The 72089-nt window shown below is 41.7% G+C and overlaps 1 protein-coding gene across 3 annotated transcripts; it reads right to left on the reverse strand.

The window, feature by feature from the left end:
- Positions 1-15451: 15451 nt before the first annotated feature.
- On the reverse strand, positions 15452-51218 carry COMMD9 (COMM domain containing 9). 3 transcript variants are annotated; one of them, XR_006102370.1, is made up of 8 exons: positions 51122-51218; positions 47708-47833; positions 47289-47428; positions 46822-46856; positions 38118-38221; positions 37483-37691; positions 24585-24807; positions 15452-16669 (listed from the first exon to the last, which is right to left on the reverse strand). XR_006102370.1 is itself a non-coding variant. In XM_042453896.1 (6 exons), exons 1-6 carry the CDS (start codon positions 51170-51172, stop codon positions 37551-37553), a joined length of 597 nt encoding a protein of 198 aa, XP_042309830.1. In that variant the 5' UTR covers positions 51173-51218; the 3' UTR covers positions 35687-37550. The 3 variants fall into 3 exon arrangements, 1 of the variants encoding a protein (XP_042309830.1); XR_006102369.1 differs by lacking the exons at positions 15452-16669; positions 24585-24807 and adding an exon at positions 33705-35680; XM_042453896.1 differs by lacking the exons at positions 15452-16669; positions 24585-24807 and having other exon boundaries at positions 35687-37691.
- Between the last annotated feature and the right edge of the window lie 20871 nt (positions 51219-72089).

Raw genomic sequence — 72089 nt, forward strand, 5'->3', positions numbered from 1 at the left:
AATAAGCACTCTCTAGTCTAAATCACACCAGGCAATGTAATCCACTGGTGATCCTAAAAGCTTAGCAGCAATTAAACAGGAGGTCTCAGCTACTTTACCACAATGCTAAGCCATATTTTAAAACATATGTTTAAAAAGCCTGTTCCATTACACAGTTGACAATATGTGGTCCTATATTCACTTATGCAAGATTTGAATGGATTTGTAGATGGAGCTAGATAGTCTACTTGGGAGCAGAACATTACACAGATCTTGCGTTACTTTAGTATAATTATCTCTGGTGTATGCATCTAGATAATTGTACTAAATGCTGGGCTTTTATTCCCAAAATAGGTTAAGCAACTTGGAAAGTTCTTTTAAAATTCAGACCAAAAGCTGGATTCATCACTCACTGACATGGGAGCCACCAGCTGCCACTGTTTGCAACATCCAAACTTTTAAGGTGCTAGACATAATTCTGTTAAATATAGCCCATCTCCCAGCCCTGTAGGGGCCCCTGTCAGATGCATGACAAATCATGTTTTTTTCCTGCCAGGCAGCAGAAACAGATTTATCATCTCCTCCAAAGTCATTGTGTCTGCATATTCAGCGTGCAGGGGTTCTGTTTTGTTTGGTGGCTTACAAATTCTGTGTTCCTGCCCTAAATAGAGCCCTGGTTGCTGGGTATTTGCCCACAATGAAGGCCCTTATGGTTTAATAACTCAGTGCCAGAAAAAGTTCAGGCAGCATAGTGTAATGGTCTGAGTGCTGGACTAGGAGTCCAGGAAACCAGGGTTCATATTCCCATTGTGTGAAACCCAATCTGTGACCTTGGGCAAGCCACCCTCTCTTGGACTGAGAAGAAGGCAAGAGGAAACTGCCACTGCATAAATTTTGCCAAGAAAACCCTAGGACAGAGTTGTCATAAATCAGAGTGGATTTGAACAACAAAAATAGTGGCCTCACTTAGAATCTTCTTTGCAGAGCCAGGACATTGTAGTAGTTTGGGTGTTGAACTAGGACTTGGAAACCCAGGTTCATATCTCCAGCCATGAAAACTACCTGGATGGCCTTGGGCAAGTCACACTCTCTCAGCCTCAGAGGAAGGCAACGGCAACACCTTTCTCAATAAATCTTGCCAAGAAAAATTTGTGATAGGTTCACCTCAGGGTTACTGTAAGTCAGAAATGACTTGGAGGCACACCACCATGCTAGAAATATGCTCTGGAATGCAAATGAGCATTATTTCCCTTCCATAAAACAGCTTTCAGTTGCCTGGGCCCTTCAAGATATTATGGACTGCTGCTCCCATTAACATCAACCACTGTAGCCATTTTTAAAGGATGATGGGAAGTGTATGGCAAACAGTTGGAGGGACCTAAGGTAGGAAGGATCGCCCACAGGCTGATAGGAAAGGATTAGACAATTCAGTTAGTAGTTCCTTCCTCATGTTTATTCACAGCACTGGGTAGGTCTATCCCTACAATTAGGCAGTATGTGTCAGGTGCTTCTGCTAACAGATTTGGGGTGACATGACATGAATGTGGACTGAAAGACACAGCTATGTGATTCTGGATCAGTATGCAAAGGGATCTTGTAGCACCCTTGAGAATGAGAGAAAGAAGTTGGCGGCATAAGCTTAGGTCTCCTTCCTCTGATGCATGAAGTGCCTAGGAACATCCCTTTATAGCTATGAATGAGCAGGTTATGTGTTTGAACAGAAATAGAAATGCAAACATGTGGGTATAATGATGAAGTGAAAAGTTCAGTTTGAAATAGCATTGTTAGGGGGACAAAGGCAGGAGGAAGGATGTTGCTATTGGAATGTTGTGTGATGCTGGCTGGGAACCAGAAAGATGATGTCATGAACTGGCCAAGAGAGCCATCATGAGGTTGGAGTGTTAACTAGCGTAATTATGTGTGTAGTGTGCGAGGAAATCATTATCTATGTTCAACCTGCTGTTGGTGGACTGGAATTTGTGGAGATATTCCTATTCCTGGTTCTTTTCCCAATCTTTCTTTGTAGGTTTTTTTTTTTTTTGTTCAAGAACTGCTGTTCTGAGGTCTGAGATGGAAGACTAGAAGGAAGGAAGATTGACATGTTCTACAACTGGGTTTTTTTTTTTTTTTTTTTTTTTTGGTATTCCCATTCCTAATATCTGATTTATGTCCATTTATTCTCTGGTGCAGAGACTTGCTTGTTTGTCCAATGTAGTGTGTCAGAGGGAGACATTGTTGACAAAGGATAGCATAAATCACACTTGAGTATGAGCAAGTGAAAGTACTACTAATATTGTGGGTCATCACCCACATCATTAGCTCCTGAGAGGATATTTCCTGAGTAGATGTGTGGGCAAAGTTAGTATCTAGATTTGTAGCAATGTCTCCCTAATCAGGTTGTATGTCCTTCTGTAGGTAAGGAACTGTTTGAGATTGGGAAGCTGTCTGTAGGCAAGTAAAATTTGACCTTACATCAAGAGCTCATTATTGTCCATATTGTCTTTATTGTTCATTGAGGATATGTCTGAGTGGTCTCAGGTGGGAGTTGTATAGTGGGGTTCTGTCTTTTCTGTTTTCATTTGTTCTGTAATAGACTAATCTTGGGTACAAGTCTTGCCTTATCTATTTGTGGGTTTTTTTGCTTCATATGGTGGGTACTATAGCTTGAGAATTCATTTGTAATTCCACGAGTTCAACATCCTTGATTTGTGTGTCTGAGCAGATGTACTTGTCTCTGAAAGCTTGGCTGTAAACTCTGGATTTGGTAGTGCATTCAGGGTGGAAACTGGAGGCATGTAAATACAAGTAACAGTCAGTGGGTTTGTGATATAGTGTGGTGCTTAGATATCTGCTGTGTAGTTCTACAGTGGGGTCCAGAAAGTGAACTTGTTCTTAGTTCCAGGATGAGATTGATGGTAGGGTGGCAGTTGCTGAAATTCTGCTGGAATGTTTTGAGTGTGACTCTCAAAGGAGCTATAAGATTCCTTTACATATTGATGTGAACTATCAGCTATTAATTTTCTTTTCTTTTATTGGTACTTCCAGAGAGATGGAGATAGAGGTTAGTGGAATTTACTATCTTGGATGCCAAACTAAATTGGCCTTAGCTAGCACTGAGAACTACATATCTTCCTGCTCTGTCTCAAGCAACAAAATGTCTTGGACCAACCACCACATCTAGGAAGAGACAGGAACAAGACTGGACTTGGACCTTAGGGCCAGTTGGACATTTCAAATAAAGATCTAGTAGGCCTAAATACCAGTGTGGCATAGTGGTTTGAGCATTGGACTATGACTCTGGGTTCAAATCTCAGTTTGGCCATGGAAACCCATTGGGTGATCCTGAGTGAGTCACCCTCTCTCAGCCTCAGAGATTGGCAATGGAAAATTCCCTCTGAAGAAACTTGCCAAGAAACCCCCATGATAGGGTCGTCTTTGGATTGCCATAAGTCAGAAACAACTTGAAGGCACACATCAACAACAAAGGCATAAATACAACCGGAGGAGTTTTTCATCAGGCAATAGAAGTAACCTAATGGATTTCTGCCTGTTGAGCAAAAATAAACTGTGTGGCTATTCACAGTCTTGAGGCTGAAAGGACTTGGGCAAACAAGAATAAAAAAACTGGACAAAAGGGGGAGGGGAAACTAGATATAAGCCATTAAAACTGGGACAGGACAGTGAATGCAAGACTAAAATAAACTCTTCTAGTCTAATATTCAGGTCTAATATACTCTGGAGCATGGCAGGCAGGAGTTGAGGCACAATTTGAAAAATTAAAGGAGTGAGCAATGCATGGTTTTGTGCTACTGTATCTGGAAATCTCCTCAAGGAATAAGCAGTTTTTGTTGGCACTGACTTTTGTTAAAGTGCCTAATGCCACAGCTTTATTGCCTCTGAGCAAACTGGATGGATCTTCAGTGGATTATGTTGCTTGGCATAGTTTAGACTGCAAGTGAGGCTAAAGTACTTAGCTGGAAGTTGGGCTGAGTGCCAAGAACTAAGAAGGCCTAAACTGTGAAAAGCCTCCTGGCCAGCTTCTGTAGGTGAGAATAATCCTTTTGCCCTAGACCATTCTAGAGCATTCAGCAAGATCCTTGTTATGAGAAAAGAAGCCAGATTTTTCTTTTTAATAATGTTGCACATATGTGTTCGGTTTGCATGAGCTAGTCTACTTCAAAGGAAAAGGTATTTGTCCCCCCCTCCCCGCTTTTGCAAATAAGAATTTGGCAATTAAATCAATGATATTCAAAGACTGGATAAAGGAAAATTGTAGTAGCAATGACTTTGTGGCAGAAGGTTGACTCTGGTCCAAAACACACTGCAAAAATAATCCAGTTTGAGGTGGCTTTAACCGCCCTGACTCAATGCTAGGGAATTCTGGGAATTGAAGTTTCATGGGACATTAAGCCTTTTCTGCCAGACAGCTCTGGTGTCACAATAAATTACAGTTCCCAGGATTCTCTAGCACTGAACCAGGGCAGTTAAAGCTGGCTCAAATGGGATTATTTCTGCAGAGTGTTTTGGACCTCTGTCTTCCTGACATGCTAGTTCTCCAAGTGCAAGGAGATCTTGTGTATAGGAATGTGCGTGGGAATATACACTAAACCACACACAACAACCTACTTGCAGACTGATTTGGTAAAGTCCAGGAGAAGCTTGACAACTTCTTTATTCTGCTTGGAAACCAAGGTTGGAGAACCTCTTTCATTATGAGGAAAAAATTACATTTCAGAGAAGTTTATGGTAGGCAGGGCCAAAGGCAAAAATGTGGTACCAAAGATATCAGCACAATTAGCTTAAAGCTTTTCCAACTAGAAACTAGACCATTAGTAGAGACGTTTCCTTATTTTAGAAAGGGTTTAGAACCCTAATACCCTCAATATTTCACAGGAGGATACCAGAACTCATGTGGTCAAGCAACATCAGAGTGTGATTAAGATGGCAAAAGTTATTACATGAAGAAGAATATACAAGGAAGGAGAGGTTCAGTAGTTTGCTTTTGCTTGAACTTGCTGGAAAGAGTAAGATTCCCCCTCCTCTCCTCTTCCCTCTATTACATTAATTATATTCAAACTACTTTTGTATTTTGAATTCAGCAGCAACTGGGGACAAAGGAGGAAGTGGGAGGAGGAGAGAAACTGGGCCATTTTAAAAGCAGCTGAAAAAGTGGGATGACAGGTGATAAGTGGGACTTTCTTGCCAAATTGAAACAGCTGGAGATACTGAACCTGTACAATTATGATTTCTTGGATAAAGGGGCCTTTGAAGCCTAAAACAGGACCTTGAAAAGGTTAGAGTCTGCCTGGTATTCCACACCCCTACCTAGCCAAATGCTGCCTTATCTGGAGCGTCCTAACTAGAATTGTGGATCCCCCCTTTTTCCCCCCATAGGAAAACTGCACAAGCGACCTCATCCTCTGTAAAGCTCTCAGCCATAAACTGAAAGAAAAAACAACAACAGCAACAGTAATCGGAGCATTATTGATGGTGTCACTCCTCAGTAATAGTGCCTGCCAGGTGACGAGAGAACACCAGCCTGTCCGCAGTAATGTCATGTAGACACATAAAGCTAGGATTAACATCAAAGGGTTCTTGCACAGGGCTCTGGTGGCAGGCCAGCCTTTCAAAGCATTCTTCAAACTGTCTGAAAATGTGCTAACAAGGCATAAAAAAGGCCCTAGTGAGACAAAAAGAAAATACCAAAGCAGGGGAAGATGATCTGGATTATTTTCAAAGGCAGATGCACTGATGCAAGGCCTGAGTGATAAAGCAGCAATACCACCGCAGGCTGTGAATTTGACAGGTTTTTATGTCTGCATCTAACTGGCACTGGATTGAATTCAGGCAGAAGCATTCAAGGTGCTGGCATGGATGACTCAGGAAGCGGTACGTTGCCCTGATATGCACAGACAAAAAAAGAAACAATTTTCTACTCCAGTGACCCACTGCCGATTTTCCAGTGCCACTGGCAATGCTACTTTCCTGTCATGTTATGATGTGTGCAAATTCAGTTATTCATTCAGGTGGGATCAGTGCTCTATAGCTCTATCAAATGAGATTACTCTCTAACTCATTGTTTAAAATTATGAATGGAAATCCTTTCTGACTTCATTCTCACATGGAATAAAAAAAATAATTTAAATAATTTTCTACCTATTGAAAAAAAATTACAAGAGTTTTTGCATATCACTGAATCACTTTTCAGGATGTGGGACTTCTTTGCCAAAAAATTATCTCTGCAAAACCATTATTTTCCACAGAAAAACAGTGTATCTTGCAGAAAATGCAGTTTTCTGTGCAAAAAGTTGTTTGGGGACAAAGAAATTATTTTTTGTAAAGAAGTTCTGAAAACTCTTGTGGTAGTTGAACATTTTCTTGATGGTTATTTCAAACACATAGAAGTATCCTTTCTCACTGAGGATGAGAAGATCTGAGTATCTTTACATCCTTATTCAAAACATGGGCATTTTAGCTTAATCACCATCATCAGGGGTGGGAAAGTGGCATCAGCTGAGAGGCCAAATTCTCCCACTTCAGCTTCTTTTTACTGGTTGGATGATGACAAAAGGAAAGTGATCTGATAGAGCAGGAATTCCCTTTATAACTAGGCTACTAGAAAAGGAGCATTAGTCATGCTGGTCCCAAGCTTGTGGGTGTAGTCCCATCCACCAACAAATAAATATTCCAACCTTTATTTTACACCTCTTTCCATTCCTGGCTTGGGTTCTTATCACAGGTTAACCCCTTGAAGTTTGTGTATATTTGGAGAAGGACGTACATGATGGATGGGAGTTACTTAAAAGTGAAGTATTGAAGGCACAATTTCAACCCATTCCAATGAGGAGGAAAAATGGGAGGTGTCTAAAGAAACTCATGATGGCTGCCAAAGAACTTTCAGCTGAGCTACGTTTTAAATAAAACATGTATAAGAAATGAAAAAAGGGGGAAATCACCAAAGAGGAATTCAAATAAATAAATAGGCAATGTGTGCAGGGAGAAAGTCAGAAAAGCTAACAGGTAGAATGATCTCAGGCTTGCTAGACAGGCTAAAAACAATAAAAGGGGCTTTTTTATTATATCAGTAGCAAAAGAAAGAACAAGGAAATTGTAGGACCACTGTGTGGTGAAGATAATAATAATAATAATAAAATAAAAACTTTATTTATATACCGCCCTTCGAAACATCAGGGCGGTTTACAGCAATAAAACTACATTCAATACAATACAATTTACAATTTAAAAACAATACAATTAAAAGAATAAAAGATGATGAAATACTAACAGGTCATAGATGAAAGGCATAACTACTCAATACTTTCTTTGCCCTGGTCTTCTCCCAAAAGGAAAACTGCTCAACCTGGAGAACATGAAGCAGATGATACAGCAGGGGAAACACAACATAGAATAGGTAAAGCGGTAATGCAAGAATACCTGGCTACTCCAAATGAATTCAAGTCTCCAGGGCTAGATGTAAGGGTATTAAAAGAACTAGCAGAAGTAATCTCAAAACTACTGTCAATTATCTTTGAGAACTCCAGGACAAGATGAGCAGTCCCAACAGACTGAAGGAGGTCAAATGTTGTCTTCCTTTTTAAAAATGGGAGCGGGGCAAAGAAAATCCAAATAATCACTGCCCAGGAAGCCTGATATCAATACCAGGAAAGCTTGCAGAACAGATCATGAAACAGAAAGTCTGTGAGTAGTTTGTAGGAATGCCATGATCACTAAGTCAGCACAGATCTCTCAAAAACAAGTTATGCCAGATACAAGATCCCTCATGATATTCTTGCAAAAAAAGGGTAGTAAAATGTGGTCTAGATAAGGAGACTGTTAAGTGGATTTGTAATGGGTTGATCAACCAAACCCAAAGGGTGCTCAGCAATGGCTCCTCTTCATCCTGGAGAGAAGTGACCAGTGAGGTGCCACAGGGTTCAGTCCTGGACTTAGTGCTATTTAACATCTTTATCAGTTACCTGAAGGGGGAATAGGGGGCACACTTATCAAATTTGCAGATGACACCAAATTTGGAGGAATAGTTAATACTCCAGAAGACAGGACCAACATTCAAAATGATCTAAATAGACTAAAAAGCTGGGCCAAAGCTAACAAAATGAAATTCAACACAGAGAAATGTAAGGTACTGCACTTAGGGCAGAAAAATGAAATGCACAGATATAGGATGGGAGACACATTGCTGAATGAAAGTACATGTGAAAGAGATCTAGGAGTCCAAGTAGACCATAAGTTGAACATGAGTCAACAGTGTGATGCGGCAGCTAAAAAGGCCAATGCAATTCTAGGATGCATCAATAAATGTATAGTGTCTAGATCAAGAGAAGTAATAGTGCCACTGTATTCTGCTTTGGTCAGGCCCCACCTGGAATATTGTGTCCAGTTCTGGGCACCACAATTCAAAAAGGACATTGAGAAACTGAAGCGTGTCCAGAGGAGGGCGACTAAAATGGTGAAAGGTCTGCAAACCTTGCCCTATGAGGAACGACTCAGGGAGCTGGGGATGTTTAGTCTAGAGAAGAGAAGGTTAAGAGGTGATATGATAGTCCTGTTTAAATATTTGAAAGGATGTCACATTGAGGAGGGAGCAAGCTTGTTTTCTGCTGCTCCAGAGAACAGGACCCGGAACAATGGATGCAAGCTACAGGAAAAGAAATTCCACCTCAACATTAGGAAGAACTTCCTGACAGTAAGGGCTGTTCGACAGTGGAACAAACTCCCCCGGAGTGTAGTGGAGTCTCCTTCCTTGGAGGTCTTTAAACAGAGGCTGTCGGGTATGCTTTGATTGGGATTTCCTGCATGGCAGGGGATTGGACTGGATGGCCCTTGTGGTCTCTTCCAACTCTATGATTCTATACTTATAGTGACCCTTAGGCAGACCTATTATGGGGTTTTCTTGTGTTTCTTGTATAAATGTTCTGAGTGATGCAACCTCTCCCTCTCTCATCTACAATTAGTTGTGGTACTGTCTGTGTGCTGTGGCTTCTGGGGAGTGTCACTGTCTGTCTCAAGCACTGGCATGTTCTCCTGTCCTTCTCTTTCCCTATCTGTGTTAGAGTCTGAACCTGGCTCCTGGAAACTTAGCATGATTCCCTGTCCCTCTGCTTCACTGGGTCATAGTCCAAATTTGGATCCTAGGAGTGAGGCATGACACATAAGCTATCTGATGTGAGGCACCCGCAATGTATTTATTTCTTTATTCATTTGCCAGTGTGTCAGGGATGGTAACATTTTATTTTTCTTGGAATAAAAAGAGACCAGCAGATAGCTCAGGGATTGGCACTAGTTCCTCAAGCGCCACCTTTTATAGCACTAGCCTAGAGCTTTTTTGTTCTACCTTTAAGGTGTTTCCTTATTTTGTTAAACATGATGAAGGGATAGTGTAAAGCACTGTGCCCTTCCCCATTCTTCATATACAGAATCTGATTAGACTGGCAATTAAATCTTCCTTATTTTTATTTATTCCATCTTTCTCACAGCTTGAGACTCATCTTCACCAACAACAATGAAATAGAAACTTCCATCAAAACATAAAGGCAACAGACTATCCTAGTGGTGTCACTAGGGGTGTGTTTGTCACTAGGGGTGGCCCACACCAGCTGACACACCAGAGGGGTATGGCACCCAGTCTGACCCTCCACCCACTTCAGAGGGTGCAGTGCTGCTGCCATGCAGCAGTGGGTACATGCCATCACTGGCCTACATGCTGCTCTAGCTCCCTTCACCAAGGGAATCAGGACAGCAGAAAAAGTGAATACAGCAGATGTACACACACCCCTGCTGGCTTCCCTCTGCTCTGGCTCCCTTTGTTGAGGAAACCAGGGCCTCGTTCCCACTACTTTTTAAACTGCTTCGCAATTTGGTTCGAACTGGTTCAAATGACCCTGGTTCCCACTTAATCTGAATTGCTGAAGAGATTCCAAGAGAGGGGCCATGTGCTAGACCCATTTAACCCACATCTTTTTGATGCTGATTTTTCTGCTTCTTTTGGGATAAATTGAATCTGCGCAAGTGTGCACCACATGCGGATTGGAATAAATTTAAATTTGCCCTTCATCTGACTGGAGCGAGTCCATTTTGAATTGATTCATGCCTGAATGTGAACCACAGGTGGATTATTTTAATGCATTTGGGCAAATGTAGTGGAAACCACACTCTGCTGTTGAATCGATCCACTGATTCGGATCACACATTCATTTATCTATAAGTAGAAAAGGGGCCCAGGGTAGCAGGGAAGAAAGCAGGGGTGATGGTCACATGCATGTTCCTGCTGGCCTCTCTGACTCCCTTTGCTGAGAGAAACAGGGCTTTGGGGAGGAAGGCGAGGACAGCAGATGCACACATACCCTTGCTGGTCTGCCCACTGCCTGGCAGCAGGAAACCTTGAACAAGAAGAACCACACTCTGTCCCTTCCTCCCCTTTACTGCCTCACTTGCCCAACTGCTCCCCACTGATAGCCATTTCCAAGTGTCCCCAGGCAGTGGACAGTTACCCAGCCAGGGGACAAGGAACTGACACAGCACAGAGAAGGGAGGGAGAGGGCACTGCACAGGTGACACCAACCCTAGTGATGCCACTAGACTATCCAAGAAGATATAGGATAGATTTAGCAACACCCGTGGACACAGCCTTCTGGTATCTGTAGCATGAAGCAAATCCTGACTTTACCTAAGTGTTAATGGCCTTGACAAGATAAGTGCATATTTACATATCATGTAGCCTTTTTTTAAAGCACACTTTCTTGATCTAGTCATTACACACACCCTCCTTTGAGTTGGATCAGAAGCTGATACAGTTAGCAACTGGAAGCTTCCTTTTGCCCACATCCCATCTGCATAGATACCCAGCTACTAGTGCAGATTTGAGGAGAGTGAGGTTCGCCTCCAAGGCCAATTTGAAGCCCCTCAAATTCTAAAATTAGAATTGAATTCTTTTAAGTTAAAAATGTCACCCATCCAGAATATCAACAGTAAAAATGAATGTCACATCCAAATTGCTATTTCTATTCCAAAACCTCCCCATTATTGTCAACGACACACCCTTCAAAGCATGGGAAAAAGATTTAACAGCCTTCGTTTGGAACAGGAAAAAACCACGTATCAGACTGAAAGTAATACAGGACACAAAAGAACATGGCGGTCTTAATTTTCCAAATTTTAAATTTTACTATTATGCATGTTGTCTAGATTGGATAAGTGATTGGATAAAACTCAAAGAAGAAAAATCACTACATTTAGAAGGATACGGATTAATACACGGTTGGCATGCATATTTAATATATGATAAACTTAAAGTCAACAAAGTATTTAAAAATCATTTTGTCAGAAGATCTTTGATTTACATTTGGCTCAAATACAAAACACGTTTAACACCAAAAATACCGAGATGGACCTCCGTGAATGAAGCCTTCTACAGACAAGAAAGAATGATAAAAAACAAATGGATAACATATATGGACCTTATTGTTAAAGAAAAAAGTGGACACAGACTAAAAACTCCAGAAGAAATTAAACAAGAAGGTATTAACTACAATTGGTTTCTGTACAGACAAATTAACAAGAGATATAAATTGGATGAAAAAACAAGTCAAATCGAGATAGAAGAAACAGAAGTGGAAAAGCTTCTCTATCAAGAAACTCAACATCGGGTTTCAAAGCTTTACAAATTAATTTTAAAATTAGAGATGGAAGAAGAAACAATTAAACAATACATGATCAGCTGGGCAGAAGATATTGGGAAACCAATTCAATTAGAAGAATGGGAAAAGAACTGGAATAAGAGAATAAAACATACGCTTAGCTACGACATAAAAGAATCATACTATAAAATACAATATAGATGGTACCTTATACTGGAAAAAATAGCAAAAATATATAAGAACACGAAAGACACCTGTTGGAATTGCCAATAATATAAAGGTACAATGAAACACATGTGGTGGGACTGTCACAGAGCAAAAATTTTCTGGTCAACCATACATGAAGAAATGCAAAAAATCATAAATATGAAGATTCCGTTTGAACCAACGTTATTTCTATTAGGTATGACAAATAAGGAACTGGAAAATAAAGCAGGAAAAATAATATTCTACTTAATCTCAGCAGCTCGGACAACATTCGCAAAAAAATGGAAAAACAAGGCCGAACCCACAAAGGAAGAATGGATTAAAAAGATATATGAATCAATGGAAATGGATAAACTGACGATATTATTGAGAGATGGTAGTGAAGAACAATTTCATAAGGACTGGTCGCTAGTGATAAAATATCTATCTAGAGAAAAAGGACAGTATGGTACAATGGTCTTTAAATTCTAAAATTACCTAACATTATGGAAATGTATTTATAGTTATACTATCAAGTTAGGGAAATATAATTATATGAATTAAGTGAATATTCTATGCTATAAATCTAAGTCTAGGGGAATGAGTTAATAGATATGGAATGGATGTAGAAACATAACAGTAATCAATAACACAGAGGATAAACAGTGATTGAAATGGAAAAAGGAATAATCAGAAAGTCAATGTTGTTGTTAAATAAGGACAATGGAATAAGATATCCGAAGTAAAGGAGGAGAAGTACATTTTAGTTTAAATGTTTATATATAATGTATGTAAGCGTGTTTATATGTGTGTTTGTTTGTGATGTTGTCTAAATGTTGTTGTTTTCCTTTCTCTTATGTGTGTATTTTTTTTAATTAAAAAAAAATGTCACCCATCGTCTTTGAGGGCATGGAGACCATTAGATTCTCCCAAATCTCCAAAACTGGCAAGGACAGTCCCAATTAATCCTCTCCCATCCCACTTTTTCAGCTGCTTTTAAAATGGCCCAATTCTTCATTTCTTTTCCGCTTGCTTCACTTGCTGCGGACTGAGTTCACGGTGAAAAAGTAATTTGCATTCAACTCAGCAAGACAGAGAAGAGAAGAGGGGATGGTTCTCCTCCTTCCCAGGTGGCTCAGACAAAAGCAAACTGCTGCAGCATTGCCTAACATGTGTTCTTCCTGGATAGTAACTTTTGCCATCTGGAACCACACTCTAATGTTGCTCACACATGTCCTGGTATTCATCTCTGAAATATTGGAAGGGCATGGCACCATGGTGTAGTGATTTGAACATTGGACTATGACTCTGGAGACCAGGGTTCAACTTGGCCATGTAAAACCACTGGGTGACCTTGGGCAAGTCATACCCTCTCAGCCCCAGAGGATAACAATAGCAAACCCCCTCTGAAGAAAGTTGCCAAGAAACCCCTATGATAAGTTAGTCTTAGGGTTACCGTAAGTTGGAAATGACTTGAAAGCTACACACCACCATCACGCCATTTTGTCATGTTTTTGGTGAATACCTGGGTTGTTTTAAGTCCAGGCTGACTTTCTGTTTACTTCTTTGTTTAAACCCCCAAACTTGGCAGAATTGTCCCCATGCCCTCAAGAGGAAATGAGGGGGCTTTTATATCCCATATTTCTCCCAGCACAGAATTCAAGGCAACCATTTAAAAACATGTTACAACTAAAAAGCTATTAAATAAAAAAGCTAAAACACAATTAAACCAAAGTTGTAGTTAAAAAACAAGTTAAAATTGCAAGTTAAAAGCAGTTTTAGCATCACATATAAAATATAATAGAATAGAAACTCAGCACACCCCATTAAAAGCTCCATTTGCTGCAACATATTAAAAAAAACTAATGCCTCCTAAAATAAAAAATGTGGAAAGACAGTAAGAAGGGGGACCAACCAAACCTCCCCAAGATGCTAGTCCCACAATTTGGAAGCACCCACTGAGACAGCTGTCTCACATGTTTTCACTAAATGTGCCTGTGATGGTGGTAGGACCAAGAGAAAATTTTCCCCTGCAGAACTTAAAGTCCAGGTTGGCTCATAAAGGAAGATGCTGGCTTTCAGACAATCTGAATGCAAGCTGTAGGGTTTTAATTAATTTATTTTAAGTTAAAAATGGGAGTTGTGTGGGTATGTCTCTCCAAGGCTCCATAGGAGATCAACATGTCCCTCCAAACCCCTGGCAATTTCCCATCCCTGTAAATAATGTTGCATCGCAGCTTTGGCCATATTAATGTTAGGCTCCCAGTAATAGAAAGAATATGTTTGGGGTTAAATTTGGAGGAGGGAGCTTGGCGGGTGGTACAGAGGCTGCAAAAACAATGCTTTGTCTACCTTTGCTCAAAACTAATTAAGAGAGAGCATAAAAATTTATTTCTTCACATTTAATAAAATGTATAACATGCCTTTTCATACTGTTTAAACAGCCAAATGACAACATATCATAAAAACAACAGGAAAAACAGGGGAAAAAATCACAGCAGATTCAAGAATAAGCAAAATACTGGGACCAGCCACTAAAACTCTAATGAGACCTATTAAAGTTGTCTGGAAAAAAAACAAACAGGCGTGGATCTTAACTCGACAGAGAAAGACAGGCAGAAAAGAGAGCAAATGAGCCTTCCTAGAACGAGAGGTAAGTGTGCATGCATCTGACTAGTTTAGATTTGTCTCCATGTAGGAGGCAAATCCACGTAGACCTCATTACATCAGTGCAGCCCAGATGTAAGTAAGGCCTGCTTCACATTGGCCCTGTACATACACTCCAAAATAAAGCTGCATCAGGTCACTTTGGAGGTATGCTGTTTAAATGATGCATGTGTCCTAAGAGTCCAGAAGCCGCACCAAAGTGGCTTTGGCAAGGCTTCAGGACTCTTAGGATGCGTGCATCATTTAAACAACATACCTCCAAAGTGACCTGAAGCAGCTTTATTTTGGTTTGTCTGAATGGGCCCCAAGTCAGGTTTCTTAAGGCATAGTTGGTATACCAGACTAACAAATGGCAAAGTCTCCCTGCCCTGTGAGAAAATTGGTAATTGCAGTTGGCAACTGCATGCTATAGTTAACAGCAGACTCTTAGAGATACCATCTCCCCTGAGGCTGAGAGCCTGTGACTTGCCCAAGGTCTCTGATTACAAGAAAGTAGGCCAGGTTAAATGTTCCTTATCCTGTCTTGTAAGTGAGAAGGAATAATCCCCTTATTTTATCTTGATCTGGGAACTGTCCTGTTAGCTAAAATTCCTGTTTTATTTTCCAAACAGGAAAATATGGGGGCAAGGGCAGGTGGGGGGGTCAGTGGGTAGTTTTTGACTGCAAAGCTGAGAGCAACTGTAGTTTGTACTTAATGCATAATGTTCAATAGTTACTGAAGTCCATCCCCAACTCTCTGGTTTTGGCTCAGAGACTTCAAGGCCTGGAACAATTCTGAACTGGCAATCTGTGTCATGCATCAGTATGAGGCCTGGAGCAATTTCACCAACTGGAACATTGACAGACCATCCTTCCCTGTGTATGTGTGCGTGCGTGTGCTCACACATACACACACACACACACACACTCTACAGTAGCACAAGTCACTAAGACGCTTCTGCCTCATGGCTTTTAGACACTTCCAGGAGAAGCATGATTCTCTTTGTTTTCATAAACATTTCCCTGGTGGCCAGGAAAATGGACTCAGTAGGAGTCCAGGGGTATGGCAGCAGACAGGGAGTGACATGCAGACCACAGGCTGAGTGTTGTCCATGCCAGTGTAAAGTAGAAGATATGTTATCTTTTATGACTTTGTGTATATTGACATTGTACAGGGCTACAACTGAAGAGCAAAGACAAAGCTGTTGGAAAGAAATCCTATTTGCGGACACTGTGGAAAGCATTGCCATGTATATTTCTGGAGCCTCTTGCACTGAAAATACTAGTAGTCATTATCCTGTTTCATTGACAAGAGTTGTTTAATAAAACGATTCCAAAATAGTTCAGTTGATACTATAATTGGGGAGTGGAGGAGTGAAATGCACCAACATTGCCACGTTTTTTTCTCCCCCCCCCCCCGCTAAGTAGCAGTTGGCACATGTAACAGGATCCTCTAATCATCCACTGCTGAGTGCGTTTACATCCAACACCATTGTCTTTTATCCAGCTATGGGCAAATAATTTGTCAAGGCTTTGGGAAGCTTTAGAAAAGATGCTTATACAAGTATAAAGCATAACTTGTCCTAGTTCTCCAGTGAGATATGTAAGGCTTAATGTTGCATTCATCAGCCAAAACAGGAAGCTGATGGCTAACTTTGATAATCACATCACTGGGAGTAATGTTGGAGAACCCAGTTTGGCCTGCAGTGGAAAGCCAGAGTCTGTGGTCAGATGATTCTCTTCTCTTCCCGTAGCAATCCAATGCTCATCACAGTGCAGCTGTCTTTTGCAGGCTCAGTTGTTTTCAACAGATAGAGCTTCTGATCTGGATTTTTCCCCCTCCAAGTTTCCTTGCCCAAGAACTGTGACTGATCAGATTTCTTTTACCTGAAAGTCAAATTGTCTTTCAGGCACTGCTAAACTTTGTAGCTCTTTAGATGTATTCAGCATAGAGGGGCATAATGAGCTTATGGAACGGTTTCCATAGTTTACTGTTCTGATACAGCTAGGTTCTTTGTCCCCCTAGTAAAATTAATTAATTAAGATGTCCTTTAGTTAGCGATGAAATAATAAAACAGTATCTCATTACCAGCAAAGTGCAGCCATCCTTGTAGCCAAGCATGTTATGTGATTGTTTATTTGACTTGCATCTCCAATTGATTTCCTTGCCCCTCCATCTCAGTGGTATGGATGGAAGCCACCACCTGTAGAAGAGAGTGAAAACACAAATGAACAGGAAAAGATACTATGGGTCCATATAGACTGGCTAAAATAAAGCTGCTTCAGGTCACTTTGGATGTATGCTGTTTAAATGACACACGCATCTTAAGAAGCCAGAAGCTGTGCCAAAGCTATGCTCCAGTCCTTAGGAATAGAGCATGGCTTTGGCATGGCTTCCAGCCTCTTAGGATGCATGCATCATTTAAACAGCATACTTCCAAAGTGACCTGAAGCAGCTTTATTTTGGCCTGTCTGTATGGACCCTATATGGACCAAATAAGACTGGGGAAGATGCTGATATTTCCTGGTAGCTTTGTGATATTTTCTATAACCAAGAAATGGGGCTATTGGCTCTGGATTCCTGCACCAGCAAGGACTGAGATAGATGGCTCCTTGGATTTTTACCAGCAGCACCATTCCGTGAGTTTATGTGTACAGACATGCATAGGGAAAGAGTCATGCATCATGTGAAGAGGGAAAAGACATCATTTTCCTGTCCATGTCCATGTGATAAATTTGGCTTGTAACAGAAATTCTTCTGTCATAATTCTTTCTATCATCCATATGGCAATCAAACATTGATTGCTGTAGGTTCTGTAGATCAGCAACATAATTCATATTTTCCATGCAGAAGATCTCAACTTCAGTCCCAGGCATCTCTAGGATAAATCACAGCCAAAACCCTGGAAAGCTGCCAATATAGTCCTTGATGGACATATACATATTTGAAGCAGGGCCAGCTCAAGGTATTTTGCCACCCTAGGTGAGAAATATTTTGGCGCCCCCTGAGAGCAAGAAGCAGGAGACCCAGCAAGGGAGGGAAGGGTGCCTGGCCCTGGAGAGCAAAAGGCAGGAGACCCAGGGGAGGGCGAAGGGCAACCTTCCCTCACTTGCTGGGTCTCCTGCTTTTTGCTCTCCACGGAGAGCAAAAGCCAGAAGACCCAGGGGAGGGCGCCTGGCTGGGGTGCGCGCACGCAGCCCAGCCAATCCCGGGGCACCACTTGTCCTCCTGCTGGCCCAGCTCCTTTTTGCTCTTTGCAAAGAGCAAAAGTGGGCAGGGCCAACAGGAGCGTGACTGGCGCCCTGGGGATTGGCGTGCACTGTTTCCATGCCGCGCCAGTGCTGCCCCTAAACTTTAGGCGCCCTAGGCAGCTGCCTAGGTTGCCTATATGGATGGGCTGGCCCTGATTTGAAGGGATGTCATAATGGGGCAAACTTGTTTTCTGTTGCTCTAGAGACTAAAGCACTAATCAATAAATTCAAATTACAAGAAACTAGATCCCATCTAAACATTAGGAAGAACCTCTTGATGTTACCATCAAGAGCTGCTTGATGGTGGAATAGTCCACCTTAGGGGGGTGGACTCTCCTTCTTTACAGGGCTTTATACAGAAATTGGATGGTTATTTTTCATGGTTGGTTTAGTTGTGTATTCCTCCATGGTGGAAGGTGGATTAGATGGCATTTATGACCCCTTCTGGGTCTATGATTCTAAGACTTCGACTCAGTATAAAGCAAATTCTTATGTTTCTAATTCATCACAAAGAAAGATGGCTTGTTATTTCAATCAGAGTTAGGCAATACTTTTATTTCGACCTCTAAAATGTCACAAAACTGCGATCTTTCAGGTTCTCTAGAATTCTTCATCAGTTAACGTGGTATCCAGCTTGTCGGGGGCAATTAGCTTACATAGATTTTTTGTGGGTTTTTCAGGGTATGTGGCCATGTTCTAGCAGAGTTTTTTTCCTGACGTTTCACCAGCATCTGTGGCTGGCATTTTCTGAAGATGCCAGCCACAGATGCTGGGGAAAGGTCAGAAAGAAACTCTGCTAGAACATGGCCACATAGCCCAAAAAACTCACAAAAAACTATGGATGCCAGCCATGAAAGCCTTTGATTTTACAATTAGCCTACACATTGTGAATTGCTAGTTCACTGATAAGTGTTATAGAAACTTACTTGCTATTGCTATTAACATGGTACAATATGAAGGGATGATGGATTAATAATAATAATATCTGGTGTATTGGCTACTCTGTGACTCTACAGCTGCAAGATGGAAACTCCAGGCTCTGTAACGAGGTATTAATGTACAACCATTGTCTTTTGCTGGGTTGCACAATTAATGGTTCTTCTCTGTTAATGGTAGTTTCCTATCTCTGAAGTATACAAGGTTGGCCCTGTAATCCTGAAAACTGAAAATTACCTTTTTCAAAGCCACTGACTCCAGACTTGGCATAGAGGGGCACAGAATGATATGGCAGTCTGTTTCTCCATCACCTAATTTTATACCATCTTAATAAATAATAAATAAATAAAAGTTTTATTTGTATACCGCCCTTCCATTGATCAGGGCGGTGAACAACATATAACAATACAAAAACACCATTAAAATACACTACATTCATATTAAAAACAAAATTAAAACACCATCAGCCAATCACCAATTGTCGTCGGGGAGGGAAGACCAATTGGAGCTTTATTCGGGAAATGCAGATTGAAATAAGAAGGTTTTTAACTCCTTCTTAAACTGGGCCAGGGAGGTGGCCGAGCGGAGCTCTATGGGCAGCGTATTCCAGAGGGCCGGGGTGACGATGGAATATGACCTCCTCGTTGTGGAGGTTAGTCTAGCCCCTGGGACCCTCAGTAGTTGCTGCCCAGAAGTTCTGAGGGTGCGGGGCGGAATGTATGGAGAGAGGCGGTCCTTCAGGTATCCTGGGCCCAAGCCATATAGGGCTTTATAGGTTATCACCAACACCTTGTACTGTGCCCGGAAGCGGATGGGCAGCCAATGCAGATCTTTGAGTATAGGTGTAATATGGCTGGCCCTGGAAGTACCAGTGACCAGTCTGGCCGCCATATTCTGTACCATCTGTAGCTTCCGAGTATGGTATAAGGGTTGCCCCATGTAGAGCGCATTGCAGAAATCCAATCGAGAGGTTACCAGAGCATGTACTACCATTTCAAGGTCCCTCTGGGCCAGGTATGGGCGCAGCTGGCGAATAAGCCGAAGCTGGTAACAGGTGCTCTTGACCGTCGCATTCACCTGAGCTGTAAGGTGAAGCAACGAATCAAGAAGCACCCCCAGACTGCGCACGGAGTCCTTCACAGGAAGCGTGATCCCGTTCAGGACAGGTGGAACCACCGCCATTCCTGGACCAGGGGAACCTATCACAAGTACCTCCGTTTTCTCTGGATTCAGACTGAGTCGGTTTTCCCTCATCCAGCCCATTACCGACTCCAGACAGGCCACGAGAGGAGAGACGCCATCCTCAGTCACTGCATCAGTCGGAGACATAGAGAAGACTATTTGGGTGTCATCAGCGTACTGATAACCCCGCGCCCCATGTCTCCGGATGATCTCTCCCAGCGGTTTCATGTAAATGTTAAATAGCATGGGAGACAGAATGGCTCCTTGAGGGACCCCAGTTGTGAGGGCCCTCTTATCGGAGCATACGTCTCCCAGCTGCACCATCTGGAACCTCCCAGAGAGGTAGGAGCGGAACCACTGGAGTGCAGTGCCCCCGATTCCCACCTCTGTCAGGCGCTCCAGAAGGATACCATGGTCTATGGTATCGAAAGCCGCTGAGATGTCCAAGAGCACCAACAGGGACACGCTTCCCCTGTCGATGCCCAGACGGAGATCATCGACCAAGGCGACCATGGCCGCCTCAACCCCGTAACCCGCCCGGAAGCCAGTTTGAAATGGGTCCAGATAATCCGTTTCATCCAAGACCGCCTGAAGCTGGATTGCAACCGCCCTCTCGATCACCTTCCCCAAAAATGGCAGCAGCGAGACTGGCCGATAATTACTATGTACCAGGGGTCGAGGGAGGGCTTTTTTAGCAGCGGTTTTATGGTGGCCAATTTCAAGCTGGTTGGAAATTGCCCATCCCTCAGTGATGTATTTATAATCCGGTGTAACAACAAGGTTACAGCCGGTCCCCCCTGAGCCGCTAGCCATGAGGGACAGGGATCGAGAGAGCAGGTTGTCTTCCGAACACTTCCAAGGATCTTGTCCACATCATCGGTATTCACCAACTCAAACTGATCCAGTTTAATAGAGTCCACGGAGGCTCTGGATGCCTCTACCCTAGGTTCTGCTCTAATGCCGGCGTTAAGACCTTCGCTTATCCGAGAGGTTTTATCCGCGAAGAAGTTGTTAAATTGGTCGCAGCAGGCCTTAGAAGGTTCAAGGATCTGGTTCAGGGTGGGAGGGAGCTGAGTTAGCTCCCTGACCACCCTGAACAACTCTTGCTTTACAAACTCATGACATTTTAGTGATCCTAAAAAAATGACTATGCCCAAAAACCCTAAAGGCACCAGATCCTTTTTAAACTTGGAAGCTAACCAAGGTCAGCCCTAGTTGGTACTTGAATGGGTGACTGCCAAGGAACACCAGATGCAGTGGGTTATATTTCAGAGGAAGGAATTGGCAAAATTACCTCTGAGTAATCCTTGCCTAAGAAAATCCTATGAAATTCTTGGGGGTCACCATAAGTCAACAAGCAACATGAAGTCACATGCACACACACAAAAAGGGATAAGTAAACTGCTTATTTTTATTTGAGAAACACACCATGCTTTTTTTGTCTTGTTTTGTTACTTTACTGTCCCTGTTCTTTTGTGTCACCATCCCCAGTTGAAGTTTCTGGATTGTAGAAGTGAAGTACCAATTTGTATGAAGAAAGGGGATCAATTTATATTTGGACAGAAATCATTTGTAAGTATACTTCAGCTTGTTTATGGAAAGCCAGTGAAATCCTTTCCTTTTTCAGTTCCTGTAGACAGTCTGGCATGTTTTCCCATTAGATTCAGCCCAAGCCTACAAATTTAGCATGCTGACCCACTGTGAAAAACAAGGTCATGGGAAACTCATGGGTAGAAACCAGTGTCTAGGAATGCTCATATTGCTGTTGTTCTACATGGGAGCACTTTCAATGTTTGATGTGTGCCATCTGTGCCCAGGAGAGAGGGAAAAACAAGCTCTCCTAAGAAACAGATGGTGCTGCACATCCCAGCCCCTCCTTCCTCCAACTGCTACGAATTAAGAGATATGTGTTGATTTAAAAGGCATTCATCAATTTTAACATCCTTAGTTTTGTGGATTTCAGCAGGAGCCCCTTGATTATTGATCTATTACTGTCTTCTCATTTAACAAAAAGCATGGTTTCCCCTCAGTGACATCCAAACAACATTTGCAAGACCATGCTAAGAGATCAAAGTATAACAATGATCAGTCTCACTAATTCGGCTAAAAACAGCAGCTGTATTTTTGTTTCTATGAAGAAGGGGGGAAGCCAGATAAGTACATCACTGAAATGTATTATTTAGAGAAACATATATTTGTTAATATCCTAGCATGCATCAGCTAAAATTTGGTGGTGCAGTGGCCACTTCCTGTTGCAGAAAAAAAATCACATTTAATGCTAAAACAAAGCTTCCAGGGAGGTTTTCAGGATCATGAAACAAGTCCACACTCCCTTCATCCCTTGTTTTAGCATTAAATAGACAACAACAAATTATTTTGATCATTGACCAGTACAAAAATAGAATGCAACAAAACCAATTTCTGCCATCTAACACCAATCGTCACTAACCACCTGGAGACATATTTTACACATAATGTAGCAACATTTTGCTATTTTAAGTATAACAATTTAAATAGAAATAAATAAAAACAAATAAATAATAAATAAAACATTAAATAGAGTTTTCTTTTTTAAAAAAAGCAGTGGAAGTAGGGGCTGCAAAACTGCATAACCTATGGACCACATATTGCTCTTAAGTGTTATAGTAATGGGTTGACTTTTACAGATGTTGCAGAAGGAGGTATACTGGATCTCTTTGCAGAACAAATTCACACCAAATGCAAAACGTCAGTCTCCCAGGTGTTGCTCTGGCCACCGCTAGGTGTTTGCCTAGGAGCTTTCCAGCTGTCCTGTCCAGCACATCTGGAACTAAGCAGTAACTCCCAGCCTTGTCTGGCAGGTGATGGCTGCTTCTGGTCAGCTTTTGTGTACACCCTTATGGTCAATGGGAGGAGGTATGGAGCTGCTCCTAGGAGTCTTTAGCTGACCTTCTGCACGCTTCTGCTAGCAGTCATCATTCCTTGGATACCCATGTCAGTGCTTCAGTGTAATTTTATACTTCACTAGCATCCAACTTTAATAAACCAGTAGTTAAAGTCTATTTAGTCATGATAGCTATCCCACCAGCATTGGAAGCAGTATGCCTCTAAAGCTAGGGAAACTGGATTGTGTAGGTGCTACTGCAGTCAAAGCCAATTTCTGGGACTTAACATGGGTATCTGCTTGTCACTGTGGGAAACAAAATGATGGACTAATAAGCCAATGGTCTCCTCCTGCAAGGATCTTCTTCTGTTACTTATCATTGTTGAGGACAGAGGCTGGGGAGTCTATAGCCATAGGTGAGTTACTTAGCTCATCTATCCATGGTTTCCCTGACAACAGGTCCACCCCTCTCCTAAAGTATTAGAATGATGTGTATCAGAATGGGCTCCTGCATATCTCCATGGAGTTTGCACAGTAGATTTCTAATGGATGCTGTTTTTGCTATCTATACCAACTTGTTAAGCATCCAAGTCATTTAATGCAGTTAGTTTCCTGAATGTTATTTGCATAGCTGAGTTATTACTCTTATAAACTGAATCCCTGGCAGATTCTGCTTAACAACTCTAATGGTTGCTATTATAATTCTTTTTCTAGTAGCGGGTGCTGAACCTCTGCTGTCTCATCAGTATAAAGGGGACACTGTCAACCTGAAAAATAAATTGCATAGAAAATGAACTTGCCACTGATGCCCTTACAATCCCTCTCTGAAAGAGATGAGGAACAGGAGGAAAATAATTCTTCTTACTCCCAGGAACCATCTCAGAAGAAGCATTCAAAGAGAGGAACAGGAAAAGAAATAGGCTTTTGCTGCTTTTTAGGAAAAGCGCACCAGGAAGACTATCCCTAGTACAACTGTTTTGAAGGACACCATCTTCCTTTAGCTTGAAGCTCAGGGACCACAGGCAGCACACACAGATATTTTTTAAACTGTGTTTCAGTTTCAGTTGAGACCTGTTAAAGATTTTGCTCACTTCCAGAAAAAAAAAATGCATTTTCACAACTGGCTCAAAGGAATACTTCACACTTGAAGGTCACATGTCTTAGGGAAGGATTGGGAATCATATGGTCTATTATTCATAGACCATATGATTCCAAGGCTGGTTGGCTGCTCCCTGAGCCTTTTCTTGGCCCTACCCAAGCCAGGAAAAAAGTTGTGAAAAAAGGAGAACCACCAGTCCTGGAAGCATCTTGGTGCAATTTTTTTTCTTTTAAAGAAGGTACAGACAGAAAGATAAGACAGGCAGGCACTTTGTGGACTTACGATCCACCAAGGTGCATGCAATCAATCAATACACTGTACACTGCCCCTACACCTCCATTTTCATGTTCCAGACAGCTGCAAAAATAGGACATTTTGTGAGCACCAATTCTGCTTGGCAATTCACAAATTGTGCAAGATTAGTCTAGAAGCCATGGCCCCGAATTGAGAAGGCCAAAGCAGGGCTGTTAATAACAGAGTCTGTATGTGGTCTCTCAGTCATAGGTTTGCCATAAGTTTAAATCGATTTAATGGCAACTAACAACACAGTGTAGAAGCCACTTCACAACAGAAAGGCTGACATCCTTATTTATTAGGAGCTACTATTTCCTTGGATTATTTAACAACAACAACAACAACATCTTTAATATGTTGAGTACCAAGAATACATATAGTAGCCTTAACATTACAACTGGAATACAAGTTAGCCTCTTTTATTTCCCGAAACAGCAATAGTGAACCTTTGAAACCTGTGAATTGATGTAGCTTCCCTGAAGACTTTACTTACCTCTTTCCACAGGCAAAGAGCCAGACAAAAAAACCTTTCTTAAGTAGTAAATCAGTTTTGTTTCCTTTCACAGTTTCAAATGTAGTTGGAAATGAAGGAGGTACAAGAGGAATCTGATGCGGCCTCACTTTATTCTCTCATGCTCTCCTCACCCAACTGCCACTATTGTGTTGGAGTCTGCAGTAAAATGTGGAATCCAAGGCTGCCATCTTCTGGGGGAAATCTGTAAGGTTCAAAAGAGCCTGACAAAAATTGCTTTTGTCTCCTTCATTCATTCCCACCTTCCACCATCTGGTTCCTCCATTTTCTTTTGGAATATTTATGAGTACACCTTTAGAGATCTGCCAGATTTGTAGGCCTGCTCTGACACCCATTTCTTTTCTTTTTTAAATAAAATTACTGACATGTAAGTGGATGTTCTGAACAGATTCATATAAGTACCTACAGCACTAGACAGGCTCACTAGCAGAATATGATACATGCTTCTGTCCAAAACCACAGGGCATAGGGTAGGATTAGCCCACATGAAAAGGACCTGTAATAACCCTATGTGAGAGTTAAAACCTGATGGGCTCACACTGGGTAATGAAATTTTATCCTGACTTTGACTAACTAGGTACAATAACTAAAGAACATGGTGAGAAGAACACAGGTGAAAGGCTTTCTGGATCAGACCCAACATTCATCTTATGGAGTAACCTGCTTGCCACTGTGGCCAACAGCTGGCTCTAAAGGCAAGAATACAGTTGACCCACATCCAACAATTAATACCTATATTAGAGGTGAGCTACCTCAGCCCCTGGGGATGAATCTGTCCTTTCTAGGATTCCTCAGATAGTCATGCCCCCTTATACTTATGATACGATGGTTGGGTCATTTCCCAGCTTCTGTTGGGATTTTTTACCCCCATTAAAAATGCCTCTTCTGATTAGTTACTGGCAGTAAACACTTTACACTAAAATATGCTGGCATTTTTGTCTCTCTTCTTTGTGTTTGGTATCAACAGCTACTGGAATCCAGCTTACAAGAGCTTTCTTGACATCAAATTCAGCCTTCAGGCTGAGAGACCCCACTCTCAACATGTATGTTTCCATGCTGTAGGTCACAGAGCAGCTGAAGAGATCAAATGGTGGAAACAGCCTGCCCCAGCATGGTTCCAAAAAGATCTAACCACTTGTCCCATAGCAGCTGCTATTAACACTGAAAAAGAACACTGGAAATTCAAATCAGAGTTTGCCCACACTGCATCAATTTGCACCCCTTGCCATTACAGGTTGAGTTTCCCTTAAAAAGAATTTCAAAATCCAAAATACTCCACAAAATTGTCTATATGGGTGGCTGAGATAGTGACACCTTTGCTTTCTTATAGTTCAATGTATGAAACAAATTTGTTTCATGCATAACATTATTAAAAATAGCATGTATCAAATTACCTTCAGGCTTCATGTATAAGATGTATATAAGACAAACATGGATGTCATATTTAGATTTGGGTCCCATCTCCAAGATATCATATTATGTATATGCAAATATTCCAAAATCCCAAAAAATCTAAACTCCAAAAGACTTCTGGTCCCAAGCATTTTGGATAAGGGAGACTCAACCTGTACACTGCTCCCTCGGGTTACGAAATTAATTCGTTCCGCGGCCGCTTTCGTAACCCGAAAAGCCTTCGTAAGCCGAATTGCCATAGGCGCTAATGGGGAAAAGCCACGTTTCGTGCGAAAAAGCGCCGAAAAGCACCAAAAATTTTTTTTCGTAACCCGGAACAATTATTTCCAATGGGATTTTTTCGTATCCCGGAAATTTCGTAACCTGGGTATTTCGTATCCCGAGGTACCACTGTATTTGTATTTGACACTCATAGTGTCTTACCACTTTCCTGGAGAACTTCTTTGGACATAGAAAACTGCTTTGTAGCCCATTGGTCTACCTGACTTAATATTGATGACAGCAGTTTGGAAAACCACCAACTTCTAGGCTAGGTGGGGGAATTGCACAGCCCTATAGCTATTGTTGCACCGCAACTCCCAGCCTCCCTAGCCAGAATATTGGGAGCAGCAGCTCATAAACATCTAGAGGGCCACAATCACCACCCCCAGACATGTAGGGGCCAATATTTCTCTCTCTCTCTCTCTCTTTTTAAAGGACACATCTCAGTTTTAATGAATCAGTCCATTTGGCTCCATGCATGCCCAAATATCATGCCATGCCACTCTCACAAGCTCAGATATAGACTCTGACAGCTACAGAATCCTCCAGAATGATGGCCTGCTCCACTCTTCATGGCTGAGCCTTTGAACCTGTCACCAAAAGCAAGCAAGTAAAGAAGCAAGCAGGGGATTATTAGATGAAATGGAAAGAAACTATTACATTTAAGAGAGTCTTAGAATAGAATCATAGAGTTGGAAGAGACCACAAGGGCCATCCAGTCCAATCCCCTGCCATGCAGGAAATCCCAATCAAAGCATACCCGACAGATGGCCATCCAGCCTCTGTTTAAAGACTTCCAAAGAAGGAGACTCCACTACACTCTGAGGGAGTGTGTTCCACTGTCGAACAGCCCTTACTGTCAGGAGCTTCCTCCTAATGTTGAGGTGGGATATCTTTTCCTGCAGCTTGCATCCATTGCTCCGGGTCCTGTTTTCTGGAGCAGCAGAAAACAAGCTGGCTTCCTTCTCAATATGACATCCTTTCAAATATTTAAACAGGGCTATCATATCACCTCTCAACCTTCTTTTTTCCAGGCTAAACATCCCCAGCTCCCTGAGTCGTTCCTCATAGGACATTGTTTCCAGACCTTTCACCATTTTAGTCGCCCTCCTCTGGACATGCTCCAGTTTCTCAATGTCCTTTTTGAATTGTGGTGCCCAGAACTGGACACAATATTCCAGGTGGGGCCTGACCAGAGCAGAATACAGTGGCACTATTAGTTCTCTTGATCTAGACACTATACTTTTATTGATGCAGCCTAAAATTGCATTGGCCTTTTTAGCTGCTGCATCTCACTGTTGACTCATGTTCAACTTGTGGTCTACTTGGACTCCTAGATCCCTTTCACATGTAGTCTCATTCAGCCAGGTGTCTCTCATCGTATATCTGTGCATTTTATTTTTCTGCCCTAAGTGCAATACTTCACATTTATCCGTGTTGAATTTCATTTAGTTGCTTTGGCCCAGCTTTCTAGTCTATTCAGGTCATTTTGAATTTTGATCCTATCCTCTGGAGTATTAGCTATTCCTCATAATTTGGTGTCATCTGTAAATTTGATGAGTATGTCCCCAATTTTGTCATCCAAGTCATTGATAAAGATGTTGAATAGCACTGGGCCCAGGACAGAACCCTGTGGGACCCCACTGGTCACTTCTCTCCAGGATGAAAAAGAGCCATTGTTCAGCACCCTTTGGGTTCGGCCAGTCAACCAATTCCAAATCCGTGTAACAGATACCTTGTCTAGCCCACATTTTACTAGCTTGTTTGCAAGAATATCATGGAAAACCTTGTCAAAGCCCTTACTGAAATCAAGATATACTATATCTACAGCATTCCCTTCATCTACTAAGCTGGTAATTTTATCAAAGAAAGAGATCAGATTTGTCTGGCATGACTTGTTTCTCTAAAACCCATGTTGACTTTTTGTGATTATGGCATTGCCTTCTAGATGTTCACAGACTCTCTGTTTAATGATCTGCTCCAGAATCTTTCCTAGTACTGATGTCAGACTAACTGGACGATAATTGTTGGGATCCTCTTTTTTCCCCTTTTTGAAGATGGGGACAACGTTTGCCCTCCTCCAGTCTGCTGGGATTTCTCCTCTTCTCCAGGAGTTTTCAAAGATTATTGCCAATGGCTCTGATGTTACGTTTGACAGTTCTTTTAATACTCTTGGATGTAGTTCATCTGGTCCTGGAGACTTAAATTCATTTAGATTAACAAGATATTCCTGTACTATTTCTTTACTTATTCTGTATTGAATTTCCCCTATTCTGTCATCTGCTCCATTATCCTCAGGTTAAGCACCCTTTGCCTTTTCTGAGAAGACTGAAGCAAAGAAGGTGTTGAGTAATTCTGCCTTTTCTCTGTCCCCTGTTAACATTTTGCCATCTTCTCCATTCAGTGGCCCTACCGTTTCCTTCTTCTTCCTTTTGCTGCGGACATATCCATAAAAGCCCCTTTTATTGTTCTTAACCACTCTCGCAAGCCTGAGTTCATTCTGTGCTTTAGCTTTTCTGACTTTACCCCTACATGTGCTCGCTATTTGTTTGAATTCCTCTTTGGTGATTTCCCCGTTCTTCCATTTCTTATACATGTCCCATTTAAAACTTAGCTCAGTTGAAAGTTCCTTAGTCATTCATCCTGGTTTCTTGAGACATCTCCCATTTTTCTTCCTAACTGGAACTATTTGAAATTGTGCCTTCAGTATCTCCCTTTTGAGAAACTACCATCCATCCTGATCTCCCATCTGTTTTAATATTTCTGACCATGGGATCACCCTCAATATTTCTCTAAGTTTACTGAAATCCGCTCTCCTAAAGTCTAGAATGCGTGTTTGACTATGCCTGGCTTCTCCTTTCCATTGTATAACTAACTCCAGGAGAACATGGTCACTTCCACCTAATGATCCCACCACTTGCACCCCATTAACCAAGTCATCCTTGTTGGTTAGGATCAGATCTAAAATAGCTGACCCCCTTGTTGCATCTTCCACCTTTTGGACAATGAATTTATCTCCGAGGCAAGTGAGGAATTTGCTAGACCTTGAGGATTTGGATGAGTTTGACTTCAAGCAAATATCAGGATAGTTGAAGTCACCCATCACTACTACATTTCTCCCATCACTACTACATCTTATTAGATTTGGCGAGATGGGGTAGGTGGGGCATTTGTTGGGGGGGTTGAATAAAATATTGGAGAGGGGAGAGAAAAGTTGTGAAAGAGGAATGCATTCCAGCCCACTCTTGGTTTGGCTGTTCTGACAAACGGTTTGCATTTCCAACCCTGTTAGATAGGACAGTATTAGAGGATCAGTGGCTTGAACCTTAGATTACAACTCTGGAGATCTGATTTGATTCCTTGCTTGGTCATAGAAGCTTATGGTATGACCTTGGGCAAGTCACACACTCTTAGTCCCCTAAATCCCCATAGGTTCACTTTAGTGTCTCCGTAAGTCAGAAATGACTTGAAGGCACACAACAGCAACAGCATGACACATATATCATTAATAGTAACTTGCAGCTCATACACATAAGACTATTGGCTTATGTACTTATGGAGAAGAACAAATCCCTTTTGCAGAGCTTCCTTAAAAACTAGGTCAGTGTGCTTGCCTGGGAGGCAAAAGAACCAAATCAAGTCTACTTCACAATTTACTGTATTTATAGAAAAAATAACAAGTAAAGTTAAGTTCAGAAATATAATTTCAACACAAAATCAAGCATGGAATTAGCTCAACTAAAACATGGCATTAGCAAAACTAAAATTTAATGATGGAAAATTAATTAAATTAGGATGGTTTGATAAAGATAATTCACCAGAGGGAAGACCTCCTGAGACTCCTATATGGAAGAGTTTAAACTTAACTCTTTGCTAGTCAACTCTCACCCCTCTGGAAATGTCTTTCCAGAGAAAGATATTTCTCTGGAAAATGGGAATTACTAAGAGTTGAAATTAAAGATAACCAGTCAGTGCCTGGATGAACAGATCATGTGCCCTTCAGAAAATTCCATGTCAAGGTTATAAACAGATGAAATGCAGTGGGACAAGGTTAGAAGGAAAGGAACTAGCACAATATGAGGGCCTACAGCTGCCTGGTCATGCTCCCCGCCCCCCAAAGATACATTTTAGAGGGTCATGGGTTTCTTTCAGACCTAAAAATGTTCCCCACTCCTGGCAGACTTTCAGACAAAAAATCCTATACAGCCCAATCAGAAGTTATCAAGGGAAAGGGTTAGTGAGTTGTCACACATGCCTTATGACTAAACTACAGCCATTCCACATCTGATGGCAAGTTTAAGCACTTTTAATTCTGCTGATATGGGATAGGAGAGATTTAAGCACATGTATGCAATTGCATAAAATTTTGACATCTACATGCAGAAGAAATTCCTTCAATGAGCCAGTGTGGTGTAATGGTGTGTGTGTTGGAAAAGCAACTTTGGAGACCGGGTTTCAAATCAAACCCCCCCCCAGCCATGGAAACTTACTGGATGACCATGTGGGCAAGTCACACATTCTCAGCCTCAGAAAACCATGATAGGTTTTCCTTAGGGTCAACATAAGTTGGAAATGACATGAAGACTCACAACAACAACAAGGCCATAAGATTACACTTGTACACAGCTTCACTTCCTCCTGCACTTGGCTCGGCAGCTCTTGAGCTCTTTAAAGCTTTCTAAATACTAAGGCTAGGAGAGAAATACATAAACTAACACAGCACTAGAGCGATTCACTGCAGCACTCCAGAACTACCTGTACATCTGTAGAAAGAAAAACTTCTATGCTGGACAGGAGGAATATGTCACTCAGTTGCTCATGCTGAGCACCACTGCTACTCACCCTAGTCCAGTAGCAAATTTCAGTCACACCACCTTTTAAAAAACGAATAAAAGCAGCCACAAACTGCTGCAACCAACTGCAGGAGCATGTGGAGAACATAAAATCATTTCTGCCTTTAAAATGCCCCTCAGTTATGTTTTGGCTAAGAAGGAAAATAATAGTAAAAGCCACAATCCCTCTTTATGTCCAAGGCATTTGGGGAATGGTTTTGAACAAAATAAATCAATCCCAAGGAGCAAAGGGATGTGTTCCTTCTCCCAAACCATACACCCAAACTCAAGACGGAAACTTTCTTAAGTGACATTATTATATGCATCAACATAGAATGTATAACTTGCTTGTTGTAGTAACACAGCTTGTGGATACGTGTGTCCCCTCAGTCTCTTAAATGTGGTACAGCTATACAAGCTCATGCATAGTGTTTCCTCTTACTCTTATAAATTCAAAATGTAATCCTTTAAAGACGGGATGAAGAACCTCAGGCTCCTGGGCTGGATGTAATTAACTGGGATTCAGCAACTGGCCTGTAAAGATTTATGTTGGTCAGGGAATTTTGTAAGTTGCAGCCCAAAAGGGTAACTTTTCCAAGCTCTGACTTTTACAGAACCCTGCTCCTCCTTACTGTGACTTCTACTTGCATATCTTTTGTTAGAAAAAGACATTCTAGGGAAAACATTTTCCAGCTAACTTTCTTGGACAAGAGCAGCCTGTGTGTCTCCATACATGTACTACACCTACTTTCCCCCTTTGTATGAGTGCTCCCCAAAGCTGCAGTAGATTCTTTGGAACAGAATCTGGGACAAATCACTTCACAGCTTCTGTGGTTCAGCTTTTCCATTTGTATCTCTTGCTTAATAGTTTTTGAATAGATGCCATATAAACACAACATATTAGCACGATTAACCACCTCTCAAATTGCCTTTGGATAGAGATGGGATGCAAAGTGAGAGCACCATTCCGGAAGGAGTGGAGCTTTGCCAGGATAGTGGTTGGTATCTGCAGTGTGGTTTCTGGAAAGCAGCGAGTCTATCGGCAGCTGAATTATTAAACCTTAATCAAGTTACATCGAGTGGGCGATGGTTATTCAATAAAGCTTGAGCGATTCCAGCCTCACAAGGCTTTACAGAAAATAAATCAGCCAGCCATTTTATGCACAAAACTGCCCTCAAAGAGAGAAGGATGCAGGAAAATTAGTGTAATTAATAGCACAGAATTAACGTATCAAATGCCAAAAAAGAGAATTTCAGCTGAAGGCAGCAAAAAAGAATGAATAATAATAATAAAAAAGACTGAGGGTAGACATATGCTTGCTTTAGACAGTTAAGATTTAGCAACTGCAGAAGGCAGAATTCCACAGAATTGTCCCCTCAGATTAAGAAGTCTGTGACTGAAAAAGAGTCTGAAGGTGGATGAACAGATTATCCTAGCTGATGGATGACTTCAAGCTGACCAAACAGGAACCTGGGGGTAGGGCATGTACTGGAAACAAAGCATCCCAAGCATAGCTCCTGAATCTCTGAAATCTTGAAGAGCCATGGCCAGTCAATACAGATAAGGCATACAGTATAGTCTGACCCAAACAAGGTCAGATAAGAAAGCTTACTATATTTCTAGATAGCTCCTATACTGCTAAAATAAGAGGGGTTCTCTAACTATCTACAAGACAGAATATGCTCTGTGAATCTGGTTTCCTGAACCTGGAGCCTTCCAAACATGTTGAATCTCAGCTCAGCTTTGAGTTGGGAGTTATAGACACAAACATCTGGCAGTCATTAAGGTGGGCGAGGCTATCATAAACCATGGCTGAGAGCTACTGTACAATTTAAATGGGGAAAGAGGTTTCTTTTTAATATGATTCATACATTATCATTTCTTTAAGTCCTTAAAATACTAAGTGAGTGTTTGTATAACTTTACATAATTTTGCTTCACCTGGCTTCATAACATCAGGCAATTTTAGGAAATGCACTGGGTTTATAATTCATGAGCAATTGGCTATATAGAAGCTGTCAGCCAAAACCTTTGAATGCTGACCAGAAACAAAACCAATATCTCCAAGCTGATTTTGCAGCATTTTGAGCAATCTACTAACTCGTCACTATTGATGAAATATGGTTACATCACTATGATCTGGAGACCAAACAACAGTCCTTGCAGTGGCAGCCCTTGGGTTCTCCACAGCTGAAGAAATTCAAGACTCAATGGTCAGCAGGGAAGGTCATGGCCACAGTTTCTTAGGCGGGGTACAGACCGCCGCCGCCAGTAGGTCCGCGGGGGAGCCGGAGCCTTCACATGGCCCGACTCCCGCGCGGACCGAAAAAGCTCCAAAATGGAGCTTCTTTTAAAGTCGCGTTTGCGACGTAGCGAGGCGCCAGGGGTGCGCTCGCTACGTCACAAGTGGCGCGACACGTCTGGACGCTGTGCGTCCAGTACGTAAAGATGGCGGCGCCCATGTAGAAGGGGCGCCGCCATCTTGTACGTATACAATACGTACTAGGGTTAGGGGGGTGCGGAAGCACCGCCCCTTCCTAACCCTAGTACGTATTGTATACGTACTAAATGGCGGTACTACTGTAACCTGCTGTGCTAATTAAAGAAGGCATCGAAGGAAAAAGGGAAGCTGTGGAAAGGTGTTCTCTTTTTGCAGGACAGTTCACTGCTCACAGGACTGGCATGACAATAGTTGTTTTTGAAGAATTTAGGGTTTGAGTGCATAGATATCCACCCTACTCACCAGATCTTGCTCCATCTGATTATTTCTTGTTTCTGAACCTTAACAAATTTGAAAGGAAGGAAATTTTTGAATGATTCAGAAGATGGCAGTAGCAAAACAGTATTTCAGTGACCAGACATCAGAATTTGGGGGCAGCGGTGTTAAAGAAACTTGACAAATAACATGCCAAGTGATTCAAATTTGGGGGTGAATATGTGGAATATCACATTAAGTATCATGGCTCTAGATCATTCCCTTCTTGGTCAGGCCAAGAACTTTTCATCACCCCCTTGTAGTTTGTCAAAAACTCGTGGCTTAGGTGACCACAGATACTGTATGTCACTGTTTCCCATGGCCCCTGCTTCTGCCTATAAAAACACAGGACTAATAAGAGTGAGAGGGCTGTTGTAAGTCTTCCCGAGGAGCTCCGTCTTGTGATCCCCTTGGATGCATTTAAAAAGAGATTAAAAACCATTCTCTTTTGTCAAGCTTTCCTCCCTGAAGAATAAAGATATTTACGCTGGTCATTTGGTCCTCTGCCTTACCCTGAATATGTATGCTATATGATAGGAGTGTGTTTTAATAGAGATTGTATTTTTGTACTGTTTTATATTTTATAATAGTTCTGTAATGGTTTTATAGTCTGTAACCCCACTTCGATCCAATGGGAGAGGCGGGGAAACAAAAAAAATTATTATTATATTATTATTATATATAGTGTATGCCATGTTATTTGAACACTCTTAAAGGAGTTGTATGTATGTCACACATTATCATCCTTATACTGTGATTTAGTGTAGATCGGCATACCACTTACACTACAGCAACATGCCAAATCAAAGTATTATTTTTAGTTCATCATGTACAATTCTTTCACTTTTCTGTACTTTTATTCACATTTTTTTGCAACTGCATAAATATCTTTAAACAAACAAGTATGTAACTTTATAGAAAAAATTAGGGTAGCTTTGTTAGGGTGATGCAGGGGAAAAGAATCATAGGACCTTATCACACAAGGCACTTACCACTGCCCAAATGTCGCCCAAACGTTGCAGAAGGGCCAGAGGTGGGATCATCCGTTGCGCTTCTAAAATGAAGTGTTTGTGGGGAAGCATCGTCGATGGAAAGCGGGAAGCCTCAATTACGTTTCAGAAATGCGGCAGATGATCCCACCTCCGGCGCTTCTGCAACATTTGGGCAGTGGTAAGTGCCTTGTGTGATAAGGTCCATAGAGTTGAAAGGGCTACAAGGGCCACTTTCTGTGCCATGGGAGGAATGCACAACTAGAGGGCTTCTGAGAGATGGCCATTCAACTTTTTTTTATGAACCTCCGCAGAAGTCCACAATCCTCCAAGACAGTCTATTCCATTGCTGAAAAGTTCTTACAGTTAAGAAGTTAAGTTCTTCCTAATATTTAGGTGGAATCTTTCTTGTAATCTGAACCTATTGCTTTGTTTTCTAGTCTCTGAAGCAACAGAAAACAAACTTGCTCCATTTTCTACATAAAGCTTCTTATGTTCCTAAATGCACTACAAATACTACCCACTTCCCATTCCTTTGTAATGTGATGTGGCTGGATAGGAAGGATGAGGCATTTCTTGTAGTAGGGAAGATAACATTCTCATTGTGGCCATAAGGAGAGACATTGACTTTGCACAGTTAAAAGAGATACTTACTTGTCATGATACAGCTTGAATGCTAGAAATGGCAAAATTCAGAAATATGTGATGAAAGAGGCATTTTGAGTAGAAAGGACAAGGTGATAAATGGACATCATCAGTAATCCAGTGATGACTGTAGACAGAAAGGTGCCCAACACCTTGGGTAGTCTAGGGGAAAGCAAGAATGCTTTTGTACTCATGTACTTCACTTTCAAGATGATGTAAATGCAAGTAAAGATGGCTTGTGTCAGGTTGAAAATTCCCATGCTGACCTCTTGTTTGTCTATATTATTAAGAGTTAACAAGCTTTTAATGAGGAACTTTATCTCTGTAGGCAACCTTATATAGAAAGAAGTTCCATCAGAATCAATGGGACTAGATTCCATTAAGGGTGTTTTAAAATGGAGTGTAAAGCTCTGAAACAAGATCTTTGGCTAACCCAATTTGCCAGACTCTAATCCAAGAACTAGACAAAGTACTGTATGACTTACAGGACATATGCACCTCCCACAACCACTTGCCCCTGACTCCCCTAATGTTTCCCCCCCTGACTTAATAAATAGTCCCTATATGCCCCAAGACAATGTTAGCCTCTTGAGGTGTTTTAGAGAAATACTTCAAAACCAGAAGTGACTTCTAGCCCAGACCTAAATCTTCCTGAGTTGGGGGGGATGGGACACACAGTTCTTCATTTGTTGGACTACAACTCCCATCATCTCTGGCAAGCACAGCCAAAAGCAAAGGATGATGGGAACTTCAAAATACATTACCTTGAGGGCCATAAGGTTTTTACCCATCCTTACACTATATAATGTTCTTACAGCAGTAAGTGACTGGCAAATTGAAGTACAGTTGCCCCTCTGTTTTTGTGGATGTGGAGACCACGTTCCTTGCCCACTCGCAGGCAGCAAACAGGGGGTGACAAAATGGGGTGCATGCCTGTGGGTGCACGCTGCCATTCAAGCCAACAGGCCTTGAATATTGGCAATTTTCCATTTTCATGGTTGGGGGGAGTGGAATGGATCCCCCACAAAAATGGAGCGGCAACTGTAAAATCAGTAAATAGAAAGAAAAGGAAGGAAATCCAGAGCTGTATGTACTACAAGTATCCAAGGAGAAAAAAGGAAAGAATTTTTTTTTAGGATAAAAGTTTTCAGCCTTAAATTGGCTACTTGAAAGTATAGAAGAAATGCAGTGCTAAATTTAATTTCCAGCAAAACAAAGAACACAAAGTGCTCCTATTTTCATGGCAGCCTAGAGGGGAAAAATAATTTATTCAAAACTGAAAACCACCGAATATAGTGTTTCTTTTAAAATGAAACACTTAATATTTCACAAGTAATGCAGTGACATTGTTGCTACAGGAACAGGTTGCCATTAGCAACCTTTTTGGTACATCCAAACCTTTCACAGAGCCTCCTACTTTCCGTTAAATCCCATACAGAGTGACAAAACTATAGCGTTTCCATTAGGGGCTGGGAACTATATGCTCCTGAATTCATTTCCACTCTTTAACGTAAAAATGAGTCCACACAAGGTGTTTCTGTGACAAGGCTTGACAAAACAGACTGCACCATGATTGCTCTATTTCAAAAGCTGTGCCTCAGTGAAGAGGAAAAGTCTTCTATACTGTGCTCCTCAGCCTCACACCTCTCAGAAGTGTGTTGAGGCTGGAAGGCAGCCTATTAGCCGCATTCAAGCTTTCAGATTCCTAATTTCAGAGCAGGGAGATAAGACTCTGCTTCATTGGCTGCTCCTCTTTGCTTTTACAGGCTTTCCGATTAAGCTGAGTTATGAACCTCTCCAGAAATACGGAAAAGATGAGGGCTCGCTTGACATTAGGAACTTATTTTGGGCATCAGACCAAGAACAAGTTAAACTCTTTGCTTCTAAAGAAAAAAAAATCCCACTTAAAATGATTAAAAATTTGGAACAAAGACAATAAGAAAAATGTTTATAGTGTATCATACCCAAATTGGCATGACAGGAAAGTCCCTTTCTGCATATGAATGGCTGCTGCCATTCTTGAGCCACAGGATTATTTATTTGCTATTGCAGAAAGCTGGTCCCGAATCCTTCCTAGGCCATCCAGCATAGTGTCCAATGTTTGTTTGTTCAATTCCACTGTTAAAGTAGAAGTTGAGAAGTCATTCCCACACAAAGCAGCATCTTCCTGAATCTGAAAGAGAATGAGGAGGTTGAAAACACCCCAATGAACTCAGTTTAATCCCACCCCACTTCAAATCTTCTACTAGACAAAAACACAGCACCACCTGACTTCTCTTTTATGGATGGATCCAGCCTTTCATGAGAATTACTCCTCCTAAAAGTAATTTGCCAAGCTGTGTCAAGAGGGAGGGGAATAAGTATACAGGTGTTCCCCCTGTACCCGCCATGCATGGGAGACATAGCCCTGGTGGAAAGGCAAAAAGTAGAATACAGATGCCTAGACCACATGTCTATTGTTTGAAGACTTGGAGGGTGGGAGAGAATGGCCTGGAGATGCAAAAAAGAAAAGAGACACAGACCCTTTGAGACAGAAAACGAACAACATGGGTGTCTGACCAACATGGGTGTCTGACCAACATGGGTATCTGAGCAATACCTTCAGCTGTAACAGGCAGGTAGGGACAGCCATTCTGCTGATACTGTCCGAGGAGGTCTTGATGTCCACTCTCCAATCCATATCCACAAGCCGAGGCAGAGAAACTGGAAATAAGATGGAATGCCCATGGAATTAAAAAACACACAAAACACTAGCCTTTCTGTTGAATTCATCAGCCCACCTCTGTTCCTGAATTATAAGGGGCAATTAAAATGCCCCCCAGTCTTCAAAGAGGCATTGTCATTAGAAAGTCAGATCCTCACTTCAAATTTGTAATGCTTTTCTCTGTAAGAAATGTTTGTCCAAGCAAAATACTGAAGAACTCACAAGCTTTACAACTGTAACATCTACACAAACTCACTCCATCCAAGCATGGCAAGAGCCACATTCCGTACATTGTACAGTAGGGTGGGCTGCAACTGCCAGCATTTTTTCACTACTAGCTGTGCTTGCCACGGCTTATGGAAGCTGGTGTCCAACAAAATTTGGGGGATGGGGCACATTATGTCCATCCTTAATGTAGACCATATTCTGTAACAGAGTGCATACTTTGCACATAAAAGGTGCTAGGTACAACCCTTTAAGTAAAGTGCAGCCCATGGACCACATGTCTTTTTTCTTTTCCTTTGGTATTCCTATCACTTTCTGTTGTTAAAAAAAATGCCTTTCCTAGACCAAAAATTCCTGGGGAAGCATGAGAAATGCCCTCCACCTCCTATTGGGAGTTGAGGCAATTTAATTTTTTGTGAGGGTTTGGTTAGGAGGGTGGCTTTCCAAGGTGTCCTGGGGAGAGGGGGTAATAGGCCCCTTAGCACCCCCCAGTTGTACCCACTACATTAAACTCTACAGGTTAACTATTCTGAAAATAACTTTAATATTTATATATTATTAAACTGATGTTTATGTATGGTTTTTAATCTGTACTGCATAAAATACAGGTCTATGACTAATATCTTCAATTTTCTTCTCCTGTGTGCCTGATGAAGAAGCCAGTGTGATTTCAAAAGCTTGCAACATGTAATTGGGCATTTTGGTTGTCTCAATAAAGGTATCATTGTTTGGATGTTATTGGATTTGTTATACGGCCAACACAGCTACCCCTAAATGTTTGTGGAAGACATTGTCTTCAATTTATGCCATCCCTTAAAAATGATATTTTGCTTTTTTATTCACTATTTAAAAATAGTTCAAAGTAAATAATAGTTGTTGTTAGCTGCCCTTGAGTCGACACTGACTCGTGGCAACCCTGTGAATGAGACATCTCCAAAACCCTATTTTCTCTACTGCTCTGCTAAAGTCTTGTAGAGTCAGGCCCATGACCTCCTGATTCTGACTATCCATCTGGCTTCCTCTTTCTTCTGCCTTCCACCTTTCCTAGCATTTTTGTCTTTTCCAGTGATTCATGCCTTCCCATGATGTGGCCAAAGTATGACAACCTTAGTTTAGTCATCTTGGCTTCCAGGGAGCTTGGGCTTGATCTGCTGAAGGATCCATTTGTTGGTCTTTTGCTATTCTTTTGGTATTGTTGTCCATGGTATTCTTAGCACTCTTCTCCAGCACCAAATCTCAAATGTGTCAATTTTCTTTTTAACCACTTTTTTCCCACAGTTCACCTCTCACATTCATATATGGTGATGGGGAATATGGTGGATTGGACAATTCTAACTTTAGTGCTCAGTTGTATATCTTTGCATGACATAGTGGACTACATGTTGGACTACAACTCTAGAGATCAGGGTTTAATTCCCAGCTAGGCCACTGTGTAACCTTGGACAAGTCACATGTTCTCAGCCTCAGGGGATGGCAATGGCAAATTTCCTGTAAACAAATCTTTTCAAGAAAATCCCATGATAGGTTCACCTTAGCGTTACCATATGTTGGAAACGACTTAGGCACACAACACACCCACACAAATTTAGTACTCAGTTGTATATCTTTACTCTTTAGGATCTTGCCTAATTTTTTCATAGCTGCCTTTCCCAATCCCAGTTGTCTTCTTACTTCTTGACTGCAGTCTCCATTTTGGATAAATGTTTGATCCAAGGTACAGGAAATCTTTAAGTATTTTGATTTCCTTATTGTAATTTGTTTAGCTTTAATTTCTTGGTACTACTTCCTGGTACTCCAGCTCAAGGTGAATTAAAAAAAAAACTAGACACACACAGTTTTCAAATCTATATTCCTAAGGATTAGAAAATTACTGGATTTTTTTAAATTAAAAAAGCTCTTTCCAGGACATCAAATGTCACATGTAGTGCCAATTCTACACCTGAACAACACTGGAACAATAAATCCCAAGTGTAGCACATCCAAGCACTATAAACACACTATCAGAGAACCTTTAAAAAGAGAGAGAGAGCACAATTTTTCTCATTCTTTTTAAATATACTCTGTCCTTCACCCACTTCATCTGAACTGATTTATAATCTAGTTCATACATTATTTTTTTCTACCAACCTATCTAACATTTCCTCCCCACCATCAACACCTCCGCCAAATTTCCAATCTAAGACAGGGTATAGATGTTACTTCTGTTGGCAGCCAAAGATAAATCAGCATTTGAAAGGCAGCCAATGGAAAGGCTATGGCTGCGGTTCTGGAGCCCCCTTGAAAATGGAGGGTGATGTAGCATACATGCTCAATATATATACCTTCTGTGCCTCATCTGTTTCCTAGAGCCCCAGGGCTACTTCCACTTGATGGATGACTCCCAGAAATCAACCTGACCTTCTTTGTAGCAGGCCAGAACTAATGAATTCAAGTTGCAAAAAGCAGCAATACTGATAATGCTGATAAAGCACAAAGTCCCAGATATTCCTCCAGGTTGGGATCCGAAGCATATTTACTAGAGAATAGGCCCCACTGAGCTCAGTGGAACATGCTCCCAGACATACATACACAGAATCATAGGCTTGGAACAGACACATAGAATTATGCATACACACACACAAAGAGGAGGGCGACTAAAATGGTGAAAGGTCTGGAAACCTTGCCCTATGAGGAATGATTCAGGGAACTGGGGATGTTTAGCCTGGAAAAAAGAAGGTTGAGAGGTGATATGATAGCCCTGTTTAAATATTTGAAAGGATGTCACATTGAGGAGGGAGCAAGCTTGTTTTCTGCTGCTCCAGAGAACAGGACCGGAACAATGGATGCAAGCTACAGGAAAAGAGATTCCACCTCAACATTAGGAAGAACTTCCTGACAGTAAGGGCTGTTCGACAGTGGAACAAACTCCCCCGGAGTGTAGTGGAGTCTCCTTCCTTGGAGGTCTTTAAACAGAGGCTGTCGGGTATGCTTTGATTGGGATTTCCTGCATGGCAGGGGGTTGGACTGGATGGCCCTTGTGGTCTCTTCCAACTCTATGATTCTATGATTCTATGATTTATCTTAGATTTAACAAGAGAGGCTCTTGTGGCAAGTTACAATGTAATACATTTTTATGGTACAAGCTTTCATAGACCAAGACCCAAACATAATAAATGAATAATGGGCAGGCAATTAACTAAGTTCTGGGACCACTGCACACTCCACTGGATCTTGGAAGGACATGTACATGCCTGCTACACCACCTGGAATTTTTTGAAGAAAAATTGTGAAGTTTTTTAGAATACCTAGAAGGGTTAGTTTTACCATGTCATCATGTCGGCTGTTTTAGCCCTGGGAGGATGCCTATTTTGTATCAGGAAGTATACTAAAAGACTCCAGTTTACTTATTGGTTATAAAAATGCATCATTGTGCCTAAATCAACTGAGACAGGCAGAAAGTATTGCAAAATTGTCCCCACAGTCTCAAAAAGAATACTGAGGGGTCACATGAATTTTATGGGCCACACTTTCTACACACATGGTAGAACATGGTTTATAAGGTTTATACCAAAAGAGTTTGATACATGTTTAAAATAGCTGCTGGAGATTATCCAGACTGGAGGATCTACCATGCTCTGCCAAATTGATGGAAAATCTGTACTATTACAGGAGGGACTAGTGTATTTTCTGAATCTTCTCCATTTAGGTAGAAACAGTTACATGTACCTGTAATATACTGAAGTCTGTGACCTGCGCTACTTTTTTTTTTTAAACTTATCATCATACAAAAAACTGGCTTGGGGGGTGGATTCTAATCAGGCCTCTTAATCCTTGCTTTTCCCTGTTGTCATCTAAATTTAAATTGTGATTTCCTCAGAGCAAGAACCTGTTTAAGAAGAGAAGATTCTTGTTGGATTTAACCAGAAGCCTAGTTGGACCTGCATCTTGCTTCCTACAACATACCTACATAAAAGCCTCAAGCAGAACTTGTGTGTTAGCATTTGAGAGAAATCAGTGAGATCCAAAGGCTTTGATTAACAGCCAAGGTGTCAATTAGGCCTTCAAGGAGAGGCTAATCCATAATTGGGGTACCACAGTTGATACATTCCTCTCCTATACCCCTACACAGTTTGTTGACTTCACTGGTGGGACACAGAGGAGCCTCCTACTCAAGAGACCTCAAACCTCAGGCAGACATATAGAGGGGGTGGCATTCCCTCAAATATTGAGCTCTTAAGCAATTTAGGGATTTAAATGTCAGTGAAAGCACCTTGAATTCAGCTAGGTAGCATACTGGTCCCAATGTCACCCTCCCAAGCAGTTGCATACCCCTGTGCTGGAGGGAACATTTATTTTTTGGTCTCTTTATTTGCACAATAGTTTCACTGAATGCTTCCATTTTTTACTTTTTTTTTTTGTAGCTCACTGAGATCACCATGCCTCTTGGTGACACTACATAAGTAACTGACCCCATGCCACCAAAAAACAACTCTTAGAAAAGTTTGGTTTTCCTTCCCTGTCAGACTTCTATGAACAAGACCTAATGTAGCCAACACTTGAGGGTGGACAGGAGAAAAGAGCTTATGCAATGCAGTATTTGATTAGAAGACAACCATGTACTGGCAGAAGATACCACTTAGTTTTCTCTGCCCAACACAACATACTGTATGTGCCAGTTGGGAGAGGCAAAAGCAACACAAGGAAACAGTTCAAAATATTATCATCTTTGACAACCAACTTTGAAACCTTATACTGGAAAACCACTAATAAAACATCATTCATACAATGGTAACCCAAAATCAATGTTACCTATATCCTGCTGAAACAAGGAAATAAACTACATGCTGCGTTATATATACAGTAGGAAGCTAAGCCTCAGTTTCTTTCTTACTCCAAAGAATGTGTTCACAAAATCAAAACCATGGCACTTGCAGTTAAACATGGCACTTAAACATTCTCCTTGAAGCTATTCTCATGTCACATGATTAAATTCTACTCCTCCTTTCCTTAACACAGGGGCTTAATAATACTCCACTAAGGCCTATGGATGAATTTAACGCGGAGGGAAAGGGCCGTGTGTGTGTGTGTGTGTGTGTGTGTGTGTGAACATAAGAGAGTGTGAGAGAGTGCTTATCCAATCCCAATCCCTATTTAGGTAATCCATATAAAAAAAAAGAAAATGAAACTCAGTTTGGCAGTATGCATTTAACACAGTGTGTAGTTTAGCCCTTGCTTTGTAACATAGTCTAATAACTAACAATTGAATCATTGAAACCACAACATAGTGGTTTGGATCCCGAGATGCTAATTTAAGGAACTATACAAAAGGAAAAGTTCCACCCCACTAAAATACACTGGGGAGTCAGATTTTTGTTTGTTGTTGTGTGTGTTCAAGTTATTTCTGACTTATGGCAACCCAAAGGCAAGATTTGTTCACAGGGGGGTTGCCACTGCCATCCTCTGAGGCTGAGAGAGTCCAAGGTCACCCACTGTGTTTACATGGCTAAGCCAAGATTGAAATCTTGGTCTGCAGAGTCATAGTCCAACCTTCAAATCACTACACTACTTACATACCCCCTACATAAATACTCCAGATACTCCCTCTTAAATCAGGGGTGGGCGGGCCTACTGAATGAGGAGGGGGAGCTTTCCTTTGTGAACTTAGTTAAGTGGATCCATGTCAGGATCCAAGACATTCCAAATTTACCATTTTCTCTACTTCAATTCCTGTGTTGTTTCCCATGTTCAGTTCTGGATTAGAAACTCCCTTTGACAGGGATCCATGTGTTTACACTTTGTGAAGAATCATGCATGCTGATGGCAACACATATGTATCAATAATGCTTAGTATAGTATGACCTCCAATTCCTGGATTTACCACGGAAACACGAAATTGCTGATAATAGTGAATCCTATTGAAATTAATGATTTCTGATTGAAGTTAACTATAGTATTACACTGGAGCACCTAGAGATTCCTAGAGACAACAACTCACTAATCATGTCTAGGTCCTCCAGTAAAAACTCTATAGTCAATTTCCATCAGAAGCAAACCATAGAATTGTGCTGGAGGATCTAGAAAATACCTAGAGAGAACATATTTTTTCAGATGTGTTTAAGTGAAACCACATATGTACATGGGGGCCATATTGTATTTCTGGGTTTTTTGTCTTTACACATTGTTTTGGTGATGCAGTGGCTTAGTGGTTAATTCTGATGATCAGAAGATCAGAAGGTTGGCAATTCGAGGCCTGAATGCTATATGATGGGGTAAGCTCCTGTCACTAGTTCCAGCTTCTGCCAACCTAGCAGTTTGAAAGCCAGCAAATGCAAACAGATAAATAACTAACACTTCGGTGGGAAGATAATAGTGCTTGGTGCAGTCATGCTGGCTACATGAGAACCAGAGCAGTCCTTGGACAATGCTGGCTCTTTGGCTTAGTAATGGAGATGAGCACTGCCCCCTACAATAGGTTACGACTTAGACATTCATATGCCATGCTTTGTACTACAGCTTGAAAAAAGCAGTCCACAAAGCCCCTCTCACTCAGCAGAAGAGTAACGACTGTTCAGAGAATAGGTATAGAAAGCATGTAGCCCTCCAGATGTTTCTAGATTGAGATTCTTGTAAACCTTAGCCATAATACCAACTGTGAAGACTCCAACAACATCTGGAAGCCATACAATTCTCATCCTCAGGGCAGAAGAATCCTAGTTAGAAAGAAGGAAGTGAAACAACTAACAAAACTAGGAAGATTTCAAATGAGAACATCTCAAAAAAGGTGTCAATCAGACTATGATAGGGAGCTCTATTCATTGTACAGTGGTACCTCGGGATATGAAATACCCAGGTTACGAAATTTCCGGGATATGAAAAAATCCCATAGGAAATAATTGTTCCGGGTTACGAATGTTTTTTCGGGTTACGAAAAAAATTTTGGTGCTTTTTTCGGCTTTTTCGCACGAAATCGCGGCTTTTCCCCATTAGCGCCTATGGCATTTCGGCTTACGAAGGCTTTTCGGGTTACGAAAGCGGCCGCGGAACGAATTAATTTCGTAACCCGAGAAAGCAGTGTATTCAAGTTGTTCCAACTTTGGGAAATTACTTGGCAAGATTTGTTCAAAAGGTGTCACACTTTTCATTCTCAGGGGATGGCAATGGCAAACTCCCTCTGAAGAAACAGGCCAAGAAAACCCCATGGTAGGGTCCCATAGGTCTGAAACAACTTGAAGGGACAAAACAACAACAAAGTGGTAACCTCTTGGTTCACAGCTCAGAGCCTCAGCCAAAATGCTACATTAACTTTGAATAAATAGTGAAGTTCACAAAGCCAAAAACTGTGCCCAAATGATTGTGTGTGCCGAGAAATGGGCACGACCCATTTATTTTCTACAAAATTAATACCTGTAGGCAGGTATTAATTTGGATATGGGGAGTAGGCTGTGAAATAAGTCCCATTCAAAAAGAACAAGAAAGATGTCTTGTGCTGATATGACACTAATATTCTTTTGTACACAGTGAGACACAGCCATCTTATAGTTAGTCAACAGTGAGTTGGCTCTACTGTATCTCAGAGTGAACTAACATTACTACCATATAATAAAGTATACACAAATAGCAAGAAGCCATTTCTGGGCAGAATATAAAGTGCTGTTTTTCTGACCTACATGACGGGTCCACACTATTTGAAAGACTGTATTTCTTTATATAAACCAGGACATGTGTTGAGGTCTTCTTGCAGTCTCACTACCCTACAGGTGTAGTTGGTGAAAGCTTTCAGGAAAAAGCCTTCTCCATGGCTGCTTCCATGCTGTGGAACTCCCTTCCACTGGAAGTCTGGCTGACTCCCTTTCTCCTGTCTTTCTAACAACAGGTACACATGTTTTTATTTAGGCAGGCTTTTCAATTTGAACTGTGGAGCTGCAGTGTGTGAAATGGTGTGCTATATATATGTGTGTGTATTTTTCAAGCTTTTATTGAAACTGTTTTAAATCTTTTGATGTTTTCATCATGTTTTAATAATGTTGCTGTTTGATTCCTTTTTAACTGATGTAAATTAATGTTTTAATTGGATCTCTTTTAAATTATTGTAAGCTGCATTGGATCTCATTTTGGGAGAAAGGTGATAAGTGCAATGAATAAATAAATGTAAGTGCAATAAATAAATAACCACTAATCAAACAGGCAGAAATCAACATTTGACTCAATCAACAATGGAAAGAAGTGATTTCTTTATGTGACATTTCCCTCATATAAAGCAAGCCTAAGCAGGGACGTCTCAGTTTTACACTGTACACACCAATGAGTCAGTAGGGGACACTAAAAAAATATAGAAATGTTCATTAAAGGTCATTTTAGAAAATGCAAGTTGTTCTAATATATGGCTTTTACGTACTCTGACTACCTTGGGCTTCATTTCTCCAGGAAGAGCTGAAAAGAGAAAAGAAAATATATATTATAATAATTGAAACACAAAATATCAGCCAGAACTAGGTGTGTGTGTGAAGCAGATCATTTTTACATAGTCAATGACTTGCAGGCATGAAGGAATGCATAGAAAACACATAGAGTCAAACTTGCTATCTCGTGCCAACAGTTAGACAAGGATTATAGACAATGACTGTGCAGTATTTTATCCAAGCATAAGAACAGAACAACACCTTGGTAAAATTCACCAATATATACCAAAAAGCTGGTCTTTGCTTTGTGTTGACGACATATCCCAGACTCCCCCAGTCAATATGGTTAGTGGCCCTGACTAACCCAAATCATGGGCTGCAAGTGCCTAGGTGTATTCTAAGGACTCCAGTGAGTACACTGAAGCTCCTTTGGGAAATTTCTGGACTAACACCACAAACTTACATATTTTCCAGGATTATCTTTGTCAAGAGGTTTTTAAGGTTCTGGTGAAATCCTTCTGGAAAAAGAGAAAGAATTTCTTCTGGAGACATCAGGCCATGGTACACTATGTATCTCGTAAGGTTGTGCAAGGAATGAATTAACTATAAGAGACAATAAAGATAAAGCACTATATTATTCTCTCACATAAGCTCAAAAAAATGTTCTAACCGCTTGAGTCTTACCACCTCCACCAGGTAAATTCACATGCATGCTCTTTATGACTAATCGATGTCTTTTCAGCTCCCCATTTGGCCCTTGTTCTTTGACCCTGAAGGGGGCCTTTGCCAAGCAATATCCCATGTAAGTCAAGCCAGAAGGAAGCCCCAGAAGGATTTCAGTAGCACTGCATCCTAAATCTGAAGCAATCACTAGACCCTTACCTGGTTTGCTTCATTTGGTGCAACTGAAAGACTGGAGCAGATGCTCTCAACCAGTTTGTCTGAGCCACTTGCTGAATGCGAAAAACATTCTTGACATAACTGCCGAACCACATCTTTTGATGAAGCCTAGCAAAGAAAACATACAGTAAACTTTAAGCAAACAAATAAATTCCTGACTGTTTGGCAAGCTGGCAAATAAGAATAAGAATGATAATAATAATATTTATTTCTCACCTACCTCTCCCCATGGATCAAAGCAGGGACAACAACAAATCAACAAGTAACAATATCAGTTAAACCACATTAATTAAAACGTTTGTTGTTGTTAACTGCCCTCGAGTCAATCTTGACTCACAGCAACCCTTCGGATAAGTCATCTCCAAGACTCCCTGTCCTTCACTGCTCTATTTAGTTCCTGTCAGTACACACCTAAGGCCTCCTTAATAGAACCCATCCATCTAGCACACAGTCTTCCTCTCTTCCTACTTCCCTCCACCTTTCCCAATATTATTGTTTTTTTCCAATAATTCGTGCCTTGTAATGATGTGTCTGAAGTAGAACAGCCTCAGTTTTGTCATTTTGGCTTCCAGGGAGATTTCTGGCTTCCTCTGCTCTAGAACCCATTTGTTTGTCTTTTTGGCTGTTCACAGTATCCTCAGCATTCATCTCCAGCACCACATCCCAAATGAATTCTTCTTCATCTTATTTTCTTTTTTAACTTTTTAGCTCTCACATTCATACATGGTATAGAAAATACAATGGCTTGTATGATTCTAACTTTTGTGCTCAGTTGTATATCTTTGCATTTTAGAATCTTTTCTATTTCTTTCATAGCCACCCTCCCCATTCTTAGGCGCAAAACAGACCACCCCTTTGCACTGGCTTGGGGGTGGCGCTGCATGCTCTGACGCTGCCCCCAAGCTGGTGTCATGCCGCCTGCCTGCCCACATGTTGGGCAACTTTGCGGTGCTCCAGTGGCACACCATTATATGTCGCACACCACAGGAGTGCTTCAAAGCCACAGGTGCAGCAGAAAAGCCAGCTTTTTGTCAGCTCAAAAAGGAACAGCATTTTGCTGCTTCTTTTTGTTCCAGCAAAAAGTTGGGTTGGGGGTGTGGCGTTCAAACCCCAACCCGGCATTCAAAGGAGCAGCATCACGCCAGCCCTTCAAGGCCATCTGTTTCGGCCCTTAGTCTTCTTCTGATTTCTTGACTGTAGCTCCTGTTCCTATCAACCTTTGATCCGAGGTATAAGAACTCTTTTACTATTTCTATTTCCTTATTGTCTAGGTTGAATTTGTGTAGATCCTCCCTGGTCATTATTTTTGTTTTATGTTCAGCAGTAAACCTTCCATTGCACTTTCTTCCTTGGCCTTCTTTAGTAGCTGCTCTACGTTTGTGGTGTTTTCTGCTAGTAGTATCGTGTCATCTGCATATATTAGATAGTTGATATTCCTTCCTCCTATTTTCACTCCTCCTTCTTCTGTGTCTAAGCCTGCATTCTGCGTAATATGTTCTGCATATAAGTTGAACAGATAGGTGAAAGGATGCAGCCTTGTCTGACTCCTTTGCCAGCTGGGAACCATTCTGTTTCTCCAAGTTCTGTTCTAATACAGTGTTTCCCCCCAAATAAGATACTGTCTTATATTTATTTCTCCTCAAGACACACTATGGCTTATTTTCAGGGGATGTCTTATTTTTATTAAGTATGGTACAACAATCAACATTTATTCAAATATAGTTAAGTGTCTTCTTCTGGAACATCGTCATAACTCTCCAAACCCGGAATTCCATCCTGAATTTCTTGCGACTTCATTTTTTTAGAAGCATTGGCCCCAATCTTTCCGGTCCCTTCCCACCCCTTCCGTTTCACACTGGGCCTATCACTATGTCTTATTTTCAGGGTATGGCTTATATTGTGCAAATGCTTAGAAATCTTGCTACGGCTTAATTTTATGGGTATCTCTTATTTTTGGGGAAACAGGGTAGTAACCTCTTGTTCTAAGTACAGATTCCTCATCACAACAGATGTGTTGGCACTCCTATGTCTTCAAGGGTGCTCCACAGCCTTTCATGGTCTATGCAGTCAAAGGCTTTGCTAGTCTATATAGCACATGCTAATTTTCTTTTGGAATCATTTGGTGCGCTCCATTAGCCACCATATGTTTGCAATGAGGTCCCTAGTGCTTTTCTGAATCCCACTTGCTTGCATGTGAGAGTAGTGCTGTATATAGTTGATTCAGTCTTTTGTGCCTCCTTTTTTGTGGAGATGTATATATTATTTCTAATCGGATGGCTATTGTTTTAAAAGCATGCAACAGTTTAAAAGGATAAATAAAACATACACATTTTAAAAGAGTCAACATTTAAAATCTTAATTCCCAATTTAAAATTAGCTAGATAAACTGTTTATTAAAATACCAAACATATTATAGTTGAGAATTACAATACAGAAAATGAGTAATATAAAAGTTACATCACAAAAGGGAGGTGTATTGTCAGTCTACAAACGTTAAAACAAACATTAATACAACCTACAAACATGAAAGGTACCCTCTCCAGATTTTCATTTTTAAAACAGGGAGGGGGAGAGGGATGATTTTTTGATTTGCAAACAATAAATGGATGTTTGACTGCAATAACTGTATCGTTACTGTTGGCACATGTTATGGCTTTCATGTGATATGTTAACTTCTTCACAACTACTATTGACCCTTCTGCCTTGACTAATACTATTTAACCTCCCTGGAATGTAAGACCACCTGTGTTCCTTAAATGTACAGCGCTGTGTAAATTTACAGCACTTTATAAATAAAGGTTAATAATAATAATAATAAATGGAAAAGCAATCTAACATATAATACCATTGTAGGAGTGACATAATCTGAAGTGTCTACATGAATTTAAGTTAAGCAAATAGAAACAACACATGAGTCTGTAATTAACAGGGGGTTTGTTTTGTTTTTTAAAGGAAGAAAATAATCTTACATTACCTAGTGGATTTCAATCCGATTTGGATTCTATTTTCATTTTAAAATTATTTTCATGTTAAATTATTTGTATTATGCATGAGATAAGCCAAGCATTCAAGACTAGTGTTTTTGCTTTTTCCCCTTTTCATTTCCCATTCTGCATCATGTCTTCCAGATTTAAAATCAGAACTGGAACTATCACGTTGTTGTTTTCACTGGCATGGAAGTGACCCTTGTGCTCCCTTAAAAATAATTCAAACCAACACCTTTGCAAAGCTCAAGCCCAATTTAACTCCCAACTAATGCACTGCATTCAAAGCTGTGTCACATTCTGCAATTTGGAAAGGTCAGATAAAAAGGATAAATAAGGGTGTTTTCCAGTGTCATCATTCAAAAGCCCTTCATGCTACTGAAAGCAGAACAAAGAGTCCTAATTTCCTTACTTTTAGCAAGATCTGGAGCGGTGCAAACATTTCCGGACCCAGAGCAGCCATGATTCCCTTCTCATGTGACCAGTTTTGAAACCACCATCAGAAATACAGAAATCCAGTCACATGCTAAGTCATTGGGCTGCTTTGCTTTCTGGGAGAGGTAGTCTTGGGGAGGTCTGATGCAAAAGGAAGGTTTTATGCTTTTAGGCTGCATCTGCACTGCATAAACAATCCGGTTTGACATCAGTTTAACTGCCATGGCTCAGTGCTATGAAATTCAGGGAACTGTAGTTTGTTGCAGCTTTGCTCTGGTGCCACAATTAGCATTTGCATGGTTTGCACCTTTAGGACTCCAGACTTTCCTGCATGCTTTTTTAAAATTTATATTAAAATAAATACTTTTATCACAACCATAACAATAGCACAAACAAATCCACTACATTTGTATATATCTAATATATATATATATATATATATATATATGACAAATTACACTAAACTACAAATCTAAAACTGCCAAATGAGCTCCGCAAAAAACAAATTATGAGGAAAAATTTAAGAAGCAAGAAAACTATGGCTTCTAACTTGCCTGTATGTGATTATTTAATATTACACATTTCTAATATCCTTTTTTTCTATTCCATTGGTGTCACATGCCTTCACAATAATCTTATTTGTGATATTATAATGCTATTTTTCAGGGAAAAACTTAAATCTATAAGCCTCTACATTGTAAAACATTACTTAGCACCTTAATAGTATCTAATTTATCAAAGAGAGCTGAAAACAAATCTATAAACCTCTATATTATAAAGCATTTCTTAAAATCCCAAAGCTTTTGCAGGTCCTTGCTTCTTTTCCACATGATCACTAGCGTCCACTCTTAAAATCCTCTAATAATTTCTCATGCATTAAAATGATCAGCTTGTCCATGTCTGCAAATTAAAATAATTTCAACAACCAATTTTCTTGGGATGAAATCTGTCTCTTTCCATGTCTGAGCTTAAATAATTTTCACTGCAGTTGTCATATACCGCATGACTATTCCCAACACATATAGTTCTGGTTGTACTTGAAATTTTATTTTCAGATATGTTTTACAGGACCGGAGGATGAGGGAGTTCATGTATAACTCCTGATTTCTATTATGCAGATCACACACAGCTTGCTGCATGATGCAAATACAGGGTACGTCTACGCTGTAGAAATAATGCAGTTTGATACCACTTTAAGGGCTGCTCCATCCTATAGAATCTTAGGATTTCTAGTTTAATAAAGTCTTTAGCCTCTCTCTGCCAAAGAGTGCTGGTGCCTCACAAAACTACAAATCCCAGGATTCTGTAGGATGGAGCCATGACAATAAAAGTGGTGTCAAGCTGCATGATTTTATCACTGTAGATGCACCCCTAACAATTACTGTATTTCAAAATACTGGTAGAATGAAAAAGAAAGGGGTGAGTGAGTTTTCTAAACAGGAGCAATATTGAGAAGGCAGAGTTTTTTGGCCTCTTTCTGTAGGAATATAAAAGTTGCCAAACATTGGTCTTTGTCAGTGCTTTGCTGGCACAAATCCGAAAGTAATATGGCTGGCCAATTCCAGGATTCAGTAGATTGGAACCATGGCAATTAAAGTGGAATAATAACGCTATGACTTAGGGATGCCATAACCCGGTGGCTCCCGTGACAATCACGCTTTTGGGGGAACCTGGCCTGCCCCGGCCCAGTTCCCCCTAAATCCTGGGTCTGGGCCCGGCCTCCGGGCCGCCCGCTAATGCGGCTGGGCGCTGGCCGGCCACCCTCCTCCTCCTCCTCCTTGGCCGCGCCGCCCTCCTCCTCCTCCAATCCTCCTCCTCTTTCTTTCTGCGCAGCTGCTGCGCCACTCACAGCACTTGCCTGGGCCGCGCCGGCAGCAGTGCGCTCTTGCCCCTGTTGCGCACACCGTGGCGCGGGCTTAAAAAGGAGCAGGCGTTCCTCGAAGCTGTCTGGCCAATGCAGAAGACGGGGCGGCCTGTTTCCAGCCCAGTCTGCCATTGGCCATGTGAGCTTTGTGAGAAGGAGGAGGAGGAGGAGGAGGACCAGGAGGATATGGGCCCTCTCTGGGCCAGGGAGGAGGAAAAGCCCATTTCCGTGTCACGAAATTCCAACCAATGATGATGATGAAAGAAGATGAGGAGAGAAGAGAAGTAAGAGGAAAATGTGAGGAGACAATATATAGTAGGATGAGATTAGCTGGGAGGGGAACAGGATGAGTCCATAAGGAGGGGATCAGGCCATGGGAGGGACTTCCTCTTTCTCAAAGGTTTACTTTCCCTCCCATTTTTGGTTTTTTTCCCCCCCCCCCTGTGTTTTTTGTTTTTGGTGCTTTTTTATGCTACCAGGTCTGCCTCTTTTCAATGGATGTGCATTTGACGATGGCGGGCGTGGTTTTGGCCAAGGGGAGTCACTTTCTGCCATCTGTCTAGGAATAATGCCAAAGTCCTCCATTTTGATCATGCCTAAGAAACATGCATTATATTACCATTTTTTAAAAAAAACATCAAATTTTTTCATGTGTCCTCCATTTTTGTTTAAAAAGGTGTCCATATTTGAAAATGTTGTCCACATTTGCCCAGTTTGGAGGTCCTGACTTTGCACCCCGACTATGACTAAGCAGCATGAACAGGCTCATGAAACAATGGAGTGGCACCAGTCCACAGACCACCCACTCGGAGCAGCACTTTTAAATTTAAATCCGAGAAAACACAGTCGGGATAGCCAGTTGTAAGGCTGGCAGAATTATAGTCCAAAACAAGGGCCAGAAATCTCCAGCCCTCTCTCTGCGTTGTCCTTGTTTTGCTGCGGCGAACACCTAGTACAAACACTAATTGTGCTAATAGCGATAACATTTCAAAGTCCCTGGAGGGGAAAGTCTCCACCATATCCTTCTTGCTTCGCTTCCTTGTCAATCCCTCTGAGTTCAATAAGACTCAAAGGTGTCCTTTATAAGATACATGGAATAAAGTGATAGCTGCTATTAGGTGTATGTGTTGCACAGTACAGTAAAGTTTCATAGCATTTAATTGTCATGGCTATGGAGTTTTTGCAGTTTGTAGTTTGGAGAGTACCTATAGAATTCACCACTAGAGAGCTCTAGTGACGCAGTTCAGGGGCAATTGCCCTAGAGTTTTCTAACAGTGAATTCTCAGTACTCACTGAATGACAATTCCAAAGATTCCACAGGATGGACCATGACAATTAAAGTGGAATCAAATGGCTATAAGTGTATAGAGTAAATATACACACAGTCTTCTGAGGCTTATGTTGCAATGTAGCAGCTGCTGCAATGGGGTGCTTTCCTGTGTGTGGGCTGGAATGTTATCAGGTCATGACACAATCACACTAGACTGTCTAGACGTAATCTCAGTTTTCAGCCCCTTCCTACACTGCTGTTACTCAGTTTTTAGGACAAACAAACACCAGCATTGTTCATACTGTGTGGCTTCAATGATTTTCTGATGTGTAGTGACCCAAGGGGTTTTTCTAGGCAGAATTTCTTCAGGGAGTTTTCCTTCCCCCGCGCCCCCCGTTGCGACTGAGAGAGTGTGACTGCCCAAAGTCACCCAACCGTTTCCATGGCTGAGCAGGTATTCAAAACCTGGTCTTCCAGTGTGCTAATCCAGTAAAATCAACTTCTCTTAAAACACTCAAAGTATGTTCTCTCAACACAGCATAGACAGGGGTGGGCAAACCTTTTTGAGCCGGGGCCAGGTTGCTGTCCCTCAGACAAAGCCAGGGGGGAGCTCCACCCTCCGGGGGGTTGGGGGCCGCATGCAAGGGTGGAACTTCCACCACCCCACCGGGGGCGGAGCTGCATGCCCGGGGGACAGAGCTTCCCCACCTCCGGGGCCAGAGGAGGCCTCCAGCGCTGACGGCCCCGCCGGGGCTTTTTGTCGGCCTCGTGACGGGGCCCAAGGCCCCATCAGAGACTGGCAAAAATCCTACAGGGCCGCCGCCGCCGCCGCCGGGGCCTCCCAACAGGCTCTGGGAGATCGCACCGGGCCTCCAGAGCCCGCTATACTGTCTGCCGCTGGAGCCCTATTGGAGGGCCCCAGCAACCGCACCTGGGCCCCTAGAGGCCCGCTGCCGCCGCCGCGGACCCTCCAGCAGGGCTCCAGCGGCAGCAGCGGGCCTCTAGGAGGCCCGGTGCGATCTCCAGGAGCCTGTGGAGGGCCCCGGCGGGCGGCCAGGTGGGCCTCTAGGGAACTTTTTTGGCTGGCCTCTGAATGGGGCCTCGGGCTGCCGCTGCCGGGGCCCTCCAACAGGGCTCCGGAGATTCGCACCGGGCCTCCTAGAGGCCCACTGCCTGCCGCCGAGCCCTGTTGCAGGGCCCCAGCGACCGCAACAACCCCTCCTAAGGGCCCACACCGCCATTTTGTTTTTTAAATGGCCATGAAGTCTCACTGACCTTTCCCATCGTGGCCCTGTGACAGAAAGGTCACGCGAGACTTCGGCCGCCATTTTAGAAAACAAAATGGCGGCCTGGAGTCGACGTGGAAACAGGGCGGCAATCGGTGGCAGGACCACGCTGGGGGCCGGTGAAAAGGCCTCAGCGGGTCGCATCCAGCCCATGGGCCGGAGGGTTGCCAACTCCTGGCAAGGGCCTCTGAAATACGCTTTCCAACAACAAGCCTAAATACCCTAAAATATGGGATCAGGTCAAATTCTGTCCTGATCCTTGAAATATGCAGGACTAGTACCCTGGTTAGTTCTTGGATGAGAGACTACCAATGACCCAGGTATTATAGGCTGTATGTTGAGGAAGAAAACTTGCAAAAACCACCTCTGAGTATTCCTTACCTAAAAAAACCCTAGGAAATTCGGGGCTGCCAAAGTTAACAGGCAATTTTCACACAACACCAAACACACTTCCTCCCCTCATGGTTTCAGAGCATCTCATGTTACAGTACGTGCTCCAGTGTTCCCTATGACTTTAAGAGTAGACATGTACTGGACTCCATCCTCTTTAAGCACTACATTACATGCAGAGGGCTTTAACTCTTACAACTAACAGGCAAAAAAGAGATGTTAAAAAATCACCCATTTTTGTACAAATTGTCAGTCTAACTACTCCACCTTATAGGTGTAATCACTTTCACTTTAAATAAGCGCCTATGGTTTACAGTTGCTTACTTTAAATGGTTTCAGATGTTTGGTGATGAAAAGTGTGAAGCGGCACTTGAGGATCTTTCCAGTTTTCAGCACTTCACGGAGGATTTTGTGAACTGTTTCAGCAGCGTAGACATACGTGCCCCTTGTAGTATGATGCATATTTATTTATTTATTGTAAGGCCATAAATTTACGTGGCACTTACAGGTACCTCAATATAAATCCCACCAAAGACCTAAACTCAAAAAAATTAGAAATAGACTCACCTGTGCCAAATTGGAGGCTGAGGTGAGATATTCCTTTGTGCAGCCATTAGTGAATATCCAGTAACCATCTCAACTAGATCCTACTATGGTAGATGATATTTTTGCCCTGAGCTTAAAATCTTACCATACCTATGGTTTGCGTGCTCATTGTTCTCATTGTGATCATATATTATTATGGGCTAGTCTTGTTTTGTAATTTCCACATGGGTGAGAATTTAATCGGCCAGAATAGCATTGCCTTTTGGTTTAATGGATGCAGTCCATAGCACTTTTGTTTACCCTAAATTATATATGTTTCTTCTCTATAAAGAACCAGTCAGAAAACTCACCTGTAGCGAAAGCCTTGTGCTGACTTCCTTGTGAGAAGTTTCTGCTCGAACTAAGAGGACATTTTCTGAGTAGCGCTGTATAGGCTGGGCTTCACCTCTGCTTCAAATGGAATAGCAATAACACGCAAGAAGGCCTTGTGAATGAGCCCTGGCACATGCAACACAATGGTTGCGCTATATGCTAAGGTTCAGCAGCCAACAAGTCATGTGCACAAATAACTTATGTGGATAGACTGAATTCTGTTGCTCCAGTCTTAAAATCGTGAAAGTCCTCAAGAGATTTTTCTTTTGCAAGATAAATTTAATTTTGCCCTCATCTTTTGGAGGGCTTTAAAAAAAGGCAATAAAAATGGATCTCTCCGGTAGACCTTTCCAAATGACCTCCTCGGAATGTTTGCTCTCCAGTTGGATTAAATTGTTAAATGCTTATTTAAGGTGCAGGGAGATAAGGAATTGGATTTTCTATGCCTTGCTATGGTGCGTTACAGACCGCCGCTTTGTGGCGGTCTGCGGCGCGGCTGTTTGCTCCCGAGGGAGCTGCAGCAGCCAAACCACACGCAAACATCCCACGGAGCAAAAAAGAAGCTCCAAAATGGAGCTTCTTCCTGCGGCACAGTTATGACGCCGCGAGGTGCAATGGCGCACTCGTGATGTCATAAGCACCGCGCGATGTGCGGGACGCACAAGCCATCCGCTATGTCAATAGGCGGCGGCCATGTGTGGTTAGGGGGGTGCGGAAGCACTGCCCCTTCCTAACCCTAATACGTAGTGAATACGTACAAATGGTGGTTTGTAACCCCCGCCAAAGTTTTTTACTGTGTTTGCTATGTTCTATTTTTTATTGTTCTTATGTTTGTTGTTACACCCCCTCGATCCAAAACAGGGAGAGGCGGGATATGAAAAATATTTTATTATATTATTATTTATAGGGATATTTTTAATACTTCTACTTAATTTATTTTTATTAATCCCCCTCAGTCCTTCATATTAACGTCCAAAGGCCTCCTTGTCTGTGTGTATTTTTTAAACTGCTGGCAAGCCAGGTTTTATTTGCATTTCCCTCCTGAAACAAATCAAAGAATGCATCTTGGCAAACATGCAAATATTACTCATGCTGCATTAGAAATACAGGATTTATGTAAGCTCCTATCTTCAAGAGAATCTTTTTACATTTCAGCATTTGAATCCTCTTCGAAAGTAAATGAAAGACCTTTTCTTTATGCATTTCTTCTAAATAAGTACCGGTAGCAGAAAACAGGATTCCTCTGGGAGCTTTTAGAGAGCATCATTTTACCATCTGTGCCCTCTTGAAATTAATTAAGATTGATCAGCTGTGAGGAGGGACGACTTGTGTGGATTCCTTTAAAACTTTAAAGAGACTTTAAGTGTTGAGACTGTGTAGATAACTTTGCAATGTGAGGGGAGACAGGTTTTTTTGTACATGACTTTTGTGGGCAGCATTTGTCGTGTGGCTGAGCTGGTGGAGATCCAAGTCTTGATTTTCAAATCAGAAGAGTCTGTCGTGAGTACAGCTTACAGTAGCTTGGGTGTATTGATTTGCCCAGCTTGAATTTTTAGGTTATTTTTTTCTATCCAAGAATAACCTGACAATGTAAGATATTTTCCTCATGCCCATGCAGAGTAGAACTGTATATATTTAATGCCTACCTGTGTGACAGATAGGTGGGCATTAAATATATACTTGTATGGTACTTTTACTAATTGTGTAGAAGAGAGACATTCACTAGTGTTGATTGTTACCAATTTCTTCTTCTGCACAACCATTAAAGGTTCAGAAGCTGTCTCCACTTTTCACTCTGGCAATTCTAGAAAATGGCTACTGAAGCTCTGTCAAGGCTGAAAATTATTTTAGGAGGAATGTAACAGAGACCCAGATACTTTCCCTTTTCAAAAAACAAAATAAAAACTGAAACAATTCTTGGGCTTTGAAGTGTATTGGGATGAAGATGCATATTCCATAACTGTGGTTGTTTGGGATTCCAGGGTCATGACAGCCTGGGAAAATGGCTTGTTATACAGTCATCCATTTATTTCAAAGGAATATAGAGTTAATTGAATAGTGCAAATATACCATTGCCCCGATGATCGCCTGTATAATTAGCAAGTGCTTTAAATCAGAAGTGGGCAAAGTGCAGCCTGTGGATCACATGTGTCCCCCAGGGTTAAATTTGTGGCCACCAAGGCCCCCCAGGCATTAAAGTTGGTCCCATGCCTCCAAACAGGCTCTAGGGGCAATGGTGGCATTTTCACTGTGTTCCCCCAGGCCCAGTGCCTCTTGCAACATTGGGTGGTCAGTTCTTGTTTTTTTAAAACAGGTCTTCCTGGGCCTAAAATGGACCAAGGGAACCCCAAGACATGGTGAAAATGTCTCTGCACCCTCAAAGAGTGTTTTGGGGAATTTGGGTGCAAAGACAGAGATTTTCTGGCAAGGGATGTGATGGTTGTGTGGCTCTTTGAAGTCTTCTGAAGGGCTAATGAAACCCCTACTGTATGACAGTGTCCCAGCCCTACTTTAAACCAGTTATTGGGAATTTGTGGCCATCCAAGTTGGATTGAACCATAATTCCCATCACACCATTAAAGCAGATGGTGAGGGATAATGGGAAATGTAACCCAATATCTGGAGGGCCACCTGTTCCCTACCCTGCTTTACTTATTGTGCTTTTCAAAGATATAGCCATGTTAGTCTGTGAAATCAGTATGTAGAGAGATTGTGTAGCACCTTTGAGACTAACTGAAAGAAAGAAGTCAGCAGCATGAGCTTTTGTAGACTTACACCTATATTATATTATCAAATATATTATATATAATCTATATATAATATATCCAGGGGAGTAGACTTAACTCTATGAAAGCTCATGCTGCCATCTTATTTCTTTCAGTTAGGTCCTGTGCACACCAGCAGTTTGGGCCAGCTTGGGGGCAGAGTTGGGGCATAGTGTCTACAAAACGCATGCCTTGGCTCCACCCCAGGGTGGTGTGATGATGCGCACTGCACCACATGGTGCACGGCATCACAGGGCTCCTTGGGTGCTGAGTCCGCACAACACAGTGCTGAAGGAGCACCGTAAAGCCACGCTGTCGCAGCTATCGCACCCTTTCCAGGGCGCCCTGGAAAGGCCAGATCAAGGCCATGATGTGTGGTTGCCATGGCCCCAATGTGGCTGTAGATGGGGCAGCTGGAGGCCATCCCTTCAGGGCTGTGTGTACAACTCCTATGTCACAAAGGTGCTAACAAGATCTCTCTACATATTTATTGTGTTTTTATTAGTGTTTTGGCTGAAACAGTAGAAATTATGGTGGCCATACAGTGGTTCTGAGGCAATTGTTGCATTCAGTCTGTGGTTGATGTGCCTGCAAGCTACATATGTATGACCAGCTTAATCCATGGGGAAAGGTGGGCAAATAATAATAATAATAATAATAATCAAAACAATAATCATATTTTTGTTGCATAACTTTTGAAGTACATCACCCCATTAGTTCAGTGAGCTTCTATGCTCAGATACTTGGCTTCTTCAGCTAGAATAATCACTGCCACTGGTTCACTGATGTTATGGTTTGTGGTTAATACTGTTTGCAGTGTACCCCAAAGTCATCAGTGTTACTTAATAAACTAAATTAAGTGTTACTTAATAAACTAAAATGTTACTAAATAAGCCATAAACATTTCCAAATTGAAGAGCCATGAAAATATGACTAGTCAACAACATGGCTCAAATGCCTATTGATTTAAAGTTCCTTGTAGTCAAGAGAACAAGATTTACGTTTAGCATCTTGATATGCTGGCTTTGTTAGTGATATTTGGACTTATTAATCAGAGACCTACAATTTGCAGGGATGCTTCCTTATTGACCAGAGTAGCTGATGGAAATTTCTTTCTCAAGGACTTGGTCTCTCCCCACTCCATACTTTCTCTTCTTTATTTTCTTTCTTTGGGCTCTGTTCTCTTTGCAGAGCAGCTCTGATCATTTTAGTACAATGAAGAGAACATCCAGCTTGCTGTCTAAATCTGTCCCATGGGGCCTTGTGACTATGCAAACCAGGCTTTATGATTCCATTTTAGACCAGTCAGAATCACAAAAAGCTGGAAAAGGTAGAATTACCAAAAGAACAGCCTTAGAGAATCAAAGGCATAGAGCAGGGATAGGAAGCAATGTTTAATGTTCAACAGTGCAAGGGATAAGAGAGGGTGAGCATGGTGCAGTGGTTTGAACATTGGGCTATGACTCCCCACTCAGTCATGAAAACAAACCCACTGGGTGACCTGGGGCAAATCACAGTTTCTCAGCCTCAAATCTTCAAAGGTAACCCCCCCCTCAAACAAACCTTGCCAAGAAACCCCATGATAGGGTCACCTTAGGGTCGCCGTAAGTCAGAAATGACCTGAAGACACACAACAACAACAACAACAAGGCATGGGTATGCCAGACTGAAAACAAGATCAACCCTGTACCTTTAATGGTTGTATAGAAAAAGAAATTTCAACAATCTTGCTTGTCAGATAAGCAGGTAATAAGCAACACCTGCTGAAATTCCCTCTTCTACCATTTTAAACAATTTTAGTTTTGAGCTATCTTGGGTCCCTTTCAGGGAGAAAGGCATAATATAAATGAAATAAGAAGAATAAGAAGCAGTACTGTACTGCTAGTAATAATGATGCAGGTTTTACTCTGGCAACCCTAGCAAGGGAGGTCCACTGTCTAATGCAAAAATTGAATTGCCAGTCCAAACCACTAACAGGAGCAGCAATTAACCCATTTGATGGCCAGAAAAAGGACAGTCTCAGAGACACAAAGGATCTAGGGATGCAAAAAATACTGTTGAATGGATTCATGTGGCCCCAGGACTGCTCTTTCCCATCCTGACTTAGGGTGTCTACGCTCTACATAGTTATAGCACTAATACCACTTTAACTTCCATAACTACAAATGTAGGACAACATTTTCAAATGTAGGACACTTTTATAAAATGGAGGACACTCCGCGCCCCTTCCCGGCCTCTAAGGAGACCGAGGCCTCCTTAGAGGCAAGGAAGGGGCACGGGGCGTCCTCCATTTAATAAAAAAAAGTGTCCCTCCTTCCTGGACTCTGAGGAGACCAAGGCCTCCTTAGAAGCCAGGAAGGAGAGCAAGGGACAGCCGCGATAGCCGCGATCACAGCCAGCCTCCTCCCTCTTCCCTGGTTTCTAATGAGGCCCAGGCCTCCTTAGAAGCCAGGAAGGAGAGCGGGGGCCAGCCGCGATTGCCGCGATCATGGCCGGCCTCCTCCCTCTTCCCTGGCCTTTAAGGAGGCCCAGACCTCCTTAAAGGCCAGGAAGGCGCGAGGGGGCCTGCTGTGATCGCAGCCGGCCTCCGGGAAGGGGGGGAGAAGGCCGCTGGGAGGCGGGGAGGGTGGTGGAGGGTGGCGCCGCCTCCACCTTCCCCTCCTCTGCCCCAGTCCTTGCTGCCCTCCTCTTTCTCTGCCTCCTCCGTGCTGCCATGCGCGGTGGAGGAGGAGGAGGGCAGTGAGGCCCTGGCTGCAACTGGGGTTGTCACGGTTTTTGGCGGCACCCGTGATGGGAGGGGGATGGTGCCGCCAAAACCAGGAAAATCCCGGTTGCAGCTGGGATATGGCAACCTTACATAGCATACAATGGAATAAAAATGCTATAATTGCATAGCATGAACAACAACAATGTAATGTGGGAAAGTTCTTATTGGTTTGGTGATTGCAACAGATTCAAAACAGCTATGGTGTTTTGAAAGAAAAAAAGGTCTCTTTAAACTTTGTGGATGATTTGAAATAAAATGATAAGGAAATTTTCATTGGACTTTTTGACCATGAAACATAAAGTTTCTTTGCCCTTTTATAAGCAAGCATGGAAACATTTAGGACAGAAGTGTCAATTAATGTTCACATTGCGATTCCAAGCTAGTAAATTGCAGATGCAAATCCTTGATTTGATTTGAAAAATTGAACTTGTTTCTTATGAAATGTTATTGGGTTGTGGGACCTCATCAGATATGTACCCACAATTGCATGGCAAACTGCTTTTGACATGCATGTGTTACAGTTTATAAATATAATTCCAGCCAAACATTATGGCATGCATTATGCACCTTAGAAGAATCTGTGTCCTCCAAGGGAAGATATAAACAAATAAATGAATGGCCTACCAGGCATCCCAGTCAAATGGAAGAACCATACATGTGTATAGCTATGTCTCTTTCTCACCTAACAGCCACCATATAGCTGTATATTCATTGAGTTCACCGAGTTTTGATTGAACATCTCTATGTTACTATCTGGAGATTTCCAGTTTGTAGTGGAATGGAGTTTCAGCTGAGATCTCCACAGTTCATATCTCATAATCTCACCACTACATAACACTGGTCAGGTTTTTTTTAAATGAAATTAACAGCTTCACTTCTACTACTAATCTTGTTTAATCCAAGTCTCCAAACTGCTCTAGAAACTTTAATTAATACCCTTGTCTCTGATAATAATAGTATCATGATTCCTTTCAGAACAGTAAGATATTAGCAAGTCAGTTAAGTGCCCAACTGAGCATGAGTTTGGGGGAAATGGTGTAGCAGCCTCAGATCAATGGAAATGTTTCAGTTTAATAAAAAGTGAGTGAAAGTATGGATTCTGTTTTCCTTGGAACATATTTTACTGTACTCTTTGCAGTTAGATTACTCAGCCAAGGTCTGAGAGAAGAAGACTGAAAATACCCTCGAGATTAAAAATTAGATTTGGGCAGGTTTTCAGGGAGGGGGGGATATTCCAGTGACAAACAAAAACAGCAGTTTTTGTGGACTAATCAACTTAAAGTTTGTTTTGAAGGAATTTGGAAAATATTTCTTAAATTTAATATCTGTTATACTGGGAAAGGAAGAGCATTCAAATGACTTCCTTCTATGCTCACATCCTATGCTCATGGACATAGGAGCCAGACCAATTCAGCTGGTCCTGATGATTATGTGGTCACTGTGGTGTTTGAAATGGAAGTTGATGCACAGAGATACTCCACCAAATCAGAATCCTAGGCCATTGAGGCTTCCAATGAGATAGCGGCTCTAAAGTGCATATTACTGAACTTCTCCTCTTTCAAAAGTTGCCCTGAACACTTGGGTGTTGGGAATATGTGTAAATTATGCAACAACATTATTGTCTTAGTTGTATTAAATGTACAACTTTCCTTTACTGCCAAAATTGGCATGCAAAACAGCTACCAATATTTTTTAAAGATACCTAAATCAAATACAATTAAAGCATAAGTACAGGTTAAAATATTGTCTGGAATCCTTGTCAGGTACTTAGGTCCTGAACAGACAGGCCAAAATAAAGCTGCTTCGGGTCACTTAGGAGGTATGCTTTTTAAATGACACACACATCTTAAGAGGCCAGAAGCTGCAACAAAGCTGCATTCTAGTCATTAGGACTGGATTGTGGCTTTGGCGCGGCTTCCAGACTCTTAGGACACATGCATCATTTAAACAGCATACCTCTCCAGTTTTATGAAGAATGTATTTTACGGTGAATAGATTTTTGGCCTCGCAAAATTATATCAGCTTCTCTCCTGTTTTGTTCCTTGAATTGACCCAAATCTCCCTACTGTCTTTGGTTCTGCTCTGTGCCATTCCAAATGACTATGCTTACCAAGCATTCCTGTTTTGGTGTGTTGTCAATGTCTTCCTGGACTCTGCTGCAGAAATTTTCTGTTTCTTTCTTCTCCCTTTGCCTCTGTGGTTGGTAAATATACTTGGTTTATGGTGATGTTTAGTGGCTTCCTCTGAAGCTTTATTGGACAGTTAATTGCAGTTCAGAAATATAAACCTTAGCTGTGAGAAAGCTTTATTCAGAAACTAAGCTGATCACAGTATAACAATGGGCTGGAGCAGATGAGTGAGATGGAGTGGCCAAAGGCCACTCTGGCCACAAGTGGACTAGGACCGCAATGACTGCAAGGCCTGTTCCCAAAGTGGGTTGCTGCCATAGGACCCAGGCCATGCCACCAGGAACCACATTACCTTGGCTCCTTTTTGCTTTGGTCCAAAGGGCTGGAGTGTGGCATCGGAGCAGCTTTGGGCTGCTTTGGGGACATGCATCATGTAAATGCCACATCCTCAAAGTGACCAGAATCCTCTTCATTTGTCCTGTCTGTTCCAGGCCAATGTTTTTAGGAATGAAGCCCTTTTGGTTACATAGCATATTAAAACACTTAGCCGTTCAAACATTTTCATGCACTCACATCCCATGTGTCCTCAGTCTAAAACATTCATTTTCCCAGGTCTGCCCTTCCTATCCTCTCTGTACCACACATTCCCACTGAAAACTGACTTTTGTGCTCATAGCTGACATTTTCTCCCCTCCACATCTTCTCATTACTCAGGAAAGATAAACAATCTTGCCACCCAGCATCACTAGTGGTGTAACATATCCCACCATCCAGTGCTAAAAATCTATGCAGAATATACATTGACAAGCATGGCAAGAGGTATGATCCTGATAGTGATAGTGTCATAAGTAGTGATTGTGAATGTGAATGTGAATGAATACATTTAGGTAACTTTTATATTCATGCTCACTACTTAGGGCTTGTCTTTACTGGCCAGAATACTCCAGGCTGCCCTAAATTCCCCCCATTACCTGTGCTGTCTCCACAGTAACAGGAGGCTGCCTTCCCATGTGATCCCCATTCATTGCTCAGTATCACTGCTAAGGCCACAATGAGGAACCCAGCCATGTTATTGGCACTGAGTGCCTCAGAATGATTCATGCCAGTAGTGGTGGTCCCAGGCACCGCAAAAGGACTGCATGGAAAGGTAGTCGCCCATCATAACTTCAGAGAGAGCTGAAAACCTGGAACAAAAGTAAAAGTTTTAAATTTGAGTTAAGAGGAGGAAAGACCAAATCGGTTGTGGGTGTCATGGAGATAGTCTGTGTCCAGTTTGGGATTTTGGCCCTATTTGTGTAAACAGGACACAGTTAGCATGGAGGAAATTTGGAGTAAATAACGAATGTAGGCAAGCCTTTAGTCATGATTGTGACACTACTGCTATGATCATAACTCTTGGGGCAACCTACTTTACTGGACAGCAGCTGCATAAGGAGAAGGACGTCCATTCTGCTGACAATCAGAGCACAGATTAAAGGCATCCATTATCTTTTTTTTGGGGGGGGGGGGGGGCAGGGAGGCCTAGAAAACATTATATTCTTAAGTATGCCTAGTTAAGCAACTGATAGAGAATTCTGGCCAAAAATTTTAAAAATACAGTTAAGAAAAAGAAACAAGCCCCCAATAACTATTAGACCCATTTGTGACCAAAGACTGACCAAACGCAAAGTTCTACTCCATGAATAAATTAACTCCAGAAGTGGATAATACATGTGTTTGACATCAAGATTGTTCAAACACCACTTTTCATACCAGTAATGGGCAACATGTGGCCTTCCAGATGTTGGGATATATCTCATTATCCCCCACCATTGGCTATGTTGTCTACACTGATGAGATCTGAAATCTATTACAACTTTGTAGTTACATGTCAATTAGGGTTTTGTGAGGCTATTGCAACTTTACGATTGAAGATAATTACTACACTGAAATAAAGAATAAAAGTCATACTGAAGACAGGACTAGGGTGTGTGATTGAAACATGGCATTTAAAATATTGGTATCATCTTTTTTTGGAAATGTTTCTTCTTCTGTCCACAGCTGTTTATTTGTAAAGTTCACTACATCTCAGTCCTGACCACTAGGTGTCACTGTTCTACCCACCCATGAGACTTTAAGGTTGCCTTTTATCTTTTCCCCTAAGTAAGCAACTTTGTGTAATTAAAATATTGAACGTCGTGGTTCATTCTGATCAAAGTTTAAAAGAAACAGCTGGACTTCCTCAATTAATGTGACAGTGAAAACGTGGATATTGAGCTAAGGGGAGCCATATCTCAGTTACTTCAGCTGTCTTCATCCCTTTTCTACACAATAGCTTGGAAAGAGCCAATTTATCTCTCTAGCACAAAGAGCTGCCATTAGCCAGCTGTCACAGATGGTAAGTTTTGTGCATTATTAAAAAGCATCAAATTGTAAATTATTTAATTTGTTTTAATACTGGTAGGTGCAATTTGGATATTCCACTTCAGGTGCCAAATTCTGTCAAACTTGATTGCAGGTCAAAAACATTTTTTTAAAAAAATTATTTCAAAGTAGGACAAGACCAAAATAATAATAATAATAATAATAATAATAATAATTTGTTTTATTTATATACCGCTATTCCAAAGATCATAGCGGTGGACAGCAAGTAAGCTAATTAGCAAGTAAGCTAATTTGCCCCCAACAATCTGGGTAGTCATTTTAGCGACCTCGGAAGGATGCAAGCCTGAGTCAAGCTTGGGCCCTTTTACTGGTCTTGAACTCGCAACCTTGTGGTTTTGAGTGAATGGCTGCAGTACAGGCATTTAACCACTGCGCCACCAGGGCTCCTGCGCCACCAGGGCTCCAAAGCTTTTTACTGCCCAAGTCTTGGGCCATGCCATGTGCATAAGGGTGTTCCAACATACTTTCAGAAATGGCTGTAGCTGTTAAACTGCAGGTGCCAAATTTTAATGAAATACAATTAACCCCTGGACCATCTCTGCCCAGCTAGACTGACCAATGGGCACTCCTAGGCAGGAAAGAATTTCTGTCCTGTTGAGCTTTGCATCTTCTTGAGTTTTGGAGTACTACTGTAATCCTTAGCTGTTCTTTAGTCTTGCATCCTTGGGCCCTTTCATGCTACATAGTTATGGTGTTGTGGTTTGAGCACTGGACTGTGATGCTGGAGACCAGGGTTCAATTCCCTGCTCGACCATGAAAAAGACCTACTGGGTGATCTTTGGCAAAACACAGTCTCTCAACCTCAGAGGATGAGAATGGCAAATCCCTCTCTGAAGAAACTTGCCAAGAAAGCCCTGTGATATGTTTCCCTTAGGGTTACCATAAGTCAGAAAAAATGACTTGAAGGCAAACAACACCACAACACCAGTGATTGTGCTATTATTTCACTTTAACAGCCATTATTCCATCCTATGGAGTCTTGGGATTTGCAGTTGAAGGAAGCGTATTTCGAATTCTCAGCCAGAAAGCTCTAGTGCCTCTCTGAACTATAAACCCCAGGATTCCATAGGATGAAACCATGGCAGTTAAAGTGAAATCATAGTGATGTAATTGTGTATTGCTTAAAGGTCTCTGGCTTGTCCTCCCTGTCTGAATTGCTTCTTGATTGTGCTTGGTCTGTTCTTCAGTGACAGCTTATTCTGTTTAACTGTGGATTGAAGTACAGTTCTTGGCTCACCTCAGACTGTTAGTGGCCATGTGGTAGGGAGACACCAAGAACAACTTGTGGGCCATGTCCCTTAGCAGCTACATATTCATTGTTAGTGAAAAAATGGTATGTATATGGAATGCTGTGTGCACATAAGTACTTTTCCATCAATACTGAGTGCCACTAAATGAGAGAGGGGCATCTTTGAATATCCCTTGTTTGAATATACAAGCCAGCTTTACTAGCTATGGAAACCAATTTCACCAGCTTGGTCTTTGCCAAGGGCTGCGGCATCTTGAGCCATATGCATCTCTGACAACAATAACTTGAAGTTTCAGTTTCAGAAAACATGAGTCATATGAACAGCACACACCTTTTAAAAGCAGGTGATAACTGGTTATTTCCATGCCAGTAAGGACAATGCTATTGAATCCACTCTAAGGATAATACCACACAGCATCCTTATAGCGCTATTATTCACTTTTACTGCGATGGGTCCTATGGCATCCTGAGGGTTGTAGTTTAGTGAGGCCTAAGGGCCCTCTGGCTGAGAATTCTAAATGTGCCTCCATAAACTGCAAATCCCAGGATTCAACAGGAGGCAACTGTAGCAGTAAAAATGGAATAATAGTACTAGAACAGTGTAGTGGGGTATATTACATTACACTATAACAGAGTAGTATGGTAAAGTTGCTCCTTTAAAGTTCAAGCTATTATTATTATTATTATTATTATTATTATTATTTACTTGTACCTGTGGACTTTCTCCCAATATAGGGACTCAAGGCCGAGCAGATTCAAGCTCCAGTGGCATGGAAACCACCAGTTGCCATTGCTTAAAGGAGAATTCCTCTCTCTGCAAACTGCCAAGATTCAATTCTTCTCATTTCTCTCCAAAAACCTTCCTGAGAGCATGATGGTGATGATGGTAGTTTCCAGGAGTCACAAAAGATAAGTGGGTACCAATATGGTTTGCAAAACAGATGCACATGTGTCCACCCTAAGTATATAAATTGGATGTGTAAGCGTGGTATGTGAATGACAAGGTAATAATGTTGCATAGGCTGGTGCATATGTATCTGGAATGAGTCTTCTCTCTTCTCTCTCTTCCTCGCCCTTGTTGCGTGTGTGTGTTGTGTGTGTGTGTGTGTGAATAGAGTCAGGATATGAGTTGATCTCTGAAGAATTTCTGCACCATTATATTTTTCTTTGCAGAGATTACAGTGTTTCCTAAACAACCTCAACCCAGAGGGACTAGTTTATTCCAGCAACAATAGTTACAATGTGGTTTTGTAAAAAAATAATGCATATATTACTTTAACCTTTGGACATTGAATATTTAAAAAAAATGTTAGAGACAGAACTGGGTTCATCCCAAACATTAGGAGATAAAAGATGAATCAGTGTTCTTCTTGTCTTATGACACTAGATTAAACAACTCCCTTGCTTTCTAAAAGAAAGAGATTATACCAGATGTTCAGTTGATGTTTATCTTTAACCAGAATATATAATGTACAAGTGAAGCTTGCTTAGCAAAAATAATGCATGGCATTTTTATTCAGAAAGAGTCAGTATTAAGTACCATTACCAATTCATTAACTCAATTCCTATCTAAAAATCAGGAATGTTAACGTAATTGCCAACACAGATGCTTAGAACGGAAACTATGGAGTGCACAAAAAGGAGAAGCTGAGGCAAAAGACATCAGGAGGAAATGTTGGCGTGCAAAACTGTGTGTCTACTTTTGCTGCTTGTCTGTTCCTCTAGGGTGAGCTATAGTTCACCTCATGTAAGCAGCTCATTGGCAAATTCCTGGCCATACTCCTGGCAGCTTTCACTCTTTTGTTAGCTTTGTCTGGGACTAGCATTGAGTCATAAATGGCACAGTGCCATCAACACCTGTATACATATACTCAGGTCACTGAAAACAGCCATAATGACTGTTATGATTCTTTGATTGGGGACATATAGTGGAGCACTGCGTGATTCTGGATTTTTCATGTTGGTTCTGGAAAGGAAGAGAAAGAAAACATGTGTACTCTGGTGCCAGAAGAAAAATCTAAAGAAGCTTAGGAGGTAAAACCCCCTCGCTTCCACTCATCATTCTTATTTTCATTCATTTTTGAGAGTACAAGAAGCCCAAACAGTATTTCCTTATTTAATAAATCCATTTGTTTAGACTTTTTGGCTAGCAAAGTCTGGGAGCTCTGGCGATACAAACACACAAGGCGGGTTACATACCGCCGAGAAGCGGCGCTCTCCCTGCTGCCGCTTGCAGTGTCCGGAGCTGCAGCTGCCACACCACACGTCTCCCGATGCTCCGAGAAGGAGCTCGGAAAATCACGCTCCTCCCGGGGCCAGAGAAAAGACCACTAATGCGCGTGGCGTGCCTCAATACGTCACAAACCGTGCCGGCCTCGTGTAGAGGCGGTGCGGTCGTGACGTAATCATGGCGCGGCCGGTGTGAACGGCTGCCGCCATTTGTGTGCGCGGAGCGCATACTAGGGTTAGGGGGGTGCAGAAGCACCGCCCGTTCCTAACCTAGTAACCGCTCGTCGTGTACTTCTGGCGGTCTTGTAGCCTGCCTAAAACACAGCCGGCCAGTTTACATCCTAGGAAGAAATAACCACACCCTTTGCCAACTGAACAAGGGGAAGTATTCATTTGCATACATTCACCTACTTATGTGTATTCAGGCTTTTGTTCAGTTTTTTTTAGTCCAAAACACTGCAATAGAAATATTGTTTTTCAAAAGCAGAAAGAATGATTGAAACACACCTGCTTGTTAAGGCCAGATAAAACTATTTTATTGGCTTCAAGTTCTACACAAGTTAGGAAAGTGGAAACTAAGGCTGTTGTTTTACTGTAGACCAGGGTTTGATTTCCAGTTCGGTCATGAAACCAACTATGTGATCTTGGGCAAGTCACACTCTCACAGCCTCAGGGGAAGGCAATGGTAAACCTTCTCTGAACAAATATTGCAAAGAAAACCCAATGAGTTAGGGCTGCCATAATTTGGAAATGACTTGAAGGCACACAACGACAACAACAAATCCTGTAATCAGGGAAGATGTTCCATAATGTCACAAATTGTGCATTTTGGTAGCTTGCCTGCTATGCATTCATATTTTGCCTTGCTCTTTCAAGGTCAAACCCAGTTGAGCAGAGCAGAGTGTCTGGAACAAGCAAAGATGCCTGCAAATTGAGAAGCTTTGCAAGTCTGGTTACAGACAGCCAATTACAGCCTAGGGAATGCTGTGAAAGGGGACCTATGGGGAAAAGAGAGTAACCTGGAAGTTTGTTTGATAGAGAGTGAGATAGGAGCAGAATAAAATAGAATTAGGGCAGTCAGAAATTGAGTGAAGGCTGGTTAAGAGGAAGAGAATGGAAAAGATCTGAACTGTGCTCTAGTGAGTGGAGGATGTGGACGGAATTCAAGGGAGAAGTGTGCCTTTCTCTGAAACTGGGGCTTTACTGTGTGTGGAACTGGCGTAGATTAGATTTGTTATATAATATATATTTGCTGGTTCTGTTTTCTACAACTGTGTCTGATTATTTTCACTTTAAAATTAATAAGGGGAACTAGTCACGCTTTGCCACACCAAACCCACTAATCAACAGAGCCACTTTTTCAGGACAGCAACCATCTTGAAGCCTTAGAACCAGATCCAGGGAGGGATTTTGAAGGTAAAGGGGCAAGATGAGTGATAGATGCCCAAGGACATTAATGTACATGGCTTCTAAACCACAATTTCACTGAGGAAGAAATGCCTTTGGTGACACTCATTGCATGGTGCTGCCTCTGGTCTGTAGCTGCCTTGTCCCTGACTTATCCTTTTTCTTTCACGGGGAAACTCATGAATCACCTGGCAATAGCACAAGTCCCCAGATGTGAAATGTCACTTATGGGGTAGTTGCATGATTG

This window comes from Sceloporus undulatus, chromosome 1, assembly GCF_019175285.1.
Source record: "Sceloporus undulatus isolate JIND9_A2432 ecotype Alabama chromosome 1, SceUnd_v1.1, whole genome shotgun sequence".
Taxonomy (NCBI): domain Eukaryota; kingdom Metazoa; phylum Chordata; class Lepidosauria; order Squamata; family Phrynosomatidae; genus Sceloporus; species Sceloporus undulatus.

Bases quoted from the DNA above. Each gene is read 5' to 3' on its own strand.
- COMMD9 (XM_042453896.1), bottom strand. From the start codon at position 51,172: ATGGCTGCTCTGGGTCCGGAAATGTTTGCACCGCTCCAGATCTTGCTA. The intron at 47,429-47,707 runs GTAAGGGTCTAG...TGTCTCTTATAG, and splicing joins CACCAAATGAAGCAAACCAG to TTAATTCATTCCTTGCACAA. The intron at 37,692-38,117 runs GTATTGCTCAGA...ATTCTCTTTCAG, and splicing joins CCTGCCTGTTACAGCTGAAG to ATTCAGGAAGATGCTGCTTT.